Source organism: Lissotriton helveticus, chromosome 6, assembly GCF_964261635.1.
Source record: "Lissotriton helveticus chromosome 6, aLisHel1.1, whole genome shotgun sequence".
In the NCBI taxonomy this organism is placed as follows: Eukaryota; Metazoa; Chordata; class Amphibia; order Caudata; family Salamandridae; genus Lissotriton; species Lissotriton helveticus.
The window spans coordinates 936,247,703-936,319,791 of NC_136067.1; positions in this window are offsets into that span (position 1 = coordinate 936,247,703).

The window sequence follows — 72,089 nt, forward strand, 5'->3', positions numbered from 1 at the left end:
GGGAGTAGGGGATTTCTATCACACGATATGGTCTTGCACTACAATACAAACATACTGGACCCAGGTTTTCAAAGAATTAGAGGAGGTCCTAGGGGCCTCGATCCCACAAGATCCCAAGCTAGCACTGTTAGGCAGGACCAACGAGGTAGACCTGCCACGTCCACTTCTTATATTTTTGGTCTTAGCACTGGTAGTTGCGAAAAGGGACATCGCAAAGCACTGGGGAGTGCTGGACCCCCCGGACCTGGAGGAATGGAGAAGAGGACTAGATCTTTACATGGCAGCCGAGAGGGTAACCTATAAGGCCAGGGGATGTCCCCAAAAATTCCACAGAGTTTGGTCGAAGTGGAGACACTATCATGGGTTTGATGGGGGGCTGTGAGGGAAGGCTTCCCTGGATGGATGTGGAACTGGTTACCAGGCCAAATGGGACATTTACACAGAGAGGGTGTCAAACACTACTGGACTTGTGGACTATCGTAAGATACCTACGATTTGTGACTCAGAACTGTGGAGGGTATCACTGGCACTGGCGGGTGGGGGTGGGTGGCGAAGTGTAACAGCTGCAAAGTTTTGTATGTAAACTGCTAGAGGCAAACAACCTGTGTTTTCTTGTTTATTGGGGGGGGGTTAGCAAAAGAGAAAAAAAGCAGATGCTCGAGATGCCCTTGAATGCTCAGAAATGTATGTAGGTTTACACCAACAGCGCTCTACCAAAACTCGCCGCCCTACCTCCGGGGTGTGGGCTAAATGGCCGTGTATCCATCTGCTGATAGTATGATGTGCTATTTGTGGCCAGTATCTGGAGTACCTGAGTGTTTGTTAATGGATCCCTGTGAATCTGCAATAAAAATTTGGAAACAAAAAAAAAAAGAAATGAATAATCTTCATTTTCCTTTTGTAGTACTGAAGGCCCATGGGGGCAGTGCAAAATATAAATTACATTGAGCAGTAGCCCTTGATATAACCGAGTATGGCCAGTGCCACCCCTATACAAAAGTAAGAGCTTCCCTATCCCCACTGCATGTACTGCTTAAAGTAATGCATGCAAGTCTGCGTCATCATGGCTTGTGTCTCTTTTTCTTGGGTGCAAGCTGACTGAGCTGGCATTATGCCTGCTACCACAAGTTCACGTACAAGTAATTTCTTTCACAAAACTAGAAAAAAAAAGAAGAATACTGGTATACTCTCTGACTCTCTGACTATGTATTGAGTCCATAGTGCTGCCTGGTAGTAGAATTCCTGAAACTCCCACTGTTACAGGCCTACAAAGACGGCGGAAAGATACATGCCAAAACGTTATACTGTGCTTGCAAATTGCTAGTGTTACTGTGAGACAACCTTCTGTTGAATTATTTTGTGTTATTGTTAAAGAGTATTGGTTACATTATTTTTCTTTCTTTCTTCATATAAATGCTCCCAAAAAGCTCACCAGAAGGGAGATGGCTGTCCGGGCCAGGGCCGGGAAGCTGGAAGCCATTCGGGTGGAAGATTGCCGGCTGTGGGCTCGGGAACAGGAGGAGGGGGCGTCAACAACCTCCTCCAGCACTGCCCCCGTGTCCAGCAGCCAGCAGCCTCCAGCACGGCACCGTGCTCGGACAGCCCCCCGCCGCCGCTCAGCTGCAAGAACATCAGCAGCTGCCCCCCCCCAGAGCCTGGAAGGCACGCATGCGCCGCCTAAGCCTAAGAGTGGAGTAACTGGAGCGCAAGGTGGACGACCTTGAAAAACAGCTCCGAGACCTCCGCAAGGAGCGGCGGGACCGCCTGTCCAAACACCGCCAGAAGTGACTTTGTCTCTTGCCCCTTTTTTAAAGACTGTTGGGGGGGTGGGAATCGGGAGTTGGGGATTATTTGGGACTAGTGGACTATTTGAAATGGACAATTGTTTGGGTTAGGAAGGGGTGGGACTAGTTTATTTTTGTTAGGGGAAATATATAATTATTCTTTTTACATACTTCAACATAGTGTATGCGTTGATCTTATTTTGTGGGGTGGTGGGCGGGGTTTACGGCATGTTTGGTTTCATCAAACTTACCAGCATGAATTTTCTAAAACGTCCAAAAATGTTCAAAAGTGCCACTAACAGAGTTAGTGAATTCATTTGGCCTACTAGTACTTTACTAATACTACTGTCAGTCTCTCCTCCGAGTCCTAGCCCATTATTCTACCTCCCCAAAATGCTTATCTTACCTGTGATTCGTGTTTGACAATAGAGCTAGGCACAGCGCTGGCTGCATGGCAAATGCCGATTACGCCATCCCTGAACGAAATTCCCTGGTTGTGGTGTTAGTAGGAGTGGTACCACACTAGCAGTAGCAGCATATAAAAAATAAAGTAAAAAATGAGACATTGAGTGGCCTGAGAGGAGTATTAGAAGGAACAGTAGCCTAAGCAATGCTGAAGATAAGTATAGGGAAAAAAGAATGGCATGGATGATTATGGCTACAACAAGAACAGTGACACTGCAGCGTATTAGTAACAACAAGACTTCTTGACATGTAGGAGGATGATGTTGACGATGGATCCAATCGATGGTGGGCATGAAATTCAGAATTTATTTTAAAATACTCATTGTTGTTTTTTTAACCATATCCTAGTATTCATCTAGCTGCCTTAAAATTGATTTGAGGAGGTTGCTTGCACCTTATCCTCCCCAGCAAGTGTGTGGAATTATTGTTGTAATTAACTCACACCTCAATGAAAATCACACAGCCCGGGGGAAGAGGGTTAGGGTTTGAAATTTGGATGGGAATGGGGTTTGTGGGGAAAGTTTTGTGGTGAGAGGAAAAAAAAACACAACATGGACAAACAACAAATGAAGATAAACAAATCTTTGGATACAAAGCTATCCATAAATCTTTTAAGGGACATAAAGGAAGTGCATGCACTACTGCATGCATTAAGTTGTTTGCTAAATGGATAGGTTACTGAAAAGTAAGTAGTACTTTCTACAATGTACTAACTATGAAGAAACAATGTGACAGTACAGGGCTGCAGTAATTACGCAATTTCACTTGCCTATCTGCCCTCAGAGAGAAGAACCACTTAGTACATTAAATTAGTTTAAAAAATAGCAAAGAAAAAAGTATACAATGGCTATGTTATGTTATGTTATTTAAAATTTATAAAGCGCACATACGCCCAAAAGCTTCTTGGCGCTGAAAAAAAAACATAACAAAAGAGATACCAGCAAGAGTCACTATTTCAAATAGGCCTGTGTAAAAAGGAAAGTCTTAAATGCCTTTCTAAAGGCAAGGAGGTCCTTACTCTGTCTAAGAGTCAAAGGTAGAGAATTCCACAAGGAGGCTGCTAGAAAGTGAAAACAGCTACCTCCCTGTCGCTTTTTCTTGAACCGGGGTACCTCAAGTAGATCTTTGTGGGCTGATCTCAAGCTACGTGAGGGGATGTATCTCCCTATCAATTGCCTGATGAACAGGGGGCCCTTGCCTTGCAAAGCCTTGAAAATGATGCACCCGGCTTTGAATGCGGCTCTCTGAGCCACAGGTAGCCAGTGCAAATTCTCTAGCCCTAATTTAATCGATTCCCATTTAGGTACCTTACAGATCAGTCTAGCAGCTTGAATCTGCAGGTATTGCAGTCTTCTAAGTTGACCTACAGGTAAGCCCAGGTAGAGACTATTTGAGAAGTCGATGTGGGACAGGACTAGGGCGGTGACTACCTGAATCAGGGCAGAGTGGGTAAGGAGGTGTGCAATTTTTTTTATTTTCCTTAATTGAAAAAATCCAGAAGAAACTACAGTTCCAATCTGGGATTTTAAGGCAAGGTCCTCGTTGATGGTCACTCCCAAACTCTTTACTGTTTGAGATTTTTTTGGGGGGAGACCCATATCAGAAGGCCAGAAGTGTGGGCTCCAACTAATCTCGCTCTTCCCGGGCAAGATCAATTCAGTTTTCCCCGGGTTTAATTTGAGGTGATTTAAAGACATCCAGCTCTGAATTAAGGTCATAGTTGCCTGAAAATTCTCTAGAGCATTAGGTGAGTTTAGTACAAAAACTAACTGTAAGTCATCTGCATAATTATATACAGTGACTTTGTGCTCTCTTAGGGAAAACAAAAGGGGCCGCATATATAAATTAAATAGTAAAGGGGACAAGGAAGAGCCTTGAGGGACCCCACAAAAAGAATTAATTTTAGGAGTTGTAAAAGACCCTAGCCGAACAGACTGGGTGCGTTCAGATATGAAAGATTTCAGCCAGGCCAAGGCAGAATCTCTGAGGCCGGCCTGTTCGACACGATTGACCAGAATGGAATAGTCAACCGTGTTGAATGCTGCAGACAGATCAAGAAGCACCAAAGCTTGATGGCTGAAGGGATGAATTGAAGCAGAGAGCAAACAAATGCACAGAGTCACACTCATAGAAGTTCACAGCAATAACATTACTTGAAAGATAAGTAGAAATGAAGATGGATACTGTAACTGTATGTTGTTGTAGTTGTCCTGTTGAATTTGGGAAGTTGCATGCATCCAGCCATGCCTCTTTTTCGTGTTACTCCTCCATTCCATCTGACGCTCCGTCGATCAATGTTGGGGACCAGAAGATACCTTGTCCACTGCCTGCCTGGCGGATGCTGAATTGCGGGTCGCTTATTGTAAGCCTGAGTTTATCCTTTTTGCCATTGCACAGGGTAAAAGCCGGCCTGTAATTGTTCATGGAAAAACAGGAAGTGATATTAAAACACCACGGAGAAAAAAAATATGAGGTACGCTGTGTAGTGCAAAAATAACACTCTCAGTTTCAGAGTCGACAGTATTACAATACATACAAGCATCATTTTGAAAGTGCGTACTCTGAGTCTCCTTTTCAAGGATAAATAACTTGTGTGGGCGAAATTTGCGGATCTTTCCCCTCAAGCTAGTTGTAAAGTGTAAACTGCGATTTTAGAACACAATTAGACCTTCCCAGCAGTGCTCCCAGACCCCTCAACCCACCCGCAAACAAGTAGAACACCCCCAAACAGGCCAAAAGCAAAAATGGAAAATCCCACACTTAGAAAATGTGATGCCCACCAGTCAAAATCACTCCAAACGCACTCTGCAGCTAGGCCCTCACTTCCCTTTTCCACCATGGATTTTCTTCAAACCACTTGCAATCAAAACTAGACTATCCCAGCAGTGCTCCCAGACTCCCCGACCCACCCCCAAAGACCTAGAACCCCCCAAAAAGCCCCGCAAAAACACGCAAGTGAGCTAAAAAGGAAAAACTTTTTCACCATGGATTTTCTCCAAACCACTAGCATCCGATATTAGACCTTCCCAGCAATGCCCCCAGACCCCTCAACCCACCCGCAAAAAAGAGAACACCCCCAAACAGGCCAAAAGCAAAAATGGAAAATCCCACACAGAAAAATTGAGGCCTACCAGTCAAAATCACTCCAAACGCACTCTGCAGCTAGGCCCTAACTCCCCTTTTCCACCATGGATTTTCTTCAAACCACTTGCAATCAAAATTAGACTATCCCAGCAGTGCTCCCAGACCCCCAAACCCACCCCCAGAAACCTAGCAACCCCCCAAACAGCCCCCCAAAAACACGCAATACTGCTAGGCCTCAGTTTAAATTGTGCCACCCCCAAAAAGCCCCCCAAAAACACGCAAGTGAGCAAAAAAGGAAAAACTTTTTCACTATGGATTTTCTCCAAACCCCTTGCATCCGATATTAGACCTTCCCAGCATTGCCCCCAGACCCCTCAACCCACCCGCAAAAAAGCAGAACACCCCCAAACAGGCCAAAAGCAAAAATGGAAAATGTGACAGAAAATTTGAGGCCTACTTGAAAAATCACACCAAACGCACTCTGCAGGTAGGCCCTAACTCCCCTTTTCCACCATGGAGTTTCTTCACACCGCTTGCAATCAAGATTAGACTATCCCAGCAGTGCTCCCAGACCCCCAAACCCACCCCCAAAAACCAAGACCCCCCCAAACAGCCCCCCAAAAACACGCAATACTGCTAGGCCTCGGTTTAAATGGTGCCAAAACGCTGTCTGCAACTAGGCCCAAACTCCCCTTTTCCACTATGGATTTTCTTCAAACCACTTGCAATCAAAATTAGACTATCCCAGCAGTGCTCCCAGACCCCCGACCCACCCCCAAAAACCTAGAACCCCCCCCAAAAAAACCCCCAAAACACACAAGTGAGCTAAAAAGGAAAAACTTTTTCACCATGGATTTTCTCCAAATCACTTGCATCCGATATTAGACCTTCCCAGCATTGCCCCCAGACCCCTCAACCCACCCGCAAAAAAGCAGAACACCCCCAAACAGGCCAAATGCAAAAATGGAAAATGTGACAGAAAATTTGAGGCCTACTTGAAAAATCACACCAAACGCACTCTGCAGGTAGGCTCTAACTCCCCTTTTCCACCATGGAGTTTCTTCAAACCGCTGGCAATCAAGATTAGACTATCCCGGCAGTTCTCCCAGACCCCCAAACCCACCCCCAAAAACCAAGAACCCCCCCAAACAGCCCCCCAAAAACACGCAATACTGCTAGGCCTCAGTTTAAATGGTGCCAAAACGCTGTCTGCAACTAGGCCCAAACCGCCCTTTTCCACCATGGATTTTCTTGAAACCACTTGCAATCAAAATTAGACTATCCCAGCAGTGCTCCCAGACCCCTAAACCCAACCCCAAAAACCTAGAACCCCCCAAACAGCCCCCAAAATCACGCAAGTGAGCAAAAAATGAAACACTTTTTCACCATGGATTTTCTCCAAACCACTTGCATGCGATATTAGACCTTCCCAGCATTTCCCCCAGACCCCGTAACCCACCTGCAAAAAAGTAGAACACCCCCAAACAGGCCAAAAGCACAAATGGAAAATCCCACACTTGGAAAATTGGAGGCCTACCAGTCAAAATCACTCCAAACGTACTCTGAAGCCAGGCCCTAACTCCCCTTTTCCACCATGTATTTTCTTCAAACCACTTGCAATCAAAATTAGACTATCCCAGCAGTGCTCCCAGACCCCCCGACCCACCCCCAAAAACCTAGAACCCCCAAAAAGCCCCCCATAAACACGCAAGTGAGCTAAAAAGGAAAACCTTTTTCACCATGGATTTTCTCCAAACCACTTGCATCCGATATTAGAACTTCCCAGCAATGCCCCCAGACCCCTCAACCCTCCCGCAAAAAAAGTAGAACAACCCCAAACAGGCCAAAAGCAAAAATGGAAAATCCCAAACAGAAAATTTGAGACCTACCTGTCAAAATCACTCCAAACACACTCTGCAGCTAGGCCCTAACCCCCTTTTCCACCATGGATTTTCTTCAAACCACTTGCAATAAAATTAGACTATCCCAGCAGTGCTCCCAGACCCCCACACCCACCCCCAGAAACCTAGCACCCCCCCAAACAGCCCCCCAAAAACACGCAATACTGCTAGGCCTCAGTTTAAATTGTGCCAAAACACTGTCTGCAATTAGGCCCAAACCCCCCTTTTCCACCATGGATTTTCTTCAAACCACTTGCAATCAAAATTAGACTATCCCAGCAGTGCTCCCAGACCCCCAAACCCACCCCCAAAGACCTAGAACCCCCCAAAAAGCCCCGCAAAAACACGCAAGTGAGCTAAAAAGGAAAAACTTTTTCACCATGGATTTTCTCCAAACCACTAGCATCCGATATTAGACCTTCCCAGCAATGCCCCCAGACCCCTCAACCCACCCGCAAAAAAGCAGAACACCCCCAAACAGGCCAAAAGCAAAAATGGAAAATGTGACACAGAAAATTTGAGGCCTACCAGTCAAAATCACTCCAAACGCACTCTGCAGCTAGGCCCTAACTCCCCTTTTCCACCATGGATTTTCTTCAAACCACTTGCAATCAAAATTAGACTATCCCAGCAGTGCTCCCAGACCCCCAAACCCACCCCCAAAAACCTAGCAACCCCCCAAACAGCCCCCCAAAAACACGCAATACTGCTAGGCCTCAGTTTAAATTGTGCCACCCCCAAAAAGCCCCCCAAAAACACGCAAGTGAGCAAAAAAGGAAAAACTTTTTCACTATGGATTTTCTCCAAACCCCTTGCATCCGATATTAGACCTTCCCAGCATTGCCCCCAGACCCCTCAACCCACCCGCAAAAAAGCAGAACACCCCCAAACAGGCCAAAAGCAAAAATGGAAAATGTGACACAGAAAATTTGAGGCCTACTTGAAAAATCACACCAAACGCACTCTGCAGGTAGGCCCTAACTCCCCTTTTCCACCATGGAGTTTCTTCAAACCGCTTGCAATCAAGATTAGACTATCCCAGCAGTGCTCCCAGACCCCCAAACCCACCCCCAAAAACCAAGACCCCCCCAAACAGCCCCCCAAAAACACGCAATACTGCTAGGCCTCGGTTTAAATGGTGCCAAAACGCTGTCTGCAACTAGGCCCAAACTCCCCTTTTCCACTATAGATTTTCTTCAAACCACTTGCAATCAAAATTAGACTATCCCAGCAGTGCTCCCAGACCCCCGACCCACCCCCAAAAACCTAGAACCCCCCCCCAAAAAACCCCCAAAACACACAAGTGAGCTAAAAAGGGAAAACATTTTCACCATGGATTTTCTCCAAATCACTTGCATCCGATATAAGACCTTCCCAGCAATGCCCCCAGACCCCTCAACCCACCCGCAAAAAAGAGAGCACCCCCAAACAGGCCAAAAGCAAAAATGGAAAATGTGACAGAAAATTTGAGGCCTACTTGAAAAATCACACCAAACGCACTCTGCAGGTAGGCTCTAACTCCCCTTTTCCACCATGGAGTTTCTTCAAACCGCTTGCAATCAAGATTAGACTATCCCGGCAGTTCTCCCAGACCCCCAAACCCACCCCCAAAAACCAAGAACCCCCCCAAACAGCCCCCCAAAAACACGCAATACTGCTAGGCCTCAGTTTAAATGGTGCCAAAACGCTGTCTGCAACTAGGCCCAAACCGCCCTTTTCCACCATGGATTTTCTTGAAACCACTTGCAATCAAAATTAGACTATCCCAGCAGTGCTCCCAGACCCCTAAACCCAACCCCAAAAACCTAGAACCCCCCCAAACAGCCCCCAAAATCACGCAAGTGAGCAAAAAAGGAAACACTTTTTCACCATGGATTTTCTCCAAACCACTTGCATGCGATATTAGACCTTCCCAGCATTTCCCCCAGACCCCTCAACCCACCTGCAAAAAAGTAGAACACCCCCAAACAGGCCAAAAGCACAAATGGAAAATCCCACACTTGGAAAATTGGAGGCCTACCAGTCAAAATCACTCCAAACGCACTCTGAAGCTAGGCCCTAACTCCCCTTTTCCACCATGTATTTTCTTCAAACCACTTGCAATCAAAATTAGACTATCCCAGCAGTGCTCCCAGACCCCCCGACTCACCCCCAAAAACCTAGAACCCCCAAAAAGCCCCCCAAAAACACGCAAGTGAGCTAAAAAGGAAAACCTTTTTCACCATGGATTTCCTCCAAACCACTCGCATCCGATATTAGACCTTCCCAGCAATGCCCCCAGACCCCTCAACCCACCCGCAAAAAAGTAGAACAACCCCAAACAGGCCAAAAGCAAAAATGGAAAATCCCACACAGAAAATTTGAGACCTACCTGTCAAAATCACTCCAAACACACTCTGCAGCTAGGCCCTAACCCCCCTTTTCCACCATGGATTTTCTTCAAACCACTTGCAATAAAATTAGACTATCCCAGCAGTGCTCCCGGACCCCCACACCCACCCCCAGAAACCTAGCACCCCCCCAAACAGCCCCCCAAAAACACGCAATACTGCTAGGCCTCAGTTTAAATTGTGCCAAAACACTGTCTGCAATTAGGCCCAAACCCCCCTTTTCCACCATGGATTTTCTTCAAACCACTTGCAATCAAAATTAGACTATCCCAGCAGTGCTCCCAGACCCCCAAACCCACACCCAAAAACCTAGAAACCCCCAAATAGCCCCCCAAAAACACACAAGTGAGCAAAAAAGGAAAAACTTTTTCACCATGGATTTTCTCCAAACCCCTTGCATCCGATATTAGACCTTCCCAGCATTGCCCCCAGACCCCTCAACCCACCCGCAAAAAAGCAGAACACCCCCAAACAGGCCAAAAGCAAAAATGGAAAATGTGACACAGAAAATTTGAGGCCTACTTGAAAAATCACACCAAACGCGCTCTGCAGGTAGGCCCTAACTCCCCTTTTCCACCATGGAGTTTCTTCACACCGCTTGCAATCAAAATTAGTCTATCCCAGCAGTGCTCCCAGACCCCCAAACCACCCCCAAAAACCAAGAACCCCCCCAAACAGCCCCCCAAAAAAACACAATACTGCTAGGCCTCAGTTTAAATTGTGCCAAAACGCTGTCTGCAGCTAGGCCCAAACCCCCCTTTTCCACCATGGATTTTCTTGAAACCACTTGCAATCAAAATTAAACTATCCCAGCAGTGCTCCCAGACCCCCAAACCCACCCCCAAAAACCTAGAACCCCCCAAACAGCCCTCAAAATCACGCAAGTGAGCAAAAAAGGAAACACTTTTTCACCATGGATTTTCTCCGAACCACTTGCATCCGATATTAGACCTTCCCAGCATTGCCCCCAGACCCCTCAACCCACCCACAAAAAAGTAGAACACCCCCAAACAGGCCAAAAGCAAAAATGGAAAATCCCACACTTAGAAAATTGGAGGCCTACCAGTCAAAATCACCCCAAACGCACTCTGAAGCTAGGCCCTAACTCCCCTTTTCCACCATGGATTTTCTTCAAACCACTTGCAATCAAAATTAGACTATCCCAGCAGTGCTCCCAGGCCCCCCTACCCACCCCCAAAAACCTAGAACACCCCAAAAAGCCCCCCAAAAACACGCACGTGAGCTAAAAAGGAAAACCTTTTTCACCATGGATTTTCTCCAAACCCCTTGCATCCGATATTAGACCTTCCCAGCATTGCCCCCAGAACCCTCAACCCACCCGCAAAAAAGAAGAACACCCCCAAACAGGCCAAAAGTGATAATGGAAAATGTGACAGGAAATTTGAGGCTTACTTGAAAAATCACTCCAAACGCGCTCTGCAGGTAGACCCTAACTCCCCTTTTCCACCATGGATTTTCTTCAAACCACTTGCAATCAAAATGAGACCTTCCCAGCAGTGCTCCTAGACCCCCCGACCCACCCCCACAAATCTAGAACACCTCCAAACAGCCCCCCAAAAACATGCAATACTGGTATATTCAAAACATGGCAAATTGCGCTGTTCACAAAAAATTGTTGTTTTCAGCACTTCCACTACTTCGATCCTCTTGAAACTTACCTGGATACTTGTTCCAGCGATTCCCAAGAATCTCAGCAAGGCAGAAGAAAATCGAACCACTGCGTTTTTTGAAGAAGAAGAAGGTCTAAGACTAGTTTTCACTTTTCACTCAAACACACGCACCCGCAAAACACCAAAAAAGGCCAAAATTCTGCCAACATCATTATGAACGAGCCTGCATTGGGCCCTGAGCCCTAGACTCAGCGGGAACCCTACTAACTTAAACCCAAAAACCCTAGTAAAACGCACTGAACCCTAAACCCTAGATATGCTTTGTCTGTCTGTGTCAAAAAGCCTAGGTATGCTACATCAGGATGCTTCACTCAGTGGTGCCTGCCTTGACCGTCTGCATGGCCCTGCCGCAAGCATGGGCCAAAAATCCGTTCCGCTCAAGAATTTGCAAATTTCGGTAATTTGGCGAGATTCGCGAAAAAAAGAAAAACAGCAAATTTCGCAAACATAACGGATGTTTGGCCCAAGCTTGAGGCAGTGCCATGCAGACGGTCAAGGCAGGCACCACTGAGTGAAGCAACCTGATGTAGCATACCTAGTAGTAGTAGAAATGAGTTACAATTACTGTGTAAAAGATTAAATAATAACTAGGACAAGACATATGATTCTTTTCATGCACAAAAACAAACAGCAATTGGTTTCATCAGAGCCAGACAACCATTGCTGTCCACTGCATGCCATCTTCTCATTATTCATTACCTGTTCTACTTTTTGTCCGCATCTTCTTCGGAAAGTGAAGGCCCACAGGGCAGCCTCTCCTGTCAATTTCAGAAGTAACTCTGTCAACAATCAGCAAGCATGTAGTCAGTCAGTAATTTCAGTCCCACTTGAGTGGACTCGTCTACGAAAACAAAGTTTCTTTATTCTTTGTAATCCATCCTTCTGCCTTGAGGGAAATGGATAGGGGGAGTCTGGAGGAGGAAGATAGAGGAACATGATTGAGTTGTGAACTTGTGAACCTCAGGAATGCAGACTGCGGCACCTTCAAATCAATAAGGAAAATATGATGAAGACAGTGCTGCTGATGGATTTGTTGTGAGAGTTATGTTGTTGTAAAAGTTGCAAAACAAAGAAAGACACACAGGAATAAAAGTGAATAAGGACAAAAAAAAAGAAGTGATTTTCAGGCCTCGTTGTTGGGGAAGGAGAGCTCGTCCTCAAACTCTATGAATTGAGACAGGAGTAGGTCAGCTAACAGAGAAGAACTTCCGTCACCTAAGCCGGTGTCCTCTTCTTCCTTCGTGCATTCACGTATTTTGTAATCTGGTGGTATGAAGTGCTGATTCATCTTGATCAGTGTTAACCTCTCCACATTTTTGGGCGAGAGGCAGGTCCTTTTTGAAGTTACAATGGCACCAGCAGCACTGAAAACACATTCAGAAGACACGCTTGCGAGTGAGCAAGACAAATAATTTAGAGCCAGGTTGGTGATCAGTGGCCATAGAGGCCTTTTCCTATACCAATACAGCAATGGGTTCTGATTAACAAAGACCTCTGTTGGGTCATCCAGATAGGGCTGCACCATCGACTCAAGGTTCTCCACGGTTGCTCCACTTTGCATACCATCTGTGGCCTTTGCAGCACTGGAACAAGCAAACCCTTGATGAGTTAGCCAATCCGCTTCAGACAATATTATGGCTGGACCTGGTGCAGGTGAGGATGATGATACGGTTGCTGCTGGTGTCGTTAACGGCTGTGAGGGAAAGTGACTCCCTTCGGCCACAGATTCAGAAGTGGAACTTGACGCCGGATGGCCTGCTGATTCAGTTGTACTTCTGCCGGCTCCTTGAATTTTCTGCCGCTCTTTTTCGAACCGAGTGGCTGACACAGCTAGCCAATGTTTGTACTTTGAAACATCTGCTTCATCAAAAGGAATGACTGCTTTGCTGGCCACTGCCTTCTTGTACCGTGGATCCAGAATAGTGGCACAAATGTAATGTTGTTCTGTATGTATGGTTTTAAGCCTTTCATTTGCAACTAGGTGGCTTAATAACCTCTCCGCCAACTGATATGCGCGTTGCTTTTCAGCATCATCTCGGAACGTTGAAGACACCGCCTTCAGTTGGTGCTCTAGCATGACTAACAATGGGATAGCTTTGCCCAAAGAACAGTCCTCCCTGCTGACTTCACGCGTGAAGACCTCAAAAGGACGAAGCATGTCTGTCAGGCTTGCAACTAGCTTCCATTCCTCCAACTCTAGCCGCATGTCTTTCATAGTAGAACCCAATTTATAGACATAATCATTTATTACCCCCCACTGCTCAGACAGACACTCAAGCATATAAAAGGTTGAGTTCCAATGTGTTGCCACCTCCTGGATGAGTCCTTTGACTGGCAGTCTACGTTCATGTTCAATGCTCCTCAGCTCCTTCCGGGCCTTAAAAGAATGGCTGAAATGTGTGCAGATTCTTAGGCAGGTGGTCATTAACTTGCTGACTGTGTTTTCTTTTTTCAAGAAGTCTTGCACCACGATGTTAATACTGTGCGCCAAACACGGCACTCTGCAGTACTCACCATCCAGCATGGCCTTAACTATATTACTGCCATTATCCATAGAAACATAACCAACTATGCGATTTCTTGGATGCAGCCATTCAGAGACCTTCCTATCAAACTCGTCCAAAAGGTTAGGTGCAGTATGAGTTTTCTCCACGGCAAATATGGCTACTGTTGCATGTTTCCGAGTAGCTTGAAAAACTGTGTCCGGGTCAACACCTGCATTTATCTTGTCTCTAACCCCTGCAAAAGAGACCCAGTGTGCAGTGATGCACATGTAATCAAGGGCTTGGCAACTGGTCCACATGTCTGTTGTCAAGTGGATAGTGTGAACAGCACTCTTCTGAAATGCTGCCCCAATCACCTCCAGCACATCTTGATTTAGTGCTGGAACCGCAACTCTGGCAAAATAGGACCAGCTAGGAACCTTCCATTTAGGGCAGACTGTTGCCACAAATTATAGAAAACCCACCCCTTCCACAAAAGAAAAAGGGAGAAGGTCAAGCGCTAGCATTTTAGTCAGCTTTGCGTAATACAGACGTGCCATTGGGTGGTTGCGTTCAAATGGCGCATCCAACCAAAACATTCTTCTAATGGTGGTCTGGACCGTTTGACGTGATGATGATGATGCAGACTTCTTCAAACCAGTTAGGCTCAGTGATGTACTTTTTCGCATTGGTGTCTGTCCCAGACTCTTAGTGTGCCTCATACATGATGCAGGGGTAGAGGGTGTGGGCGCTACCACTGCAGTGCTGCTGCCAGGGGTACTGGGTGTACCAGAAAAAATGTCGGTCGGTTCTTGACTTCCCCCCTGCACAATCCGCCCCTTGTCAGCATCAGATGCAATGTGAATGGATGCATTTGGATCAGTTCTACTTTTGGCTTCCCAGATGTTCCTTAGGTGCGCATCCCACTGGATAGTGTGGTGTTTTTTGAGATGACCTCTCTGGCCTCCGGTACCATAGTTGGTACCAAGCTTACCCCGACTAACTAATACTTTACAAATTGAACAAGCGACCATGTTTTCTGCCTTTTCGCTAACAGTAAAGAAGTCCCAAACTGGGGACTGGAGATGTCTGCTGGTGGTGGAGGTGCTACTTTGACTTTCAATGCCAGATGAAGTGGAGGATGGGCGTGGCTGAATTTGTTTCTGTTGTTCACTTACAGCACCACTACTTGAGGTAATGAAGGTCGAGCTGGATGGAGGTCCCTGCCGGCCCTTCTGACTAAAAAATATGGAAGCTGTAGGTCGTGTTGGTGTTGTAGTTAACTGCGTTGGTGGTGGTACCAGTGCCAAGCTGCCCACATCCCGCTCAGCAGCCATTCGGGATAGGGTGAAAATGTCTGTCTGCTGCATGCCCGCTGGGGATGGAGTGACGACTGTGATGACTGGGTCGTCGTCAGACTGTTTATCAGCAGCAGAAGACACCACTTCTTGTTCATCGTCATCACCCATAAGTCGAAGCCTTGCGGGAACCTTCCTTTTAGGGTTAGCTACCTTTGTCGGCTCATGGCGTACCTCACTCTCAGACTGCATTGGTGGGTTCCAATCAAGATCAAGGTCATCAGAATGAAGGGGGCTTGAAGAAGAACTTGTAGTAGTAGTATTAGCCCTCTTTGACCTTTTTCTTGCTGGGGATCTGAAAGACAATGGATCATCATCAGGAGGAGTGGCTTCCTCGGATGATACCTCCGCTTGAATATCAATTTCCTGATGTGCCCCTACTTCTGGAGGAACAAGCGTTGTAGGCAGTTGTGCCGCTCCATGAACCTCTAGTTGCACCTCTCCATGCACCTCTCCATGCGCCTCTCCTTGCGCCTCTACTTGCGCCTCTACTTGCGCCTCTACTTGCGCCTCTACTTGCGCCTCTCCTTGCGTCTCTCCTTGCGCCTCTACTTGCGCCTCTCCTTGCGCCTTTACTTGCGCCTCTCCTTGCCCATGTACTTGCGCTTGTACTAGTTGCAGGGTGGTTACAAAACCCACCAAGAGACAAAAACCTGTTGCTGCTGCCCATTGTATGGACCCTAATGTTAGAGATTATGTTGGGGAAATGATCGAGGAACTGTTTACAGCACGCTTGGAACCTGCATTAGTGGCCATTGCAAAAGACATCGTGGACACCCTAAATAAATGTGTTGCAGGGCTGTTAAAGATATGTGATAAAATTGATGTGTTCTTGAAACAGCATATAGGTCAACAAGGGTGCCCAACGAAGGACCAATTAATTCACCCCGATAAACCTAGAACAAAAATTTCCTGTAAAGAGAAGAGGCCCACCAAGGAGAAGTGTCCAGAAACAACCGCAGAATGCAGACCCCCTACCATAAACAAAGCTGGAGTAGGGAATATTAACTATGGAGCTGGTAACATCAGGAGTTCACCCCCTCCCAGAGCTAGACATGAGCACCAACATGGCTTTACTTTGGATCTACCGCCTAATGCTGCCCCACTGGTGGCTGTGTTTACGGGGGTCCCCCCTTTAAGGGATGGTAAGAAGGAATCAACCCAGGATCTCTTGAAGTTAGCCAGTCCCTGGTGTGCACATTACAGTAGTGGAGGCTTTGAGATTACAAGATCCATCTTCATGGCTAGGAGAGTGGTTTGGGTTGGCCGTCGTCCCAAAAATATTAGCGGGGACAGCGTGGTCGTGAATTTTAATACCCGGTCTATCTCTGAGAGATTATTCTGGGATGCCTCGGAGTTGGATAACACAGGCATTAGACCAATTCCCCTGGGCTACTTTTACCCACCAGTCATGCCACACTTAAAGAATCTGTCCGAACATCGGGCATTGCCAATTCGGAGTGGTTTGTTGAGGACTCCCCACACAATTGATTACATCACTCAGAATGGGCTAGAGGTGGGACCATTACAGAGGACAGAAAGGGTTCTCCAGGCTATTCCACAAATTAATTCTCCCCTGCATCTGTTAAATATGGAGATAGGCCTCTCAAATCGTTTCTCTCCATTGTCTCAATTGGATTTAAACGATTGACAATACGCTACAACTCAAGATCAGGTTGATTTAGAGGGAGGGGCCATTCAGATAGCACCATGTAGGATTCTTAGCTGGAATGTGGTGGGAACTAGGCCCAAGAGGACTGATGATCTGTGGTTGGATTTTGTGAAGCAGTATGATATTATTGGCTTACAGGAAATGTGGGATGTCGCTAGTAGTTTTAGCTTGGATGGTTGCCAAAGTTATGCCATCCCAGCAGTCCAGGGAAGTGCTGGGAGGCCTAAAGGTGGTCTAATTTTCCTAATTTCTCTTAACTTGAAAGGTGTCGTTAATAAACTGGACTTAGATTCCAGTAACATTAGGATATTAGAGTGGAGTGGGATCTTTTCGCAGAAACTTCTTTTAATTAACTTTTATAATTCCAAAGATGGCTCACAGCACAATGAGCATCTAAGGACTTTGGACCATTTTCTGTCAGTCTATAAACTTACTCAGAACTTCATTTTCGAGGTGATCCTTTTGGGTGATTTTAATATCCATCCGTGTAAATGGGACTGTTATTCTGGTGACCCGTGTGGGCCGCCAACCGCAGCGGTGCCTCACTTTGAGCATAGTAGTCAGGGAGAGGCGCTCGAAGAATTTCTGGCCATTACGAATTTATTTGAACCTGGTCTTGACGAAGGGGTTGAGAGGCCACCTACTTTCATTGGAAGAGGGACCAATACAGTTATTGATTATATTTTTCTTTCCCCGGCGGTATTGGTCAAGACCTTAGACTACAGAGTGGTGACTTCAACATTTAGTGACCATGACCCGGTCCTCTTAGAGGTTGACCTAGGGGAATTGAGTGGGACCAAGGGAAATGGACGGGGGGCCCCAAGAAGCCTGATAACTAAAGATCAAGGGAGAAGGATTAAATGGGATAGGATGGTGCCAGAAGCCTTTTTTGAGGACCTTGCTGTTAAGGCAGAGGGAAACCTTGCGATTTGCCTTGATGGCTCGGCCCCAAGTGGGGAGATCTTAGGCGCTTGTGTGGCAGTCTGTGACCAGATCGCAAAGAAACTTGAGGTAGTTAATAAAAATATTCCAAGGAAAGCACAAAGATGGTTCGATGGTGGCTGCTCGAAGGCACATGGAGCCCTCCTTCAGGCTCTGAAAACTAGGCCTAGGGATAGGGCCCTTGTTGCTAATCTTCGGAAGAAATATAAAATAGCAATCGCAAAACGTAAACAACAAATCAAAGAGGAGGCGTGGGATAATCTCCTCTCCACTGAAGGTTTGCGGGATAGCAGTACATTTTGGACAACCATAAATTACCCGTTCTTCTCTGATCAGGAGAACCTAGACATGGACTGTGTCATCCCCGACGAATACTGGCTCCGACATTTTAAGGAAATTTATGATAACAACTGTTTAGAGCAGCATGATGGCGCTAATACTACCTCCCGAGGTGTATGCCTAGTAAATTTTGAAGTGAGTGAGGTGGAAAGAGCAATAAGAGACATGTCAAAAAATAAAGCCCCAGGCCCTGATGGGGTGCCCGCGGATTTATATAGTTTTTATCCCAATTTTTCGGCAAAGATCTTGACCAATGTCTTTAACGCCTCGTCCTCAATGGGTTTCCCATCCTCGTGGGCAAAATCAATTATAGTCCCGATATTTAAAAAGGGGGCTAGAGGGGACACCGCCTGTTATAGGCCAATCTCTTTCTTAGAGTCTGCAGTAAAAATCTTGGGCAGAGTCATCTTACATAAACTCAGGGATTGGTTAGAGGGCAGGGGGGTCCTCTCGAACCTCCAATATGGATTCAGAGAGCATAGGAGTACCATGGACCAATGTTTAAATCTTCACCTCCTTATAAGTAAACATACAGTGGCTAGGGAAGGGTTGTTATACATGGGTTTCATGGATCTCTCCTCAGCTTTCGATTTAGTCAATCGTTCTAAATTATGGCTTATCCGCCAGGAAATGGGAATAGAACCACCACTGGTTAACTTTTTAAGCGACTTGCACCAGGACCTTTCTGCAGCAGTGAGGGTTACCCGGGAAGGACGGTGCACCAGCCACTTTAGCTCAAAGAGGGGTGTCAGGCAGGGATGGATTCTGGCACCCCTCCTTTTTACAATCTACATTAATGCCCTGGAGAAGACCCTGGGAATTGCCACCCTGGATGTCCCGCGTATGGGAGAATCGGTTGTTCCGGTTGTCCTATACGCGGATGACGTAGTGTTACTTGCACGCACGGGATTAGGCCTCCAGAGGCTGCTGGATCACTTTTGCAGGTTCATGGATTCCCTAGACCTAAAAGTGAACAGCAAAAAGTCACATGTTATGGTGGCAGGGACAAGAGGCAGGAATGCTAAGATAAAACTTTCTCTTGCAATGGTGTGGCACAGTCAAAGGTCCCGGTTTTTACTTACCTCGGGGTCCTTTTTGATGAAAAGGGAAACTGGGGACCGCAACAAAAGCTTAAGAGTAATGCGGTAGCAAGATCAACAACAGCTCTGTTGGGCTTCGCTGAGAGGTTGGGAGCAAGACCTATTGAGGCAATACTCAAGATTTACAAATCAAAATGTTTGGCGATCGCCTCTTATGGTGCATCTATATGGAGCTATACATCTCTAAGCAGGATACAAGTAGCAGAAAACAGGTTTTTGAGAACACTTCTGTCTGTCCCCCAGTCGACACCAACATATTCTTTACATACAGAATTAGGATTGGGCTACATCACAGATCAATTAAAAATGGCACCACTGATCTGTTGGGTGAAAACGTGGTTGAACGAGGAAATTACCCTGAATCACCAGATCCTAAGTGATTGTGTAGCTCTAGACAAGGCACATAGGGTCCCCTGGCTGATATACGTTAGAGTGGCGTTCATCAAGCTTGGACGACCTGAACTGTACACATCACCAGAAACTATAAAGAAGGAGGATATAGGTTGGATTAGGCAAAATTTTCTGAACATGCTAGAAATGGAGCGGGGGGAGAGGGAGTTAACGAAACCATGTGTTAGAGCCAATTATCTCTTGTTAGCTTCCCCCTCCATTGAACCATACCTAAAAATTGTAACTGAGCCATTATATCGCTACTTGCTGGTTAGATTCCGGTTTAACTTAATTCACCTCACCTTAGGTGCCTTTCCAAATTGGGGAAAACCAGGAAATTCTGCACCTTGTACATGTGACAATTTCTCCACACAAGACACCCTGCACTTTATTATGTTTTGTGATTTTTATGCTGAGATTAGGAAAACATTTTTAACCCCATTACTGCGAGAGGCTAGTTTTGTACAAGTAAGGCCCGCCCTACTTTATTTGCAAATGCTCAGTAGTATAGGTGATATTTATAGCGTTGCAAGCTTCCTGGTGGCAGCGGCCCGGATCAATAACAGAAAGTCTGTTCGTGTTTAAACATTCTGTTGGTCCCATACTCGGATAAATTGTTTTATTGATTTTACTGCATCTTGACCAAAACAACGATGAATTCATGTATCATAATTAGTCTGTATATTGGTTGTAATTATTTTATACATATTTATTCGAACATTTTAAACCTCTATGTAGCATGTTTTTATTCTGTCTTTTATGATTTTAATTAATCGAAATAAAGAGTTTTGACTGACTGACTACTAGTTGCACCTGTGGTTGTCGTTGCGGCTGTGGTTGTTGAACACTCGTCAGCTGAGTAACACCCGGCGTTGATTGGATGGTACTTTCTTGTGATGAGCCAACATCACTGGTCGATGGTGATTGAGAAAGTAAAGTGGCTGCCTCAGCAGCACTCATGGTCTTGGACCTAACTTGCCGTGGTGGCACTGAGCCCAATGAAGCGGAGGTGCTGCTTCCAGCTTGGTCGCGACGGACACAGCTGCTGCTGCAGGCGTAGTTTTCTTTTTCCCAAAAAAGGTGTCGGTGGGCACACCAGTCTCCTTTGTAGGTGGTGCCACTTGCTTCTTCTGCTCATTCTTACTGGCAGTGGCACTGGCAACTTTTTTCGCTGATGCGCTACAGCCACCTTTCTTTGGGCCCATCTTCTTCAGATGTCAGAACAGCAGGCCGCATTTGCACGAGTTGCAGAGTTCTCTTGTCTACGGACACACGTGACGTCACGTGACGTTGTGCTGCACACACCGCTGCAGGACTTCTTCCTGGCACTGGTGGTTCTCTTGTGCACCTAAAAGCAATGGAAGCCAGAGGAACATCAGATATACACCCAAAAAAATCGAAAAACACACATAAATCACCACAATCCAATGCCATCCATGCCCTCCATGATGTTTACATTCAAGACACCCCACAGAAAGACTAGGCCCATGCACCACTGAGTACCCCTGGGCAAAAGGCCCCAACAACAGCCAAAAAATCGAAAAACACATAAAAATCACCACAATCCAATGCCATCCATGCCCTCAATGATGTTTACATTCAAGACACCCCACAGAAAGACTAGGCCCATGCACCACTGAGTACCCCTGGGCATAATGGATGAAAGCAAGGCGCATTGGATGCAGGCCTATGGCACAAAGCACACTGCCTGGATTCAAAATGGCCCCTTGACCCCTGCCTGTACCAGTCCTCAAAATGGCCCCCACCCACATGGCCATGCCCCATGAACACCCCAAAAAATTGAAAAACACACAAAAATCACCACAATCCAATGCCATCCATGCCCTCAATGATGTATAAATTCAAGACAACCCACAGAAAGATTAGGCCAATGCACCACTGAGTACCCCTGGGCAAAAGGCCCCAACAACAGCCCAAAAATCGAAAAACACACAAAAATCACCACAATCCAATGCCATCCATGCCCTCAATGATGTATAAATTCAAGACAACCCACAGAAAGATTAGGCCAATGCACCACTGAGTACTCCTGGGCAAAAGGCCCCAACAACAGCCAAAAAATCGAAAAACACATAAAAATCACCACAATCCAATGCCATCCATGCCCTCAATGATGTTTACATTCAAGACACCCCACAGAAAGACTAGGCCCATGCACCACTGAGTACCCCTGGGCATAATGGATGAAAGCAAGGCGCATTGGATGCAGGCCTATGGCACAAAGCACACTGCCTGGATTCAAAATGGCCCCTTGACCCCTGCCTGTACCAGTCCTCAAAATGGCCCCCACCCACATGGCCATGCCCCATGAACACCCCAAAAAATTGAAAAACACACAAAAATCACCACAATCCAATGCCATCCATTTTTTTTTTTTTAAAGACCTTTATTGTCCAACATACAGTGTACACAGCATCGTAGCTTACAACCCAGCCGGGCCAGCTGCAGATAATGAACCTTGTGGTACATAAGGTAAGTGAACACAGCTTCAAGTCGGACAACCCTGGGGTCCGGCAGCGTATATCAGTACTTCACATAACACCATAGCATGTATACATTCAGTGTCTAGTAAGTGCGTGGTCTATGGGTTTTCCTGTATGAGGTCAGTGGTTCGAAGTGGCTGCGCCGAATCTACCCTCATCAGCGGCAGCGGTGGTAGCCGTGCCCGCCACGTCCAACGTGTGTCATTGGTGAGTGTCTCAGTGTGGGTCAACATTCAGACGGGCCTGGTGTCATATGAAGGAGTGTTGAGGGTGTTCAGCGACTAAGCGCGTTTGGGGCGCATAACCACCTTGTGTATCCATTCTGGTGGAAAGAGCTGTTCTGCACCTCAGCGACCAGGCGAGGTGCCCAAGTTTCGGCTGTCACACCCGAGGGTGCCCTGTGGCGCTAAATTGTATAAAGCATTGAGTTGTATGTGTACAGACATGGTCTAAGGGGAGATGAAACCAAATCAACAACTAACTACAAAACAGGGACATGGGTTATACAGGAGGTAGGTGGGGGCAGGTATGTGTAGAGTTTGCCATATCATCGGGGGGGTGGAGGTCTGAATCTGCGTGTCATTCGTGTCTCACGGGGTAGGCAGGCGGGGGGGTCGGGGCGCGGGAAAGTGCAAGTCGTCCGCGTGGCGGAGCCATTAGGGGGGGGTGGCCCACGAGTGGTCGGTGGGTGTGGCATTCCGGTGTGGAGCCCGGGCTCCTGTCGCAGCGCCACATGTGACGGAGCGTGTCTGGGAGTGGGGCAAGTAGTGGGGCAAGTAGTCGTCAGCGTGAGACAGGAGAGCACATGTCAGACAATGTGTTGAGCCTGACGGTGATTGGATGGCGTATGGTTCATCATGTGCGTTTATCAGGAGTTCGTATCGGGGAGTGGGGTGGGGGTGGCAGCACATATTTCTTCACGTAATTCCTTGCTCCGTACATTTCTGCAGGAAGGAGTGTAGTATGTCCTCCCAATGGGGAATTTTCTGAGTCCTGCTGTCTCTTCCCGTTGCAGGACAGAGCTCTCAGCCCGTGCCCAGTTTGTCAACGACAGACACCAGTGTCTGAGGTGTGGGGGTGTGGCTGCCTTCCATCTCTTGGTGAGTAATCTTTTGGCTGTGATAAGTCCAAGATCCCAGTATCTAGTCTGGACTCTATTTAGGTGCGTACGCTTATACAATCCCAATATACAGGCTTCCCACATGCTCGGTACTTGTTCCTTAGTGCAATGTCGGAGTATCTTGGTCACTCTTCCCAGTACTGCTGGAGGGCAGGACAGAGCCAGAGCATGTGGAGGAGATCCGCGCATAAAAATGAGCAGCGGCTGCAGGCAGCGTCTGTGACTGAAAAGTACCTATTTATCTTGTCAGGGGTGAGATACGGGCGGTGTAGTATATAAAATTGTATAGTTTTGAAGCGAGGGCTGCGGGGGATGTTCACTGGACCAGCCAGGATCATAGCCCACTCTTTGTCCGTCCAGTCCCGCCCTCTGTCTGTCGCCCATTTTTCCCTTAGGTATACAGTTGCCGGGTGTGTATGTAGGAGGAGTGCTTGCGTTAACCAATGTATAATGGGAGTGCCGTTGCTCATGACATGCAGATACTGCATGAAGTGATGTGTTGGTGGCTCTCTAGACATGTCCCCCCAAGCGGTGGTCAACGCGTGAACAAGGGACGCGTGTGTTAGGAACTGTCCAGCCGGGAGGGATGTATCCTCCACGAGGGCTGCAAAGGGCAGGAGGGCGCCGTCAGAGTAAAGGTCGCCCATCGTTTCCACCTCTGCGGTGGTCCAGCTGTCCAACTTTACAGTGGTCAGGGTCCCTGCCATCGTCGGGGTGCCTAACAGCGGCAATATCGGCGCGTATGGTATCGTTGCCCGTGTTAGACGCAAGCAGCGGAGGAAGCATCTGCACGCCACTGCGAGTAGTAGTTGCGGCGGTCGGGGAGTCCGAGTCAGCGGATGGAATAGTACTTGTATCTGGAACAGGGACCAAACGGTGGTATCCGTTGCTGTGTCGCCCAGGTTCTTACCACCTAGCCAGCTTGACACCCACTGCATTTGTGCTGCTAGATAATATAACTCCATGTTTGGAACTGCTAGTCCGCCCTCTGCAGTGGGCATGTAGAGTTTCGTCAATGCAACCCGAGGCCGACCTTTGTTCCAAATCAGGCTTCGTAGCAGGACCTCGAGGTCTCGGAACATCCGGGTAGGTACATATGTTGGTATGTTCGCGAAGTAGTATAGCAGCCGCGGTAGGATTATCATTTTAGCTAAGGCTATGCGACTAGGGACATTGAGCGGTAGTGTGTTCCAGAACCCCACCTGTGCTCTGGTAGAGGCGATCGCCCTCAGCAGATTTCCTTCCAAGATGTCCATTGGGTCTCAGTAGATGTGTATCCCAAGGTATCTGAACGTGCTGGGGTACCACTGCAACCTCCCACCCCCGATGTGTATGTCACATTCGGGAACGTTCGGGCCGAAGGAGTAGGCCCCCGATTTGGCCCAGTTTACTCGTAATCCTGACATTTCCTCGAAGGTGCCGAAGATGGTAGTGAGGGATTCTGGGACGTTGCTGAGGTCTTTGACGTATAAGAGCAGGTCGTCGGCATATAAGGACACTACATGTAGTCCGTCCGTCAATGGTACTCCCCAGTTAGCTCCCCGCGACCGGAGCATCGCAGCCAGGGGTTCCACTGCCAGGGAGAACAGCAGGGGTGACAGCGGGCAACCCTGTCTGGTGCCCCTCCGTACTCGAATGGGGTCAGAGAGTAATGCTCCAGTGCGGACTCGGACCATGGGCTTACGGTATAAGAGGCCGACCATAGTCAGAAAGTCATCCCCCAGCTCGAACTTCTCCAAGACCGCTCGCAGGTAAGGCCATTCCACCGAGTCAAATGCCTTCTCCAGGTCGAGCACAAGGCACCCTGCTCGTGGCCATTGTCTCGTGGCGTATTCCTGCAAGCGAAATAGCCGTCGGATATTGTGTGATGTGTGTCTCGTCGGCACGAACCCGTTTTGGTCTTGATGCACCAACGTAGGAACTATAGGGGCCAGCCTGCGGGCAAGCGCGGAAGCAAGAATTTTGTAGTCTGTATTCAGAAGTGCGAGAGGGCGGTAAGAGCCCATCTGCGTGCCATCCCTGCCAGGTTTGAGTAATGAGACAAGCGTCGCTTCATTAAGAGTCGGGGGAAGGGTGGAGTCATCGACAGCCGCGGAGTACATCTTCACCAGGTGTGGGATCAGGATGTCTGAGGCGGCCTTATAGAACTCGGCCGGTAAGCCGTCCGTCCCCGGAGTCTTACCGTTCGAGAGGTGAAAGATGGCGTCGCGGAGTTCCTCAGGATCTAGTGGTGCTCCAAGGTCATCCTGTTGTGCCGTCGTCAGGGTAGGTAAACGTATGGCAGAGAGATAGTCCGTAATGGCAGGTAATGTGACATGGAGTCGGGAGTGGTATAAGCCTGTATAATGATCCGTGAATGCCTCGTGTATTTGGCGCTGAGAGTATAGTGACCTGCCATCTCAGGCCTGTATGTTCGATATCGGAGCCGATCGGTCTTCCCGTTCGATCAGCCAGGTCAGCAGTTTGCCCTGTCTGTCACCTTGTCTGTGGACCCGAGCAGAGTGCGCTGCAAAGTTGACACTACGCAGACGGTCTAGTAGGCGGTCATGTTCCGCCTTAGCTGCAGTCAGTCGGGCGTTCGCACCCCCCCCCCCGCAGGGCATTCGAGGTCTAGCAGTTCTAATTCCAGTCGTGTCAGGGCTCGCTCAATTTGGCGTCTCATGTGTCCCTGTGTACCCAGGCAGAGCCCCCGTGTCACCACTTTGAAAGCATCCCATTCCATTTGGGGAGAGGACGCCGTGCCAGTATTGAGTTCGAAGTATTGGGCTGATTGCGTAAGCAAGGATTCTCTGAATGTCGCGTCAAGTAAGAGGTCTGGTTGGAGGCGCCAGGTGGGAATGGGAGGATGCGGGGCGTCCCATGCAATGATCAGTGTATGAGGGTTATGATCTGAGTGGGTGCGGCCCATGTACTGGGAATCTAGGACCAGCGGAAGGAGGTCGGGGGAAACCATGTACCTGTCCAAGCGGACGTGTAGTGCATGTGCGCCTGACCAGTAGGAATATGTGCGTGTCGTGGGGATGCGGGTCCTCCATGCGTCTTGCAGGCACCATTGTTGGGCCCAATTGAGGAGAGCCTTCGTTGTGGTGTGTGCTTGAGCGTTAGGTGGGGGAGCAGTGGACCTGTCTAAGTGTATGTCCAGGACACAATTATAGTCGCCTCCAAGGATCCACGGAAGCCCATGCCAGGGCGCCAGTGCCGTGGAGAGGCAGTCAAGGAAGCCACCCTGATCAGTGTTAGGGGAGTATATGGAGGCAAGTACTACCGGGTGCCCATCAAGCCTGCCCCTCACTAACACGTACCGGCCTCCCGCGTCTATCTGTGTATCCATGACTGCCCAAGGAGTGCCCGGTCTTATCCATATGAGCGCCCCACGGGCATAGGAGGAGTACTCTGTGGCATAGATTTGTCCGCGCCATCGTCTACGCAGCGCGTGGACCTCAGCCTTGTTTAGATGTGTTTCCTGTAATAAAACTACATGGAATTTATGGCGACGTAAATATGAGTATATTTGGTAACGTCTCGATGGTGTGTGCATTCCTCTCACATTCCATGTGCAGATCTGAATCTCAGCCATATCCACTGTCTCGGTAAGAGGCATCCGCCTCTCCTGTCACCCACCCTCCAGGCGACCGCTCCCACAAGGTACCCCGCCCCCCGCCACCACCCGCAGACACAGACTCCGACATTTCTACCAAGGGCATAGGCAGTTCTCTGATGTGGGGAAGGGAGAATGTAACTGGGTTCACTAACAGTGCTAAACAACAGTAAATACCAAAAGGTCGGCAACGGAACATGTCGCCGTATAAACACGCCAAGAGGGCGGAATATTAACGTGCAAGTCTAGGGGGCAGCTTGAGCTAGGTGTCAATAAGGCAGTTCTTCAATGTCCAATCAAATGAGATCGATCTGTTGCCCTTCCCCGGACTACGAACAATACCCACTATGCGGTCAAATGCGGCATCCAAATAGGCCATGTCTTCACCAGTGGTGCGGCCCCCGGGTGTCCATGCATATATAAGTGAGAGAAGCAAACTGCACTCCCCAATTGTGTCGGGCAGGAGTGCGTCCATGTGATATGGACGGATGACATAACAATCCCACCCCCTCATCGCCTTCACAGCGTCCATACCTCTGGGTGAGTACTCACTGCGCTAGGGCTTCTCCGTCTGTTTCCAGGGCGGCGAGGGGCATCCTCAGCTGCAGTCGTGCCCGCTGCATCCCAGTGATTGTCTGTCCATGAGTCCCACCTCCGCCGCCCTGGTGCCAGCCGCTGGTTGCATGTGTTGTGTTTCAATGGGGCATGTCAGCCGTTTGTGGCGTGACCTCCGGAAGCTCCACCGATAGTTGAGAGTCTGGAATGCCGTAAATAGCTTCGTCATCGCTTTGAGCCATCTGCGGGCTTGTGGCTTGAGCATTGTCTGAGGTCGGCGAAGCGCTTAGCTGGGAGACCCTCCGGAGTGCGTCCCGTTGTTCCTGGAGCATTTGGTCCAGCGGTGGGGTGTGGTGAGTCGCGTCGTTTGGGCGGTCGTTTGTGTGGCCTCTGTTCCTGCGTCTGCGCCGCGGTCCGCGGCTTCGGGGTCGCGTTTCAGGATGCTGTGCATTTCTCGGTGCCGTGTCCGTTCCGCTATCGAGCCAGTCACTCACCTCCACAGGGTTGTTAAAGAAGTAGGTTTTGTCTCGTGCGACCACTCTCAGTTTTTCTGGGAAGAGTAGGGAGTAGGGAGTATTTGAGGCCTGCCTCCCGTAGTCGGCGCTTCACTTCCAGGAAATCATGGCGTTGGCGTTGTACCTGTATGGTGTAGTCCGGGAAGAACATCACCGTGGTGTTGGCGATCCGGACTTCCCCGAGCCTCCTGGTTTCCCTTAGAATAGTGTCCCTGTCACGGTAGTTCAGGACCTTGAAGAGCAGCGGCCTCGGGTTGGAGCCGGTAGTGTGAGGTCTCGTGGGTAAACGTTCTACCACGAACTGTGGCGAGAGTGTGTCCTCAGGTAATAGTTCACGTATCCAGTCTTCCACACGTTGAGTCGGTCTGGCGCCTTCCCATTTTTCCGGGACTCCGACGAGTCTGATGTTGTTGCGTCTTGCCCTCCCTTCCGCATCCTCAGCACGGTCTTCTAGGAATTCTACCCTGTCAGGAGATCTTGTACTTGCTTGTCTGTTTGTGAGACTGTGGGGCCAAGGTCGTTTACCGTTCCCTCCAGCATCTTTGTGCGATCGGCCAGTTTCTTGTGGTCGTCTCGCAGGTGGGTGAGGTCTATGGCGACACTGTCTATCTTAGATTCCAGGGACGTCCTGGTCTGTTGGAGGGACTGTTCCAAGCGTTCCATGGCAGCGAGCATGTTATCCAACCGCGATGTGACTTGGTCAGCCGCCATCTTGTGTAATGACTTGTCAGATTTTCCCTTCGGCGGGGCTCCTCCGGTACCAGTGCGGGTTCTCACCCCTCCGGACATGTGCCAGGTGACTCCACCAGCAGTTAAGCCAGGGCACGGGGCGACCGTCGTCTCCAGGTCCAGCGGCGTTGGTAGGGCACAAGGAGGCGTTCCCGGTGTCTGTTGTCACGAGACAGTGCAGCAATTTGTCCCCTGCGCGTCTCCAACGTGCGTGGTGGGCTGTGGCAAGCCGTCAATCCCAACCCCGGGTATTGCGCGATTCCCGCCCCTAGCCGAGCCCTCAGGTGAGCTTGATCCCGCAGGTGCAGGGGCCTCTGTCCTTCTCTAGGTCAGAGGGGAGGGTCAGCCTACGGCTTGTGGTTGCCGGGGAGTCCGGGGTTATCGAATCGTAGCTGATGTTCACTGCCAACTGACCGTGTGGTGTAGTGCAGCTGTGATTCAGTGGCCCCAAGAGAGTGTTTGGTTCAGCAATCGTTCCGGGCCCACAACGCCACATGCAGTTCCCCGCTTCCTCAAGGTTGGTGTCGTGTCTCGAAGTCCTGCAACCAGTCGGCACCGCGCCTCGCGGGTCCGCCCGTCGCACGGGGGTCTAAAGGGGGAAGCGGGGGCACCAATCTAGTAGCTCTCTCCCTCCCACGCAGGTCGCCCAGCAAAGGGGCGTGAGGTCCAGTGGGGTAGTAGCACTGTCAGTACGTGAGCACAGCTGGCATGTGCTGTTCGCCGTGTATATTAGCCCCTCTGAGTGTCTCCTAGTCCGCCAATGGAGGGATTTCCAGCAGGAGGGGGGCCGTAGTAGCAATGTCTCCTCACCTCTGCCCTCAGTCCCCTCCGCGGGTGTCGGCCGTGTTCTCACAGGTGTTCTGGCAGGTGGTCCGGCAGTCGCTGCGCAGGGCTAGGTGTCATCTGCCAGCCAGGAGTAGTCCGCCGGGTGCAGCCGGTCCGGGTCACTCGCTATCCCTCCGCCGCATTTGGAGTGAAGCGGCAGTCAGTGAGCTCCGTCTGTCCCCGGGCCCAGGGCTCTATGTACGGCAGGTTTCACGGATCTCGCCGTGGGGTCCAGGCAGCGGGTCCTTTTCGCAGGTCCCTGCAGCTGCTTCCGCTGTCCGGGTGGTCGCAGGCCTTTCCCGGGCCGCCTCTCCGTCCGGTGCACGGATAGATAGTTCGGTATGCACGTCTCCGGCCCAATTTGCACAGGGCTCCTCGTCCACCCGCAAGACCTCCACTCCCTGTCAGGAAGGTGTGCACAGCCTCTCTCCAGCGGCGGGGGGGAGCGCAGAGAGCAGTTTGTCCGGGGGAGCCCCGGGGCCCGCGTTTCAACGTGCGCTGGTACGGGTGAGTCCGGGTCCCAGGCCGCGCGATGGGGCCTAGTGTTATGGCCCAGACCACGGCGTCTCGTGGTCTTCCACGCCGGTCAGGTGGCCACCAGTCCCACCAGGGAGCCCTAGGAAAGGCCGGTGATTCTCCCACGGACCTCAAATTTCAAAAGTCGGCCAGAATGCCGAGAACGACACGCAGGTGGTCCGCCCGAAGTTTCGGGCAGATTCAAGGATAATTTCCGGAGAAATGGTCCGGGGAAGGGGAAGCTCAGCTCGGAGCTTTACTCAGGCGCTGCTGTCTCCATTGCGTGCCTAGCCACCACAATCCAATGTCGTCCATACCCTCCATGAGGTTTACATTCAAGACACCCCACAGAAAGACTTGGTCCATGCACTACCCCTAGGCCTAATGGAAGAAAGCAAGGCAAACTGGTTGAGGCCTGAGCACACTGCCTGGCTTCAAAATGGGCCCTTGACCCCCAGCTACATGGCCAGGCCCTGCCTGGACCAGGCCTCAAAATGGCCCCCACCCACATGGCCAGGCCCCAACAACACCCCAAAAAGTCAAAAAACACACACAAATCATCACAATCCAATACAATCCATGCCCTCAATGATGGTTAAATTCAAGACACCCCACAGAAAGACTTGGTCCGTGCACCCCTCACTACCCCTGGGCCTAATGGAAGAGAGCAAGGCAAACTGGATGCAAGCCTGAGCACACTGCCTGGCTTAAAAATGGGCCCTTGACCCCCAGCTACATGGCCAGGCTCTGCCTGGACCAGGCCTCAAAATGGCCTCCACCCACATGGCCAGGCCCCAACAACTCCCCAAAAAGTCGAAAAACACACAATAATAACCACAATCCAATGCCATCCATGCCCTCAATGCCCTCAATGATGTTTAAATTCAAGACACCCCACAGAAAGACTTGGTCCATGCACCACTCACTACCCCTGGGCCTAATGGATGAAAGCAAGGCAAACTGGGTGCAGGCCTGAGCACACTGCCTGGCTTCAAAATGGCCCCTTGAGCCTTGACCCCCAACAACACCCCAAAAAGTAAACAAACACACACAAATCACCACAATCCAATGCCATCCATGCCCTCAATGATGTTTAAATTCAAGACACCCCACAGAAAGACTTGGTCCATGCACCCCTCACTACCCCTGGGCCTAATGGAAGAGAGCAAGGCAAACTGGATGCAAACCTGAACACACTGCCTGGCTTAAAAATGGGCCTTTGACCCCCAGCTACATGGCTAGGCCCTGCCTGGACCAGGCCTCAAAATGGCCCCCACCCACATGGCCAGGCCCCAACAACACCCCAAAAAGTAAAAAAACACACACAAATCACCACAATCCAATGCCATCCATGCCCTCAATGATGTTTAAATTCAAGACACCCCACAGAAAGACTTGGTCCATGCACCCCTCACTACCCCTGGGCCTAATGGAAGAGAGCAAGGCAAACTGGGTGCAGGCCTAAGCACACTGCCTGGCTTTAAATGGGCCCTTGACCCCCAGCCACATGGCCAGGCCCTGCCTGGACCAGGCCTCAAAATAGCCCTCACCCACATGGCCAGGCCCCAACAACACCCCAAAAAGTAAAAAAACACAGAAAAATCACCACAATCCAATGCCATCCATGCCCTCAATTATGTTTACATTCAAGACACCCCACAGAAAGACTTGGTCCATGCACCACTCACAGTTTTAAAACTGTAGTTGCAGCAACTGCAATGCAACAACACCAAACAAACAACACCAACTTACTTGTAAAATCTCAAGTCCAAAAGTGATCCAAACTCCAAAGTCCAAAAAGTCCTCAAATACAAATATCCAGCAGCAGCCACAAAAAGTAATCCTTCCAGCTCCAGATCCAAATCAAAAGTGACCAGGACATGGACAAAGCACTGGGAGGAGCCTGCTGGATAGGAACAGGAAGTTGGAGACTCTGTGGCACTTCCTTCCTCCCACCCCCCCCCTCAAAAATGGACTCCTTGCACCAAAAAGTGCAGCCAAATGTCAATCTGAGGAGTTATTCTGATCAAAATCATCATTTTCAGGAGGTTTATGCTGCCTGCGGTGGATTTCTTGTGCAGAATTGCAATTTTTGCAATTTCGGGAAAGCGAGCTGTTCAAATCTCCCACCGGAAGTCAGCTGCACGCCGCATCTACACGATCGGCATTGTTTACTCCCGCAATGCGTGATCGCGGGCCCTTATGACGTTCTCGCGTTGTCAAACTCTCGCTGTGCAAGATGGCGAGCCGTGATGACGTAATCGCGGTCGAAAAACTCTTGCGGGATCATGCAGCAAGATCCAAAATGGCGCAGCACGCGCAAACCGGGAGAAAAACAACTTGGCGAACACAGAATCACGGTAAGTCAACGCAGCGTGCACGATATTGTATTTTTCAAGCGCGACCAAGCAAAAAAATCCGCAGCTTGCGAATTTGCGGATTTTTGGGCAAATTTGCGCAATGCGCGGATCGCACAATTTCCAAAAATCCGCAAGTTCCGCAAACAAAACGGATTTTACGCCCACACTTAATCACAACCAACGACTACGAATTTACCATCATCTGCATTTTCTAACACATTGTTTCTATATTGTGGTTTTGAAGTACTTCATAAAGACATACATTTTCCAGATGTGGACTCTTTTTTTGATAGTAGGTGTCCAGCATGATGGTTTTTTCAATATCTGTACTTTCTGGGTCACATTCTGCAAGGTACTGAATTTCAGGAAAATACTTCGACACTTCACATGCATGCTAGGCTTAGACTCACCCAAGCAATTCCTCTCGACTTAGAGGACAAACTAGCTGAACTTAACTGATCACAGCATTCATAGGATGCAAATTCCCTATGTGAAAGCATCTTCAAACTGAAGTTTTACAGTTTCTTGGTAACAGACTTTTCAGTCGATATCTCTTCCCACATCTTCTTCATCTCCGTCTTTTCAGATTTTGTTATGTATGAAGTAATATGACGAGCAACAGCTATGTAGTCACCATAAGCTGAATAACCATATTGGCATGCCATATTTTTAGAATTGCAGGATTGTACTCAATTATATATTTTGATGCCTCTGTTCTCTTCCGGTTGTAGGTGTTTTTCAGTGATTTTTGAGTAATGGTATGCTGACTGCAGACAAAAAACTGTGAACTCTTCCTTTGGAGATACAGGTCTTGAAAATCCAAAATAAAATTTTGTGTAAAAATGTTCCTATGGCTCTGTACTGCTGCCAACAGTGGTTCCCATATCTATGTGATGGAAAACACAGAACTTACTGTTTCAACCCCTTGTAATTACTGTCTTATGGGATGGTGCACATAACATACTGCTCTATGGTAGAGAACACATACTCATATGTGTCTTTTCCAAATGTTGGTGCATATTTAATCCACAACAACATATGAATATGAGGATCACCTCTTGCTTGGTACTCCAAAAGAAATCAGTGACTTCTCCAAGAGGTGGATTCTTTTTGATGTAGATTAACGCAAGCATTGCTTGAAATCAGTGGTTAAAATACCTACAAGCATTTGCAGGATCCAAAGAGCAAAGTTCTCCTGGTGTCTTCAGATTTATGTTCTTAATGTTACAGTTTACTTCTCTCAAAAGTCATGTAAGTTGTCCAATACGAATGTCTGACAAAATGTTGATTACAAAAATATCGACCTACAAAAATATCGCAACAAAAATGTTGATTACAAAAATATCGACATGCTATCTCTAACAAGGTAAGTACAAAAATATCAAGAAAAAAATATCGATGTCAAAAATATCGTAATTAAAAAATATCGTTTTTTTATTAAAAAAAATATGTAATATAAATAAAACAATGCTTATAAATGTAATAAACATAGTTACAAATATGTTATAATATTTAAAATTAATAAATAATATACATAATTTAATAAAAATAATAATTCATAATATACATATAATACATACTATATACTTCCTTAAGAATAACTATTAAAAATAATTTTAATAACTTATAAATAAATATAAATATTATAAATTACAAATAAATATATACATATAAAATAATAATATAAATAAAAATTAATACAAATTTAAAACAAATTCAAAAAAGTAAGTAAATGTTGGATAGCGTAGGGGTAAAAATTACTATTCCCACTCCAGAGAGTGCAACAGTAGGGAAAGTGTTGGATAGCGTATGGGTAAAAATTACTATTCCCACTCCAGAGAGTGCAAGAGCAGGGAAAGTGTTGGATAGCGTAGGGGTAAAAATTGCTATTCCCACTTCAGAGAGTGCAACAGTAGGGAAAGTGTTGGATAGCGTAGGGGTAAAAATTACTATTCCCACTCCAGAGAGTGCAACAGTAGGGAAAGTGTTGGATAGCGTAGGGGCAAAAATTACTATTCCCACTCCAGAGAGTGCAACAGTAGGGCAAGTGTTGGATAGCGTAGGGGTAAAAATTACTATTCCAACTCTAGAGAGTGCAACAGTAGGGAAAGTGTTGGATAGCGTAGAAGTTAAAAATAACATACTTATAAATAAATTAATATTTTAAAATATTAAAAAAATGTAATATTAAATAAATATAGACTATTTACAAATATCAATGCATAATTATTAAACAAATGATTAGCAATAAATAATTAAGCAAATATAAATTAGTAATAAATACCAATTAATAATAATTAATTACCAATTAATAATTAATTAACAATAATATAATTAAAAAAACAATTAATTAAAATAAATTATTACTTAATTACATTTAAATTACTTCCCACCATATTCCCCTATAAACCCAAAACCCTCTACAGAACATAATTATCAAATAATCAATTCATTAAAATGAATTACCAATTAATAAAAATGCATTACCAAATAATTAGAATTCATTTATAATTCCTAAAAAGGTATAATTAATTTAGTATATTTAAATTACTTCCCACCCTATTCTCCTATAAACCCATAACCCGCTACAGAACATAATTATCAATTAATCAATTAATTAAAATTAATTACCAATTAATTAAAATTAATTTATAATCCCTAAAAATAATAATTAATTTAGTATAATTAAATTACTTCCCACCCTATTCCCCTATAAACCCATAACCAGGGCCGGACTGCCTACCAGGCTTTTGCCATGCTGCCAAGCTGGGGGCTGATTTCGTTGATGGGGACCTGAGTGTGCAGAACGAAATTCGTTTTGCATTGTTGATTTCGAAGCACACGCAGGTCTCCATCTACGAAATTTGCCCCCACCACAGTGACATCAGCCCCCAGCTCTGCAGAATGCCAAAATGCCCGGTATCCAGTCCGGCCCTGCCCATAACCCGCTACAGAATATAATGATCAATTAATCAATTCATTAAAATTAATTACAAAATAAAAACATGTATTACCAATTAATTAAAATTAATTTTATAATTCCTAAAAATTTATAATTAATTTAGTATAATTAAATTACTTCCCACCCTATTCCCCTATAAACCCACAACCCGCTTAGGTACTAAAATACAAAAACTACTTAAAGTGCATAAACAAAAATAAAATACATATTAAATACATAATAATATACATAAAAATCATATAAAATCGATATTAGTAACATCGATATTACTAACATCGATATTACTAACATCGATATTAACAAAATCGATATTACTTACCTTCGAAATTCTGTACCATCGATATTAAAAATATCGATATAACTTACCTTCTATATTATGTCCCTTCGATATTTAAACATCGACATTATTGTATGTCGATATTTAAAAATCGATATTTTGTCTGCCTACCGTCCAATACGTACTGTGCACAACTGAGGGTCACAAACCAAGTTGGTGCTCCTCAATTTCATAATACACATTTCAATGCACCATGTTGATGATACCAATATTCACTGGTGCCATCAAATTTATCAAATTGTATTCCAGCTTCTCATTCTTTCTATGAATTTTGTCGACAAAGTCTCTTGCAGACATACTTTGTAGATTAAATCCTGTCCTAAGAATATGGTTAACAGTGTACGATAGTCCAGACAAATCACTTTCAAATAGCAAATGGAATATGGATGGAATACTTTGATGAAATCTAGAGTCCTCAGAATAAAATCTGGTCTATCTGTACTGAGCTTCTGGTGTTTGCACTGGGTGGTAACCCTACCGTTCCCCTAGCACAGTTGGAAGCAGTTATGAAAAGCAGCCAGCCTTTTTACTTTTCTTGCAGAAACTGATTGGAGCTCCTTTAGCTTATTTAATCTAGAATAGCACAATAGCATCTCCCATAACTTCTTTCGGGTGCAGTGGAGGGATGCTGTAGTGCTCATATGTTTCTTCAGTTCTAGTGCTATCCGCGTGTTCAAACTGTCCGCTTGAAGGTATGATGTGATCCTCCAGGCAACTTCGTCTGTGAAAATTTCTATATCATTGTAATACACATTATTCTGTTTCAGATATATTGTAGCATTCTTCACTTTATTCACATCCACTAGTTCTTGCCATATTTGTTTGTTGTTTGTGGGCACACCCTTTCTTACAATAATAATAGGTTTATCTATATCTCTCTCTATACCCACTGTTTCAATATTATCCTTAAAATCTAAAAGTAAGTACATAACTCTACCTTTAAGGCATTTCTGCAGTTCAGCCAGTGGTAGTTTTCCAGTCTTTGGTTCCATACGTACTAATGCTTGAAATGGGTGTATAGACTGCACCAGTATTGTTCATAAGTATTTAGTTGATGAAGTTCCTCTGGAATTTGAACCAATTCTAACTTGCCTGGCAGGAATTTTGTTGTCCTCAAATTTGCAACAGCAATCCTTACATATGATCTCCCATGTTGACCATTCCTCCACAAATAAATACACAGCAAATTCTAGCCACTTATCTCTGTTTTCTTGCTCAGTTTTTTAGATGAAATCTATATTTCAATTTTGGCTGTTGTAGAGAAAAACAACTTGGCGAACACAGAATCACGGTAAGTCAACGCAGCGTGCACGATATTGTATTTTTCAAGCGCGACCAAGCAAAAAAATCCGCAGCTTGCGAATTTGCGGATTTTTGGGCAAATTTGCGCAATGCGCGGACGGCAAAATTGCCAAAAATCCGCAAGTTCCGCAAACAAAACGGATTTTACGCCCACACTTAATCACAACCAACGACTACGAATTTACCATCATCTGCATTTTCTAACACATTGTTTCTATATTGTGGTTTTGAAGTACTTCATAAAGACATACATTTTCCAGATGTGGACTCTTTTTTTGATAGTAGGTGTCCAGCATGATGGTTTTTTCAATATCTGTACTTTCTGGGTCACATTCTGCAAGGTACTGAATTTCAGGAAAATACTTCGACACTTCACATGCATGCTAGGCTTAGACTCACCCAAGCAATTCCTCTCGACTTAGAGGACACACTAGCTGAACTTAACTGATCACAGCATTCATAGGATGCAAATTCCCTATGTGAAAGCATCTTCAAACTGAAGTTTTACAGTTTCTTGGTAACAGACTTTTCAGTCGATATCTCTTCCCACATCTTCTTCATCTCCGTCTTTTCAGATTTTGTTATGTATGAAGTAATATGACGAGCAACAGCTATGTAGTCACCATAAGCTGAATAACCATATTGGCATGCCATATTTTTAGAATTGCAGGATTGTACTCAATTATATATTTTTATGCCTCTGTTCTCTTCCGGTTGTAGGTGTTTTTCAGTGATTTTTGAGTAATGGTATGCTGACTGCAGACAAAAAACTGTGAACTCTTCCTTTGGAGATACAGGTCTTGAAAATCCAAAATAAAATTTTGTGTAAAAATGTTCCTATGGCTCTGTACTGCTGCCAACAGTGGTTCCCATATCTATGTGATGGAAAACACAGAACTTACTGTTTCAACCCCTTGTAATTACTGTCTTATGGGATGGTGCACATAACATACTGCTCTATGGTAGAGAATACATACTCATATGTGTCTTTTCCAAATGTTGGTGCATATTTAATCCACAACAACATATGAATATGAGGATCACCTCTTGCTTGGTACTCCAAAAGAAATCAGTGACTTCTCCAAGAGGTGGATTCTTTTTGATGTAGATTAACGCAAGCATTGCTTGAAATCAGTGGTTAAAATACCTACAAGCATTTGCAGGATCCAAAGAGCAAAGTTCTCCTGGTGTCTTCAGATTTATGTTCTTAATGTAACAGTTTACTTCTCTCAAAAAGTCATGTAAGTTGTCCAATACGAATGTCTGACAAAATGTTGATTACAAAAATATCGACCTACAAAAATATCGCAACAAAAATGTTGATTACAAAAATATCGACATGCTATCTCTAACAAGGTAAGTACAAAAATATCAAGAAAAAAATATCGATGTCAAAAATATCGTAATTAAAAAATATTGTTTTTTTATTTAAAAAAATATGTAATATAAATAAAACAATGCTTATAAATGTAATAAACATAGTTACAAATATGTTATAATATTTAAAATTAATAAATAATATACATAATTTAATAAAAATAATAATTCATAATATACATATAATACATACTATATACTTCCTTAAGAATAACTATTAAAAATAATTTTAATAACTTATAAATAAATAAAAATATTATAAATTACAAATAAATATATACACATAAAATAATATTATAAATAAAAATTAATACAAATTTAAAACAAATTCAAAAAAGTAAGTAAATGTTGGATAGCGTAGGGGTAAAAATTACTATTCCCACTCCAGAGAGTGCAACAGTAGGGAAAGTGTTGTATAGCGTATGGGTAAAAATTACTATTCCCACTCCAGAGAGTGCAAGAGCAGGGAAAGTGTTGGATAGCGTAGGGGTAAAAATTGCTATTCCCACTTCAGAGAGTGCAACAGTAGGGAAAGTGTTGGATAGCGTAGGGGTAAAAATTACTATTCCCACTCCAGAGAGTGCAACAGTAGGGAAAGTGTTGGATAGCGTAGGGGCAAAATTACTATTCCCACTCCAGAGAGTGCAACAGTAGGGCAAGTGTTGGATAGCGTAGGGGTAAAAATTACTATTCCAACTCTAGAGAGTGCAACAGTAGGGAAAGTGTTGGATAGCGTAGAAGTTAAAAATAACATACTTATAAATAAATTAATATTTTAAAATATTTAAAAAATGTAATATTAAATAAATATAGACTATTTACAAATATCAATGCATAATTATTAAACAAATGATTAGCAATAAATAATTAATTAAATATAAATTAGTAATAAATACCAATTAATAATAATTAATTACCAATTAATAATTAATTAACAATAATATAATTAGAAAAACAATTAATAAAAATAAATTATTACTTAATTACATTTAAATTACTTCCCACCATATTCCCCTATAAACCCAAAACCCTCTACAGAACATAATTATCAAATAATCAATTCATTAAAATGAATTACCAATTAATAAAAATGCATTACCAAATAATTAGAATTCATTTATAATTCCTAAAAAGGTATAATTAATTTAGTATATTTAAATTACTTCCCACCCTATTCTCCTATAAACCCATAACCCGCTACAGAACATAATTATCAATTAATCAATTAATTAAAATTAATTACCAATTAATTAAAATTAATTTATAATCCCTAAAAATAATAATTAATTTAGTATAATTAAATTACTTCCCACCCTATTCCCCTATAAACCCATAACCAGGGCCGGACTGGCTACCAGGCTTTTGCCATGCTGCCAAGCTGGGGGCTGATTTCGTTGATGGGGACCTGAGTGTGCAGAACGAAATTCGTTTTGCATTGTTGATTTCGAAGCACACGCAGGTCTCCATCTACGAAATTTGCCCCCACCACAGTGACATCAGCCCCCAGCTCTGCAGAATGCCAAAATGCCCGGTATCCAGTCCGGCCCTGCCCATAACCCGCTACAGAATATAATGATCAATTAATCAATTCATTAAAATTAATTACAAATTAAAAACATGTATTACCAATTAATTAAAATTAATTTTATAATTCCTAAAAATTAATAATTAATTTAGTATAATTAAATTACTTCCCACCCTATTCCCCTATAAACCCACAACCCGCTTAGGTACTAAAATACAAAAACTACTTAAAGTGCATAAACAAAAATAAAATACATATTAAATACATAATAATATACATAAAAATCATATAAAATCGATATTAGTAACATCGATATTACTAACATCGATATTACTAACATCGATATTAACAAAATCGATATTACTTACCTTCGAAATTCTGTACCATCGATATTAAAAATATCGATATAACTTACCTTCTATATTATGTCCCTTTGATATTTAAACATCGACATTATTGTATGTCGATATTTAAAAATCGATATTTTGTCTGCCTACCGTCCAATACGTACTGTGCACAACTGAGGGTCACAAACCAAGTTGGTGCTCCTCAATTTCATAACACACATTTCAATGCACCATGTTGATGATACCAATATTCATTGGTGCCATCAAATTTATCAAATTGTATTCCAGCTTCTCATTCTTTCTATGAATTTTGTCGACAAAGTCTCTTGCAGACATACTTTGTAGATTAAATCCTGTCTTAAGAATATGGTTAACAGTGTACGATAGTCCAGACAAATCACTTTCAAATAGCAAATGGAATATGGATGGAATACTTTGATGAAATCTAGAGTCCTCAGAATAAAATCTGGTCTATCTGTACTGAGCTTCTGGTGTTTGCACTGGGTGGTAACCCTACCGTTCCCCTAGCACAGTTGGAAGCAGTTATGAAAAGCAGCCAGCCTTTTTACTTTTCTTGCAGAAACTGATTGGAGCTCCTTTAGCTTATTTAATCTAGAATAGCACAATAGCATCTCCCATAACTTCTTTCGGGTGCAGTGGATGGATGCTGTAGTGCTCATATGTTTCTTCAGTTCTAGTGCTATCCGCGTGTTCAAACTGTCCGCTTGAAGGTATGATGTGATCCTCCATGCAACTTCGTCTGTGAAAATTTCTATATCATTGTAATACACATTATTCTGTTTCAGATATATTGTAGCATTCTTCACTTTATTCACATCCACTAGTTCTTGCCATATTTTTTTGTTGTTTGTGGGCACACCCTTTCTTACAATAATAATAGGTTTATCTATATCTCTCTCTATACCCACTGTTTCAATATTATCCTTAAAATCTAAAAGTAAGTACATAACTCTACCTTTAAGGCATTTCTGCAGTTCAGCCAGTGGTAGTTTTCCAGTCTTTGGTTCCATACGTACTAACGCTTGAAATGGGTGTATAGACTGCACCAGTATTGTTCATAAGTATTTAGTTGATGAAGTTCCTCTGGAATTTGAACCAATTCTAACTTGCCTGGCAGGAATTTTGTTGTCCTCAAATTTGCAACAGCAATCCTTACATATGATCTCCCATGTTGACCATTCCTCCACAAATAAATACACAGCAAATTCTAGCCACTTATCTCTGTTTTCTTGCTCAGTTTTTTAGATGAAATCTATATTTCAATTTTGGCTGTTGTAGAGAAAAACAACTTGGCGAACACAGAATCACGGTAAGTCAACGCAGCGTGCACGATATTGTATTTTTCAAGCGCGACCAAGCAAAAAAATCCGCAGCTTGCGAATTTGCGGATTTTTGGGCAAATTTGCGCAATGCGCGGACGGCAAAATTGCCAAAAATCCGCAAGTTCCGCAAACAAAACGGATTTTACGCCCACACTTAATCACAACCAACGACTACGAATTTACCATCATCTGCATTTTCTAACACATTGTTTCTATATTGTGGTTTTGAAGTACTTCATAAAGACATACATTTTCCAGATGTGGACTCTTTTTTTGATAGTAGGTGTCCAGCATGATGGTTTTTTCAATATCTGTACTTTCTGGGTCACATTCTGCAAGGTACTGAATTTCAGGAAAATACTTCGACACTTCACATGCATGCTAGGCTTAGACTCACCCAAGCAATTCCTCTCGACTTAGAGGACACACTAGCTGAACTTAACTGATCACAGCATTCATAGGATGCAAATTCCCTATGTGAAAGCATCTTCAAACTGAAGTTTTACAGTTTCTTGGTAACAGACTTTTCAGTCGATATCTCTTCCCACATCTTCTTCATCTCCGTCTTTTCAGATTTTGTTATGTATGAAGTAATATGACGAGCAACAGCTATGTAGTCACCATAAGCTGAATAACCATATTGGCATGCCATATTTTTAGAATTGCAGGATTGTACTCAATTATATATTTTTATGCCTCTGTTCTCTTCCGGTTGTAGGTGTTTTTCAGTGATTTTTGAGTAATGGTATGCTGACTGCAGACAAAAAACTGTGAACTCTTCCTTTGGAGATACAGGTCTTGAAAATCCAAAATAAAATTTTGTGTAAAAATGTTCCTATGGCTCTGTACTGCTGCCAACAGTGGTTCCCATATCTATGTGATGGAAAACACAGAACTTACTGTTTCAACCCCTTGTAATTACTGTCTTATGGGATGGTGCACATAACATACTGCTCTATGGTAGAGAATACATACTCATATGTGTCTTTTCCAAATGTTGGTGCATATTTAATCCACAACAACATATGAATATGAGGATCACCTCTTGCTTGGTACTCCAAAAGAAATCAGTGACTTCTCCAAGAGGTGGATTCTTTTTGATGTAGATTAACGCAAGCATTGCTTGAAATCAGTGGTTAAAATACCTACAAGCATTTGCAGGATCCAAAGAGCAAAGTTCTCCTGGTGTCTTCAGATTTATGTTCTTAATGTAACAGTTTACTTCTCTCAAAAAGTCATGTAAGTTGTCCAATACGAATGTCTGACAAAATGTTGATTACAAAAATATCGACCTACAAAAATATCGCAACAAAAATGTTGATTACAAAAATATCGACATGCTATCTCTAACAAGGTAAGTACAAAAATATCAAGAAAAAAATATCGATGTCAAAAATATCGTAATTAAAAAATATTGTTTTTTTATTTAAAAAAATATGTAATATAAATAAAACAATGCTTATAAATGTAATAAACATAGTTACAAATATGTTATAATATTTAAAATTAATAAATAATATACATAATTTAATAAAAATAATAATTCATAATATACATATAATACATACTATATACTTCCTTAAGAATAACTATTAAAAATAATTTTAATAACTTATAAATAAATAAAAATATTATAAATTACAAATAAATATATACACATAAAATAATATTATAAATAAAAATTAATACAAATTTAAAACAAATTCAAAAAAGTAAGTAAATGTTGGATAGCGTAGGGGTAAAAATTACTATTCCCACTCCAGAGAGTGCAACAGTAGGGAAAGTGTTGTATAGCGTATGGGTAAAAATTACTATTCCCACTCCAGAGAGTGCAAGAGCAGGGAAAGTGTTGGATAGCGTAGGGGTAAAAATTGCTATTCCCACTTCAGAGAGTGCAACAGTAGGGAAAGTGTTGGATAGCGTAGGGGTAAAAATTACTATTCCCACTCCAGAGAGTGCAACAGTAGGGAAAGTGTTGGATAGCGTAGGGGCAAAATTACTATTCCCACTCCAGAGAGTGCAACAGTAGGGCAAGTGTTGGATAGCGTAGGGGTAAAAATTACTATTCCAACTCTAGAGAGTGCAACAGTAGGGAAAGTGTTGGATAGCGTAGAAGTTAAAAATAACATACTTATAAATAAATTAATATTTTAAAATATTTAAAAAATGTAATATTAAATAAATATAGACTATTTACAAATATCAATGCATAATTATTAAACAAATGATTAGCAATAAATAATTAATTAAATATAAATTAGTAATAAATACCAATTAATAATAATTAATTACCAATTAATAATTAATTAACAATAATATAATTAGAAAAACAATTAATTAAAATAAATTATTACTTAATTACATTTAAATTACTTCCCACCATATTCCCCTATAAACCCAAAACCCTCTACAGAACATAATTATCAAATAATCAATTCATTAAAATGAATTACCAATTAATAAAAATGCATTACCAAATAATTAGAATTCATTTATAATTCCTAAAAAGGTATAATTAATTTAGTATATTTAAATTACTTCCCACCCTATTCTCCTATAAACCCATAACCCGCTACAGAACATAATTATCAATTAATCAATTAATTAAAATTAATTACCAATTAATTAAAATTAATTTATAATCCCTAAAAATAATAATTAATTTAGTATAATTAAATTACTTCCCACCCTATTCCCCTATAAACCCATAACCAGGGCCGGACTGGCTACCAGGCTTTTGCCATGCTGCCAAGCTGGGGGCTGATTTCGTTGATGGGGACCTGAGTGTGCAGAACGAAATTCGTTTTGCATTGTTGATTTCGAAGCACACGCAGGTCTCCATCTACGAAATTTGCCCCCACCACAGTGACATCAGCCCCCAGCTCTGCAGAATGCCAAAATGCCCGGTATCCAGTCCGGCCCTGCCCATAACCCGCTACAGAATATAATGATCAATTAATCAATTCATTAAAATTAATTACAAATTAAAAACATGTATTACCAATTAATTAAAATTAATTTTATAATTCCTAAAAATTAATAATTAATTTAGTATAATTAAATTACTTCCCACCCTATTCCCCTATAAACCCACAACCCGCTTAGGTACTAAAATACAAAAACTACTTAAAGTGCATAAACAAAAATAAAATACATATTAAATACATAATAATATACATAAAAATCATATAAAATCGATATTAGTAACATCGATATTACTAACATCGATATTACTAACATCGATATTAACAAAATCGATATTACTTACCTTCGAAATTCTGTACCATCGATATTAAAAATATCGATATAACTTACCTTCTATATTATGTCCCTTTGATATTTAAACATCGACATTATTGTATGTCGATATTTAAAAATCGATATTTTGTCTGCCTACCGTCCAATACGTACTGTGCACAACTGAGGGTCACAAACCAAGTTGGTGCTCCTCAATTTCATAACACACATTTCAATGCACCATGTTGATGATACCAATATTCATTGGTGCCATCAAATTTATCAAATTGTATTCCAGCTTCTCATTCTTTCTATGAATTTTGTCGACAAAGTCTCTTGCAGACATACTTTGTAGATTAAATCCTGTCTTAAGAATATGGTTAACAGTGTACGATAGTCCAGACAAATCACTTTCAAATAGCAAATGGAATATGGATGGAATACTTTGATGAAATCTAGAGTCCTCAGAATAAAATCTGGTCTATCTGTACTGAGCTTCTGGTGTTTGCACTGGGTGGTAACCCTACCGTTCCCCTAGCACAGTTGGAAGCAGTTATGAAAAGCAGCCAGCCTTTTTACTTTTCTTGCAGAAACTGATTGGAGCTCCTTTAGCTTATTTAATCTAGAATAGCACAATAGCATCTCCCATAACTTCTTTCGGGTGCAGTGGATGGATGCTGTAGTGCTCATATGTTTCTTCAGTTCTAGTGCTATCCGCGTGTTCAAACTGTCCGCTTGAAGGTATGATGTGATCCTCCATGCAACTTCGTCTGTGAAAATTTCTATATCATTGTAATACACATTATTCTGTTTCAGATATATTGTAGCATTCTTCACTTTATTCACATCCACTAGTTCTTGCCATATTTTTTTGTTGTTTGTGGGCACACCCTTTCTTACAATAATAATAGGTTTATCTATATCTCTCTCTATACCCACTGTTTCAATATTATCCTTAAAATCTAAAAGTAAGTACATAACTCTACCTTTAAGGCATTTCTGCAGTTCAGCCAGTGGTAGTTTTCCAGTCTTTGGTTCCATACGTACTAATGCTTGAAATGGGTGTATAGACTGCACCAGTATTGTTCATAAGTATTTAGTTGATGAAGTTCCTCTGGAATTTGAACCAATTCTAACTTGCCTGGCAGGAATTTTGTTGTCCTCAAATTTGCAACAGCAATCCTTACATATGATCTCCCATGTTGACCATTCCTCCACAAATAAATACACAGCAAATTCTAGCCACTTCTCTCTGTTTTCTTGCTCAGTTTTTGAGATGAAATCTACATTTCAATTTTGGCTGTTGTAGAGAAAAACAACTTGGCGAACACAGAATCACGGTAAGTCAACGCAGCGTGCACGATATTGTATTTTTCAAGCGCGACCAAGCAAAAAAATCCGCAGCTTGCGAATTTGCGGATTTTTGGGCAAATTTGCGCAATGCGCGGATCGCAAAATTGCCAAAAATCCGCAAGTTCCGCAAACAAAACGGATTTTACGCCCACACTTAATCACAACCAACGACTACGAATTTACCATCATCTGCATTTTCTAACACATTGTTTCTATATTGTGGTTTTGAAGTACTTCATAAAGACATACATTTTCCAGATGTGGACTCTTTTTTTGATAGTAGGTGTCCAGCATGATGGTTTTTTCAATATCTGTACTTTCTGGGTCACATTCTGCAAGGTACTGAATTTCAGGAAAATACTTCGACACTTCACATGCATGCTAGGCTTAGACTCACCCAAGCAATTCCTCTCGACTTAGAGGACAAACTAGCTGAACTTAACTGATCACAGCATTCATAGGATGCAAATTCCCTATGTGAAAGCATCTTCAAACTGAAGTTTTACAGTTTCTTGGTAACAGACTTTTCAGTCGATATCTCTTCCCACATCTTCTTCATCTCCGTCTTTTCAGATTTTGTTATGTATGAAGTAATATGGCGAGCAACAGCTATGTAGTCACCATAAGCTGAATAACCATATTGGCATGCCATATTTTTAGAATTGCAGGATTGTACTCAATTATATATTTTGATGCCTCTGTTCTCTTCCGGTTGTAGGTGTTTTTCAATGATTTTTGAGTAATGGTATGCTGACTGCAGACAAAAAACTGTGAACTCTTCCTTTGGAGATACAGGTCTTGAAAATCCAAAATAAAATTTTGTGTAAAAATGTTCCTATGGCTCTGTACTGCTGCCAACAGTGGTTCCCATATCTATGTGATGGAAAACACAGAACTTACTGTTTCAACCCCTTGTAATTACTGTCTTATGGGATGGTGCACATAACATACTGCTCTATGGTAGAGAATACATACTCATATGTGTCTTTTCCAAATGTTGGTGCATATTTAATCCACAACAACATATGAATATGAGGATCACCTCTTGCTTGGTACTCCAAAAGAAATCAGTGACTTCTCCAAGAGGTGGATTCTTTTTGATGTAGATTAACGCAAGCATTGCTTGAAATCAGTGGTTAAAATACCTACAAGCATTTGCAGGATCCAAAGAGCAAAGTTCTCCTGGTGTCTTCAGATTTATGTTCTTAATGTTACAGTTTACTTCTCTCAAAAAGTCATGTAAGTTGTCCAATACGAATGTCTGACAAAATGTTGATGACAAAAATATCGACCTACAAAAATATCGCAACAAAAATGTTGATTACAAAAATATCGACATGCTATCTCTAACAAGGTAAGTACAAAAATATCAAGAAAAAAATATCGATGTCAAAAATATCGTAATTAAAAAATATTGTTTTTTTATTTAAAAAAATATGTAATATAAATAAAACAATGCTTATAAATGTAATAAACATAGTTACAAATATGTTATAATATTTAAAATTAATAAATAATATACATAATTTAATAAAAATAATAATTCATAATATACATATAATACATACTATATACTTCCTTAAGAATAACTATTAAAAATAATTTTAATAACTTATAAATAAATAAAAATATTATAAATTACAAATAAATATATACACATAAAATAATATTATAAATAAAAATTAATACAAATTTAAAACAAATTCAAAAAAGTAAGTAAATGTTGGATAGCGTAGGGGTAAAAATTACTATTCCCACTCCAGAGAGTGCAACAGTAGGGAAAGTGTTGTATAGCGTATGGGTAAAAATTACTATTCCCACTCCAGAGAGTGCAAGAGCAGGGAAAGTGTTGGATAGCGTAGGGGTAAAAATTGCTATTCCCACTTCAGAGAGTGCAACAGTAGGGAAAGTGTTGGATAGCGTAGGGGTAAAAATTACTATTCCCACTCCAGAGAGTGCAACAGTAGGGAAAGTGTTGGATAGCGTAGGGGCAAAATTACTATTCCCACTCCAGAGAGTGCAACAGTAGGGCAAGTGTTGGATAGCGTAGGGGTAAAAATTACTATTCCAACTCTAGAGAGTGCAACAGTAGGGAAAGTGTTGGATAGCGTAGAAGTTAAAAATAACATACTTATAAATAAATTAATATTTTAAAATATTTAAAAAATGTAATATTAAATAAATATAGACTATTTACAAATATCAATGCATAATTATTAAACAAATGATTAGCAATAAATAATTAATTAAATATAAATTAGTAATAAATACCAATTAATAATAATTAATTACCAATTAATAATTAATTAACAATAATATAATTAGAAAAACAATTAATTAAAATAAATTATTACTTAATTACATTTAAATTACTTCCCACCATATTCCCCTATAAACCCAAAACCCTCTACAGAACATAATTATCAAATAATCAATTCATTAAAATGAATTACCAATTAATAAAAATGCATTACCAAATAATTAGAATTCATTTATAATTCCTAAAAAGGTATAATTAATTTAGTATATTTAAATTACTTCCCACCCTATTCTCCTATAAACCCATAACCCGCTACAGAACATAATTATCAATTAATCAATTAATTAAAATTAATTACCAATTAATTAAAATTAATTTATAATCCCTAAAAATAATAATTAATTTAGTATAATTAAATTACTTCCCACCCTATTCCCCTATAAACCCATAACCAGGGCCGGACTGGCTACCAGGCTTTTGCCATGCTGCCAAGCTGGGGGCTGATTTCGTTGATGGGGACCTGAGTGTGCAGAACGAAATTCGTTTTGCATTGTTGATTTCGAAGCACACGCAGGTCTCCATCTACGAAATTTGCCCCCACCACAGTGACATCAGCCCCCAGCTCTGCAGAATGCCAAAATGCCCGGTATCCAGTCCGGCCCTGCCCATAACCCGCTACAGAATATAATGATCAATTAATCAATTCATTAAAATTAATTACAAATTAAAAACATGTATTACCAATTAATTAAAATTAATTTTATAATTCCTAAAAATTAATAATTAATTTAGTATAATTAAATTACTTCCCACCCTATTCCCCTATAAACCCACAACCCGCTTAGGTACTAAAATACAAAAACTACTTAAAGTGCATAAACAAAAATAAAATACATATTAAATACATAATAATATACATAAAAATCATATAAAATCGATATTAGTAACATCGATATTACTAACATCGATATTACTAACATCGATATTAACAAAATCGATATTACTTACCTTCGAAATTCTGTACCATCGATATTAAAAATATCGATATAACTTACCTTCTATATTATGTCCCTTTGATATTTAAACATCGACATTATTGTATGTCGATATTTAAAAATCGATATTTTGTCTGCCTACCGTCCAATACGTACTGTGCACAACTGAGGGTCACAAACCAAGTTGGTGCTCCTCAATTTCATAACACACATTTCAATGCACCATGTTGATGATACCAATATTCATTGGTGCCATCAAATTTATCAAATTGTATTCCAGCTTCTCATTCTTTCTATGAATTTTGTCGACAAAGTCTCTTGCAGACATACTTTGTAGATTAAATCCTGTCTTAAGAATATGGTTAACAGTGTACGATAGTCCAGACAAATCACTTTCAAATAGCAAATGGAATATGGATGGAATACTTTGATGAAATCTAGAGTCCTCAGAATAAAATCTGGTCTATCTGTACTGAGCTTCTGGTGTTTGCACTGGGTGGTAACCCTACCGTTCCCCTAGCACAGTTGGAAGCAGTTATGAAAAGCAGCCAGCCTTTTTACTTTTCTTGCAGAAACTGATTGGAGCTCCTTTAGCTTATTTAATCTAGAATAGCACAATAGCATCTCCCATAACTTCTTTCGGGTGCAGTGGATGGATGCTGTAGTGCTCATATGTTTCTTCAGTTCTAGTGCTATCCGCGTGTTCAAACTGTCCGCTTGAAGGTATGATGTGATCCTCCATGCAACTTCGTCTGTGAAAATTTCTATATCATTGTAATACTCATTATTCTGTTTTAGATATATTGTAGCATTCTTCACTTTATTCACATCCACTAGTTCTTGCCATATTTTTTTGTTGTTTGTGGGCACACCCTTTCTTACAATAATAATAGGTTTATCTATATCTCTCTCTATACCCACTGTTTCAATATTATCCTTAAAATCTAAAAGTAAGTACATAACTCTACCTTTAAGGCATTTCTGCAGTTCAGCCAGTGGTAGTTTTCCAGTCTTTGGTTCCATACGTACTAATGCTTGAAATGGGTGTATAGACTGCACCAGTATTGTTCATAAGTATTTAGTTGATGAAGTTCCTCTGGAATTTGAACCAATTCTAACTTGCCTGGCAGGAATTTTGTTGTCCTCAAATTTGCAACAGCAATCCTTACATATGATCTCCCATGTTGACCATTCCTCCACAAATAAATACACAGCAAATTCTAGCCACTTATCTCTGTTTTCTTGCTCAGTTTTTGAGATGAAATCTACATTTCAATTTTGGCTGTTGTAGAGAAAAACAACTTGGCGAACACAGAATCACGGTAAGTCAATGCAGCGTGCACGATATTGTATTTTTCAAGCGCGACCAAGCAAAAAAATCCGCAGCTTGCGAATTTGCGGATTTTTGGGCAAATTTGCGCAATGCGCGGATCGCAAAATTGCCAAAAATCCGCAAGTTCCGCAAACAAAATGGATTTTACGCCCACACTTAATCACAACCAACGACTACGAATTTACCATCATCTGCATTTTCTAACACATTGTTTCTATATTGTGGTTTTGAAGTACTTCATAAAGACATACATTTTCCAGATGTGGACTCTTTTTTTGATAGTAGGTGTCCAGCATGATGGTTTTTTCAATATCTGTACTTTCTGGGTCACATTCTGCAAGGTACTGAATTTCAGGAAAATACTTCGACACTTCACATGCATGCTAGGCTTAGACTCACCCAAGCAATTCCTCTCGACTTAGAGGACAAACTAGCTGAACTTAACTGATCACAGCATTCATAGGATGCAAATTCCCTATGTGAAAGCATCTTCAAACTGAAGTTTTACAGTTTCTTGGTAACAGACTTTTCAGTCGATATCTATTCCCACATCTTCTTCATCTCCGTCTTTTCAGATTTTGTTATGTATGAAGTAATATGGCGAGCAACAGCTATGTAGTCACCATAAGCTGAATAACCATATTGGCATGCCATATTTTTAGAATTGCAGGATTGTACTCAATTATATATTTTGATGCCTCTGTTCTCTTCCGGTTGTAGGTGTTTTTCAATGATTTTTGAGTAATGGTATGCTGACTGCAGACAAAAAACTGTGAACTCTTCCTTTGGAGATACAGGTCTTGAAAATCCAAAATAAAATTTTGTGTAAAAATGTTCCTATGGCTCTGTACTGCTGCCAACAGTGGTTCCCATATCTATGTGATGGAAAACACAGAACTTACTGTTTCAACCCCTTGTAATTACTGTCTTATGGGATGGTGCACATAACATACTGCTCTATGGTAGAGAATACATACTCATATGTGTCTTTTCCAAATGTTGGTGCATATTTAATCCACAACAACATATGAATATGAGGATCACCTCTTGCTTGGTACTCCAAAAGAAATCAGTGACTTCTCCAAGAGGTGGATTCTTTTTGATGTAGATTAACGCAAGCATTGCTTGAAATCAGTGGTTAAAATACCTACAAGCATTTGCAGGATCCAAAGAGCAAAGTTCTCCTGGTGTCTTCAGATTTATGTTCTTAATGTTACAGTTTACTTCTCTCAAAAAGTCATGTAAGTTGTCCAATACGAATGTCTGACAAAATGTTGATTACAAAAATATCGACCTACAAAAATATCGCAACAAAAATGTTGATTACAAAAATATCGACATGCTATCTCTAACAAGGTAAGTACAAAAATATCAAGAAAAAAATATCGATGTCAAAAATATCGTAATTAAAAAATATCGTTTTTTTATTTAAAAAAATATGTAATATAAATAAAACAATGCTTATAAATGTAATAAACATAGTTACAAATATGTTATAATATTTAAAATTAATAAATAATATACATAATTTAATAAAAATAATAATTCATAATATACATATAATACATACTATATACTTCCTTAAGAATAACTATTAAAAATAATTTGAATAACTTATAAATAAATAAAAATATTATAAATTACAAATAAATATATACACATAAAATAATAATATAAATAAAAATTAATACAAATGTAAAACAAATTCAAAAAAGTAAGTAAATGTTGGATAGCGTAGGGGTAAAAATTACTATTCCCACTCCAGAGAGTGCAACAGTAGGGAAAGTGTTGGATAGCGTATGGGTAAAAATTACTATTCCCCCTCCAGAGAGTGCAAGAGTAGGGAAAGTGTTGGATAGCGTAGGGGTAAAAATTGCTATTCCCACTTCAGAGAGTGCAACAGTAGGGAAAGTGTTGGATAGCGTAGGGGTAAAAATTACTATTCCAACTCTAGAGAGTGCAACAGTAGGGAAAGTGTTGGATAGCGTAGAAGTTAAAAATAACATACTTATAAATAAATTAATATTTTAAAATATAAAAAAAAATATATATTAAATAAATATAGACTATTTACAAATATCAATGCATAATTATTAAACAAATGATTAGCAATAAATAATTAAGCAAATATAAATTAGTAATAAATACCAATTAATAATAATTAATTACCAATTAATAATTAATTAACAATAATATAATTAACAAAACAATTAATTAAAATAAATTATTACTTAATTACATTTAAATTACTTCCCACCATATTCCCCTATAAATCCAAAACCCTCTACAGAACATAATTATCAAATAATAAATTCATTAAAATGAATTACCAATTAATAAAAATGCATTACCAAATAATTAGAATTCATTTATAATTCCTAAAAAGGTATAATTAATTTAGTATATTTAAATTACTTACCACCCTATTCTCCTATAAACCCATAACCCGCTACAGAACATAATTATCAATTAATCAATTAATTAAAATTAATTACCAATTAATTAAAATTAATTTATAATCCCTAAAAATAATAATTATTTAGTATAATTAAATTACTTCCCACCCTATTCCCCTATAAACCCATAACCAGGGCCGGACTGGCTACCAGGCTTTTGCCATGCTGCCAAGCTGGGGGCTGATTTCGTTGATGGGGACCTGAGTGTGCAGAACGAAATTCGTTTTGCATTGTTGATTTCAAAGCACACGCAGGTCTCCATCTACGAAATTAGCCCCCACCACAGTGACATCAGCCCCCAGCTCTGCAGAATGCCAAAATGCCCGGTATCCAGTCCGGCCCTGCCCATAACCCGCTACAGAATATAATTATCAATTAATCAATTCATTAAAATTAATTACAAATTAAAAACATGTATTACCAATTAATTAAAATTAATTTTATAATTCCTAAAAATTAATAATTAATTTAGTATAATTAAATTACTTCCCACCCTATTCCCCTATAAACCCACAACCCGCTTAGGTACTAAAATACAAAAACTACTTAAAGTGCATAAACAAAAATAAAATACATATTAAATACATAATAATATACATAAAAATCATATAAAATCGATATTAGTAACATCGATATTACTAACATCGATATTACTAACATCGATATTAACAAAATCGATATTACTTACCTTCGAAATTCTGTACCATCGATATTAAAAATATCGATATAACTTACCTTCTATATTATGTCCCTTCGATATTTAAACATCGACATTATTGTATGTCGATATTTAAAAATCGATATTTTGTCTGCCTACCATCCAATACGTACTGTGCACAACTGAGGGTCACAAACCAAGTTGGTGCTCCTCAATTTCATAACACACATTTCAATGCACCATGTTGATGATACCAATATTCATTGGTGCCATCAAATTTATCAAATTGTATTCCAGCTTCTCATTCTTTCTATGAATTTTGTCGACAAAGTCTCTTGCAGACATACTTTGTAGATTAAATCCTGTCTTAAGAATATGGTTAACAGTGTACGATAGTCCAGACAAATCACTTTCAAATAGCAAATGGAATATGGATGGAATACTTTGATGAAATCTAGAGTCCTCAGAATAAAATCTGGTCTATCTGTACTGAGCTTCTGGTGTTTGCACTGGGTGGTAACCCTACCGTTCCCCTAGCACAGTTGGAAGCAGTTATGAAAAGCAGCCAGCCTTTTTACTTTTCTTGCAGAAACTGATTGGAGCTCCTTTAGCTTATTTAATCTAGAATAGCACAATAGCATCTCCCATAACTTCTTTCGGGTGCAGTGGATGGATGCTGTAGTGCTCATATGTTTCTTCGTTCTAGTGCTATCCGCGTGTTCAAACTGTCCGCTTGAAGGTATGATGTGATCCTCCATGCAACTTCGTCTGTGAAAATTTCTATATCATTGTAATACAAATTATTCTGTTTCAGATATATTGTAGCATTCTTCACTTTATTCACATCCACTAGTTCTTGCCATATTTTTTTGTTGTTTGTGGGCACACCCTTTCTTACAATAATAATAGGTTTATCTATATCTCTCTCTATACCCACTGTTTCAATATTATCCTTAAAATCTAAAAGTAAGTACATAACTCTACCTTTGAGGCATTTCTGCAGTTCAGCCAGTGGTAGTTTTCCAGTCTTTGGTTCCATACGTACTAATGCTTGAAATGGGTGTATAGACTGCACCAGTATTGTTCATAAGTATTTAGTTGATGAAGTTCCTCTGGAATTTGAACCAATTCTAACTTGCCTGGCAGGAATTTTGTTGTCCTCAAATTTGCAACAGCAATCCTTAGATATGATCTCCCATGTTGACCATTCCTCCACAAATAAATACACAGCAAATTCTAGCCACTTATCTCTGTTTTCTTGCTCAGTTTTTGAGACGAAATCTATATTTCAATTTTGGCTGTTGTAGTGAGTGCATCAACAACATAAACAAACAAAGTTTGTTTTCTCTGTAGAAGCTGAGTTAAACCTTGTTATTTCCTGTGCAAATGTATCAGTACTAATATTTGAGTTCTGTTCCTCTACACCTGCACATACTAACTGCTCATTTTCTTCAGACTCATCTTCATGATCAAAGAAACTGAATTGAATATCATCAAAAACGTTTTTAATCGTTTTGAAGCTCTTATACTGTACCATACAAAAGCGCTTTGTTTAATTCTCCTTAACATATTGCAAGAGGTTTTACATAGTAAAGCGTTCTAACTAAATGTTGTTTCTTTGAATGATAAACAGCCATCATTCGAAAATGGTGAAAGGTGCTTCTGCACACTTTGTTGGACCGACATGCTAAAGAGTGTTCTTGTAAATTAGTCAGTTTCCTCACTTTGCATGCATCTAAACCTTGCAACATTGCAATTTTTTGCCTCCCACTTTTACCTGGAAATTCACATTAAAAACATCTTAAAATATCAATTGCGCATGTGGCATGTGCATGTAAGAGCGGTGCGGCGGTGGGGCCATGTGGGGGGGTGATTTCGACAGACGACGATGAGGGAAAATTAACTATTTATTTAATTTTCCCTCATGGTCGTCTGTCGAAGTTCCCCCCAACACGGCCAACCGTCCCACCACTCTTACCTGCAAGGGCTGCGCCTGATCAATTGATTTATAGCAAACACTACAAATACTAATGCAGGCCCACTTGTACACAGGATCATATCTAGGCCTCCCCTGTACCTCTTAAGCTATCTCCTCTGCTACATTTCTGTGAACCATCTTCTCTTGCAAAAAAACTAGCATCTTTTACCTCATAGCATCGTCCAGTTGTTTTAACTATATGCAATAATGTGTTCTCTTGAAAGTAGCTTTCTTTATTAAAGAAAGCCTCAGTACTAGATGTATGTTTCCATTCTCCTATGAAAATTTGGCAAAAGTTACATTTATTATTTAACCCTTTATTTTAGGCTTTTTTTCTTTATACACCACACTGTTTTATCCAGTGTTTTCATTCTATTTATTATCAAGATAAATACTTTAAGGCAAACACTTTGGGGGCGATTTCGATTCGGGAAAAACCACTCCAAATAGCCGTATGGAGTGTTTTTCCCATACGAATCGTACCCTGCAACCTCCCCGTACGTACGTTGAAGTACGATGAAGTACCAGGAGCAGGACTCCGTACGAATCGTACAAAGACCGTATGACTCTAATCTCCGCACAATTCTCACTCGGAACCCGCTGTACGCGACATCTGTACGGTTCGAAGCAGGTTTTTCCGACCCAGCAAGTACGATTTGTGTCGGGTACGCACCGTACAATGCTTTTTTTACGGGAGCCCAAAACATCCGGAGAAGCAGAGTACGCCTCGAAACAGGTACGGAACGCCCCCCCCGGGGACGGAGCGTACACCCCATGTCTGCAGGGGTACGGTGAATACCCCTGCGATCATGGGGTGTACGCACCCTGCGATCATGGTGTGTATGTGATTGTGTGGTTGTCCGTACAAATCGCCCTTACCTGACCTGGACCGTACGAATCGCGTCCTCATACCCCGGTCCGGATCGTACTCATCGGGTCGTACGGCATGTTTACGAATCGTACGGTTCACTGTGAGGGTCCGTGTCGTACGGTTTCAGCCTCCCAATTCGTACGGTTTGCGACGATTCGGACGGTTTGACGAGATACGGATCGTACTACGCGATTCGGACGGACGTGTTCGATTTGTACGGAGAGGGGTCCGGATACGATTCGGACGGACGCTTTTTTCCCCAAATCGGAATCGGCCCCTTTATCTACTACATTTTCTATGTGTTCTATTTGCTTCAGTACTGCCCTTCTTCTATTATACTGCTTCATGCTTCTTACCAAATTCTGTATTACCCCACTTCTAAACATTCTTCTTCTTATTTCTTTAAATGTTTTTACCTTGTTGTCTGATGAGCTGTTTTTTTAAAAACATTTCTACTTTGCACATCACTTACTCCTTTTGAGTGTGTTTGAGTGTGTCTGTGGGTCTGTGAGTGGGTGTGGGTGTCTGAGTGGGACACTGAGTAGGTTTGTGAGTGTTTGAGTGTGTCTGTTAGTGGGTGTGTGAGTGTCTTAGTGGGTCTGTTAGTGGATGTGAGAGTATCCGAATGTGTCTGCATGTCTGTGAATGGGTGTGAGTGTCTGTGTGGGTCTGTGAGTGGATGCATAAGTGTCTGAGTGGGTCTGTGAATGGGTACTTAAGTCTCTGAGTGGCTCTGTCAGTGGATGTGATTGTCTGAGTGTTTATGGGGGTCTGTGAGTGGATGTGTGAGTATCTGAGTGGGTCTGTAAGTGGGCGAATGAGTGTATGTGCGGGTCTGTGAGTGTCTATGTGGGTCTGGGAATGGATACATAAGTGTCTGAATGGGTGCATAAGTGTCTGAGTGGGATGGGGGTGGGTGTGAGAATGTCTGAGTGCGTCTGTAAGTGGGTGTCTGAGTGTCTGTGTGGGTGTGTGAGTGGGTGTATGAGTGTCTGTGTGGGTTTGTCAGTGGATGCGCAAGTGTCTGGGTGGGTATGTGACTGTGTAAGTGTCTGATAGGCTCAGTGAGACGGTGTGTGAGTGTCTGAGTAGGTCGATCAGTGGATGTGAAAGTGTCTGAGTATTTGTGTGGGTCTGTGAGTGGGTGTGTGAGTATCTGAGTGGCTCTGTGAGAGGGTGTGTAAGTGTGCGAGTGGGTCTGTTAGTAGATGTTGGGTACATGAGTGTCTGAGTGAGTGGGTGTTTAAGTGTCTGAAATGGTCTGTGAGTGGGTGTGTGAGTGTCTGTGTGGGTCTGTGAGTGGAATGCATAAGTGTATGAGTGGGTCTGTGAGTGGGTGTGTGAGTGTCTATGTGGGTCTGTGTGGGTCTGTCAGTGGGTGTGGGAGTCTAAGTGTGTTTCTGAGTGGGTACATAAGGGTCTGAATGGGTCTGTGAGTGGGTGTGTGTGTCTGTTTGGGTCTGTGAGTGGATGTATGAGTGACTGAGTTGGTCTGTGAGAGGGTCTGTGAGTGTCTTTGTGGGTCTGTCAGTGGGTATGAGAGTGTCCCAGTGGGTTTCTGAGTAGAAGAATGTGTGTGAATGTATATTTGTGTAATGTTTCATGAGAATTTGTGAATTTTCCATGAGGTTACAGAGCAGATTTGTAAATCCTCGCTCAAGGAAAGAAAACATTTCAGGGCATTTTCTTGACCATAAGGGGTCCCTCGCAGACCCTTATATTACACCCAGGGGTCACAGTACCTCTACCCTGCCCCCTTCCACTACATTCCTTCTTTATTTTTGCTGCAAGTGACAGTTCCCTTGTGTCTAAAATGGCGGCAGCAACTTTTTACTCAGGTTGCGACCAATCAATGATGCCAATCATGTCAAGGATTTGCGAAGTATTCGCGTCCCTAGATATACACATGTATTTCCCTTTAATATCTTAAAAACTACTGAACAGATTTTCACCAGATGCCACAAAGCATGCTTTCTGGACCAAGATCTAGCTTTCTGCTAAATTTGGTGTAATTCCATTCAGCGGTTCAGGTTGTAGTCGCGCCTAAAATCCCTATGGAAAATTGCATGGGGAAATGAGTTTTGGGACCCCCCCCCCTTTTCTCGCCAGCTTGGCGAATCACCCCGAAAATTTCTAAACAGCAGCAGAACTGTACAATTTTTGAAAATGTCATGAGCATTCATCAAACGTCGCCGAAGTTATTGGCAAAATAAAAGTGCTTTTCCTATGGAGACTAGGTCCTAACTATATATATTTATGTTCTTTCCAAAGTTCCACCTGTTGTGCTAGCGGACTCAGGGCGGGTGCCTCCATTACATGGGGGTGTACCCACATTATGTATGCAACTAAACCCAAAAGACGGTAATGGTGTGAGATCAGCACAATGTGGGTGCTGTGATTTGGTGTTATACATGAGGAACAGCATAGACATAGCTGCCATATACATTGTATTATAACCAGGATGGTAGCATTCCTTTTTCACTGACTATTACTCATTGTTCAATGGGAGAGCATTATTTGATTTTAAAAGAAACGTTTACTGTGTCATTTGATGTACAGCAAGTATTGAAAAAGGCAAGAGCTAAAACGCGTCTACTTGTGATTAAAGGATTTTATTTGACCCTGTGAGTGATCTGTCACCTTTTGGGTTTAGTTGCATATATATGGCTAAACAGCTAGAGCGGTCAAACTCAAAGCTGGGGAACAGGCTTCGAGTCTCAGCAGAGACGCTCAACATCCTGTGATTCTGGGCAAATCACCTAATCTCCCCGTGCCTAGCAAAATAAATATGTCTGTGTGTAATGCAACTGGTGCTCGTGTAAAGTGCTCTGATACCTTTGGGTTGATCTGATCTTTTTTTTAAATTAACTTTATTTATTCATTTTGAATAACAATTAACACAGGTGTACATTCTGCAGTGAGCTTTCATGAATAGTGTAGCATCTTGTGTGATTTCACTGTACATATGAATGTTATTTAATATGGTATGTTTCCCTTTAATGCTGTAATGGGTATAGTATTCTAGAATATGTGATCACTGTGTGACTCAATCTTATCTTGTTGGAGCTGCTGATAGAGTTGGTCCTTCTGACTTTACTGTCGATGTAGCCAATAAATAACCAGCTTTAAACAGTTCCTGTGTACCTGGTTACTACAAATAGCTTAGAATTAGCCACATTAGTTACATTCCCGGTCATTGAATTTACATGAACAATCCCATGTGGGTCCCTCCCAATCACACCAGCCAGCTAATCCATTTCCTCTTCAGAGCTCAGGCAGCTGCTACCCCCAGATGTACTAGAAAGGCTCGACTGTGTCTCCTCAACCAGTAGCCCCTGGCAGAGTTCCCTCCATGCTCTTAAATCCTCTTCATGTGCACCTCCTCCGCTAATGTCCATTCATGCGCATCCCTCAACCACGCCGTGATCTCGGGCGCCCGTACTCCCATCCAGACAATCGCAATTCTACACCGCGCTAACACTAATAGTAGTTGCTGAAGCTTATAGGCCATCTTGGTTTGTTTTTTATGTTTGTGCATTAACCCTTGCAAGCAGAAGAAAGCAGAGGGAGGGATGTGGGCTGTGTGGGCTGTGTGGACGGGGAGGGAGGTCCCGCATTCCTGGGGGGGTTCAGGGTGGGAGGGGTAAATGCAGTAAAAAAATACAAGTACAGTAGGTTTGCTATCTTGATTTTCAATATTGGTTGGTACGGAATACATTTACAGATTTGTAGATGAGATTTGATTCATGTAGTATCCTGTCCATTAATGCGAATGGGTTGCTCAACAAACAGAAGTACGGAGCCCTTTTGAAATGGGCAATTGCCCTTAATCCCCAGGTGGTCTTCCTTCAGGAGACACAAGTCAAGTCAAATAAACTTTATTTCGATTCCATATAGAAATCATAAAAGTATACATTAAAACATTTTCTAAAGAGACATTGCAATTAATCCACCATAAAATCACAGTAGATATTTACAGAATCTTAAATTAAAATCACAGTACAGGTTTTTAAAAGCTAATTTCCGTCAAGACTCAGTATCTGTTTCTAATCACTAGAGCTGATCTAATAAAATTTAAAACAGCATTACAGATATTTGTAGTTGACAGAGATAATAAAAGGTCATAAGCTTCTTTATAATAACGTGTTCCAAATGATACCAATAATGGTTTGATGAAGATGTTTCTTGGAACTTTATACAAAGTACAGAAAAGAAGAAGGTGGAGAGTATTTTGCGAGACCCTATTATTACAAGGACAACAGGGTAATTTCTCCCACCATCCCCCCTGCTTTGGAAATGCAAACAAAAAGTGTAAAGTGCCAAGGCGAAATCTTGTAAGATAAAAACGCCATTGCGTGTTCATAATGTATGGCAAATAGAGCGGGCGCACTAGTCTTCCTCGTACACGTAGTACCCGATCATTTGACTTTAAAGAACCTAGGTTAACACTATAGGCATTTTTGATAATTTCCTTAGCATCCTTACTAAGCATTTCAGGGTTTGTAAACATATTACTCAAACCTATTTTATAAAAAGTCTCTCTAACATATCGTAGCCACGGGATTTTGGTATAGTGATCGAGTTTAAGGCAATCTCGAATGATATCTTTTGTTAATTTCAATTCTTCTGATCGCTAAACTTTAGACCATAGTGTTAGAGGTGCAACGTGAATAATATCACTTATAAACTCAATTCCAACTTCTCCGTGGCAAAAAGTGTTAGATGTGCCCAATGGTACGGATAATAAACGTTTTAAAAACTTATTTTCCATAATTTGTATTTTTTCACAGCTTTGTGATCCCCAAACCCCTGCACCATAAGTCAAGGCAGAAACACACTTAGCTTTATATAACGATGTAATTTCAGCTACACGTCGCTGGCCTAATTTGCTGGCGAAACGAAAGAGAGCTTCAGTTGACTGTGTAACCTTCTGAACCCGGGCTGTCAACAAAGGTTCCCAACTCAATTTTTTGTTAAAAAGGTTACCCAGATAACAGAAATTATCCACTTTCTCAATAGTAGCATTCTTAACACTATATTTCCGTATTTTAACATTTTTTTGACCACAAGTCATGGCAAAAGATTTAGTAAAATTGACACCTAGGTCTAGTTTACCCATAAACATGTCAAAAGCATTCAGACAAATCTGCATGCTGTTAGGGGTAAGTGCCATTAAAATAGTGTCATCGGCATAAGACAACATTGGGATTCTTTTACCATTTATCTTTGGAAAGTCAGCAGTCGTTTCTAATAGGTAGCCCTCTAAGCCATTTGTATAGACCAAAAATAAAAAAGGTGCTAAAATACATCCTTGTCGGACACCTTCGGTGGATAATATAGGTCTTGTTTTCTCACCTCCACGGCCATATCTGACTCTAACCATTGTAGCGGTATGTAACCTGCGAAGCAGGGTGACCAGAGGCTCCTCAAAACCCATAGAATCCATCATACACCATAATTTGTCCCTGCACACTGTGTCGAAGGCACTGGACAAGTCCATGAATGCCAAGTGTATAGAACCATTCTTGGCACCCATGTACTTGCCCATAATCAATGCCAGATTCAGGCACTGCTCACTGGTTCCTTTCCCCTTCCTGAAACCATATTGAGATTCTACAATAACTCCCGATGACTCTGCCCATGTTTCCAGCCGTGCCAATATCACCCTACCCATTAGCTTGCATGACGAGTCTATCAGTGATATTGGCCTTTAACAGCGTGGGTCATGTTTATCCCCTTTTTTAAAAATTGGGACCAAGACGGCCTCTTTCCAAGAGGTCGGAATAGGCCCGAGTATTAGTGCCTTAAAAACATTCAGGAGTAATGGAGACCAAACCTCCCGATTATATTTAAAAAGATCTAAGGGTACTGAGTCAGGACCAGGGGCCTTTAAGGACGCCCCCTTAGTCAAAGCTAGCTCTACTTCTGATAGCATTAGTGATTCGCTAAGCTTCTTGGCTGATTCCATATTAATATTACAGGAATCATCCTTCTCCAAGGTGGCAGTCTGCAGTATCCCTTTGGGGTTAAAAATGTTATTATAGTGAGTTACCCAGGTTTCCTCTGGTAAATGAACTCGAATAGTATTTTCTTCCCCTAATTTTAAAAAGGGCCTATTTATTACTTCCCAAAAAAGTCTATTGTCCCTTAAATCAACCGCTTTATCCAGGTCTTGCCATGCTTTGGTTCTCAGTTCATTTTTCCTTTTTCTAATTGCCTGGCTGTATTGTTTCCTAGCTAGTATGACCATATTTCTATCTCTTGGATTTTTGCGCAATGCTTTAGTTAAAGTTGTTTGAGCGGAGGAGCATTCAGCATTGAACCATTTAGGCCCCTGGTGTTGGTTCTTCCCCCCTATCTTTACGAGTAGATGGGTCGCTACATTTTCCATTAATATCCCAAAACTCGTAATTATATGGTCTGGGTCAGGATTAGATGCTAGGCAGGCTTCTATCTGGGCCACATTTTCCTTAAAAATATCCATCTCCAATTGCCTAACGGGTACTTTATTCCACCTTACAGTTACACCCTGGTTCTGAGTGTATACTATGGGTTGTTCCGGGCACAGTTTTAATTCAGAAGTAATATTAAAATTCAGAATTAGGGGATTGTGATCGCTAGCTGGGTTTGCCTCAATTTTAAAATCTTTCAAATAACTAAAAAATCCCATAGATACCATTACAAAATCAATTGTAGTTGTTCTACCCCCGTACCTTGGAAGGTGGGTATATTCACAATACCCGAAAAGTTAATCGTATCGAGAATACATAAATTATTGTTTATTACAATACTATTTATCGCCTCCCCTTGTTTTGTATGAGAGAAATGAGCCATAGGATGGTCATTTAAATCCATCAGACCACAGACCCTGGTCCCACTAAACTTACATAATTCACAATTAAAATCACCTAACCATATAATGAGGAGTGGGAAGACTCTATGTCTCACCTTAGCAATCTCTTCCTGTAAATTATCAATAATTACAGTTTCATTAGAGTCAAATATATTATAGTACCAATTAATAAGAAGAACAGTTTCAGTAAAAAGATCCTTAATGATGAGTAATTGATACCAGGGTGTTTCCACCACTCTATTGACATATCTTAAGTTATGTTTTACAGAGATTGCTGTCATAAGCCCGCCCTTGGCTCGCCCTGATTGCGATGGTATTGCTGGGACGTTAAAAGCTTGGAAGCCATCCAAGCTCAAATCCACAGTACTCCAAGTCTCCTGTAAACAGGCTAAGTCGAAAGAATCTACAAATTCTACCCAGGCCGGATCTTCGAGCCTTTGGCGAAAGCCCGCTATATAAGTACACGGAAATTGCTAACCTTCTCACAGTTACCCTCATTTTCCGCATGCAATCTATCTGGCAAGTGGGCTTGCTCAGAACCATCTACCCTGCGCCCATCTACCCTATTTCCTATATCATTAGTACCTAGATCAGCAGCCTCATATATATATGTATCCTTATCATCATTTCCTACTTCCACATCATCACCCGTGTTTGTAACTCTATGAGTAACTATGCTGTCCCCCCATCTTTGTTCCGGATGAGAATTTACACAAGTCTCTACACAATTTGTATCATCATTAGTTGTTATTTTCCTATCCCTGCCTAGAATAAGATGGTGATTGGCCGGAACGTGCATAGGCATGTAATCCTCCATAAAAGGGGGAAGGGTTAATCTATTATCCCCAGCTAATATATTTTGTTGTTTAGTTAGGTGCAGTCAGTCATTTAAGTTCATTGGAGTCAAAGGATAGAACATGTTTGACAATGGAATATTCCAAAATTCCCTTGGGCTAGTAGGGTAGTGATTATTTGAACTAGGGTACGAATTTGAGTGGTTTACCATAGGGTAAGATCTAGCATTTCTATTAGAGTAGGTGAAAGTCGGGTTATTTATGAGTGGTTTCTGATGATGGATGAAATCCAAACCATATCTCTGCCGGGGTTTGTTTGTAGGAAACATCATATTTTCAGGATAGAAATATGTCAGATTTCGTGTTGACACTCCACCATCATTACCACTCACAAACCAATCACTTACATAAGATACCACCCTATGGTCCTTAAAGTTCACTACAATCAGGTCACCCTCTATATCCTTAGGACGTATGACTACCCATTGGCACCTTCTAACTGATACAATATCACCATTCAAGTGTGCAGGTAATGGCCTATTCAAACGCAACCAATGAATCACTTTATTTTTTAAACTTATGTTTGGTTCCACATTTCCATCCGGAACAACTGGGACTCCTGTTAAAACAATAACAAAGCCAAAGGACTCTGGCGGTAATTGTACCGTATTTTTATGGAGTAATTTAGCTTTATTAGTGTAAGTTGTTTGTGGGGTGGATGTGTTATTAGTTTGGATAGGCTTCAAAAACCACGGCGGGATGTTTTTCTGTAGCCATTGATTTAGAAGCTCTATTTACTGGTATATCTGATATAGGAGCGGGGTTTTTATTAGTTGGAAAAAATTTTGGTTTATCAGGGGGGTTATGTTGTCTAGTTGGCTTATTGATGTTTTTATCCTTAGAAACAGTAACTGGGATAGCTGGTGTTACATTCTCTGGGGCCCTAGTCTCAGGAAGGAGGCAATCTAGTTTTTTATCCAACCTTTTTAGTCTTTCTACAAGAGGAACAATAAGAGCCTTTAACAGTTTTTCAACCGCCTCCAGGAATCCATCGTTAGGAATATTTTTGTGCTCCATGTCTACATTTCTTTGTATTATTTCTATCCCCTCTGTTGCTATGGCCCCTATATCTACTGGCAAGGTTGGTTTAGGGGCTACCGTCTCTAAAGGTTTCCACGGATTAATATGCCTAGTTTTGTTTTTCCCTCCCATCTTCCTTCTTTTCCTAACTGGAGAGGATACACAACTTTTACGCTTTCGGACGTGATGTACAATTGCCGAAATAGTGGTAGACGGAGAAGGAAGCAATGTAATAACCTCTGTTTGTAACTTCAAAGGAGGAGGTATAACATTACTATGACAATAGGTGTCAATTTCCAGGGGCAAAGGAGTATTAAGATCTATAAGGTTGTTTGATATTACCGGGGACAAGTCGCTCAAACTATCCACCGCCATATCTCGATCCCCCAGGGATGGCTGGCTTTCCTGAAATATTAAAGGGATGTTATCTGTATTGAAAAGCTCAGCATCCATCTCCGTCTGTTCTATTGTGACCACCGAGGGTATAGCTTTACTGGAGGAAGGAACCTGTCTCTTAAGTGCCTCCACAGAGAGGCGCCGTTCCGCCCTTCTTTCCGCTAGTGATAACTCACGGTCAATATCCTTCGTTGCTTTTGCAAAGAATTTATCAAGAGGCCCGAGTATAGAAATATTCACATGGTCAGGGAGGGGGTTAGGAGTTAAGGAAGACATTTTAGATAAATCTATGACTCAAAGCAAAAATATCCAATAAAGGTATCAATCAAGTCAACAGTGATCGATCAAATCAAATCAAAAGTTGACTTGTCAGAGGGGTGGCCCAGCCTGGCCTCCTGCGGTCCCGGACGGCCACAGACGGTCCAGCCCTTGTCCCGGGCTTCTCCCGGGACGCTCCCGCGCGCTCCCGCGCCGCGGGGTTCAGCTGTTCCTAATAATGGGGATGAGGTGGTTGGGGGCGGGGCAGCCAGGGAGAGCGTCCAGGTGCAGGTGATGGTAACACAGGGGCTCCTGGGAAGTGGAGTCCCTGTCCCTCACCTGGCGCTCGCAGCCCTGCAACAATGCTCTCCTCCCGCCCGGCAGTTCGGCCAGAGTCCCAAACAAAGATCCTCCTCCTCGGTGAAGCCCCCAGCAGGACGGGCGATGCGGGACCCGCGCAGCAGGTACCGCGAGGTTCCGGGATTAAATAAATAAATAAAAACAAGGTACGTTGCAGGGATTGTGCAAGAAGCTCCCTGGTCGGCAAAATGGCAGTTTTAGGCGTCTCCCAGTAATCCAAGGCAGGCAGCACCTTTAGCTCGGTGGACGGGGGCGGGGCAGCCAGGGAGAGCGTCCAGGTGCAGGTGATGGTAACACAGGGGCTCCTGGGAAGTGGAGTCCCTGTCCCTCACCTGGCGCTCGCAGCCCTGCAACAATGCTCTCCTCCTGCCCGGCAGTTCGGCCAGAGTCCCAAACAAAGATCCTCCTCCTCGGTGAAGCCTCCAGCAGGACGGGCGATGCGGGACCCGCGCAGCGGGTACCGCGAGGTTCCGGGATTAAATAAATAAATAAAAACAAGGTACGTTGCAGGGATTGTGCAAGAAGCTCCCTGGTCGGCAAAATGGCAGTTTTAGGCGCCTCCAGGAGACACACCTGAAGACAAATTCTCCAAAATTGTTTTTGCCAAGATATTTTTCTCATGTTTTTTTTTCCTCAGCTGGGGTTGCCCAGAGGGGAGTCGCCATTTATTTCTCAAGGAATCTACCTTGGGAAACAGTGCAGGTGCGAAGAGATTCTAGAGGTAGGTGGCTTTGGGTTGTAGTAAAATTGTTGGGAAAGGTATTTAATTTCGTGAATTACTATGGCCCAATTTATGATGACACCTCGGCCTTGACGGAAATTAGTGAAATCTTGAGGGGCACTCCAGGGCAAATCATAGTAGAAGGTGATTTTAATTATATCCAGGATTTAAGGAGGGATACTTCTAACAAGAATAAGAGGCAACTCAAGACAAAGATGAAAGGTGTGCTGGAAGCTTTTATGACCGAATACCAACTGCGGGACTCCTGGCGTTCCCTGAATCCCAATACAGAGTCCTACACATGTTATTCTAACAGGTTTCATACAGCCTCTAGAATAGATTTTTTTTATCTTCTAGATCACTTCAAATTTCCAGCGCACTGATAAATTGTAACCCCTTTTCAGATCATGGGAGGGTTGTAGTGGAACTGATGATAGAAAGCATAGAAGAGGAGCGTCCTAGGTGGCAGATGGATCGCACCCTTTTACAGAATATGGTTTGGGTAGAGGGCTTCAAAGAATGGATGACATTTTTTTTAGTAAATAAGGATTGAGCAGAGCCTTTTGCTGTATGGGGCGCATTTACAGCAGCAGCCCGGGGGCAGATTATTGCATTTTCCAGTAATAAGGCTAATGCTGGCAAGGTAAAAAATATCTGCCCTCCAGTGTGCTGCTGAGAAGGAGTATGCTTTAAAACTCAATCAACTGCCTAATAAATGGGAACAAGCTAAAGTATTGCTCAGTGATTTTTTCACTCTGGAAGAGATAAACAGTTCAAAGGCCTTTCAGCAAAGGCTTTACGAAGATAGTCAACTGATGGGGAAGCTTTTGGCTAACTCAATTAGAAAAAAAAACAAGAGTCTTCCATCATTTTGAAAATTCAAGATCCTCTAGGTGGAATAGATACTCGGAGCGTGGGAATTGCGAAAATATTCCTGGATCATTATGAGAGAATTTACTCCACAGATATTCAAGTGGAGGGAATATTGATTAAGGAATATTTTGATAATCTGGATATTGCCAAAATCTCCGCTTCTAGGAGCAATCAATTAGGTTGCGAAATAAGTTCCCTGGAAATTCAAAATAGCATAAAAGCAACAGCGGGAGCAAAAGCTTCAGGTATGGACGGGTTCCCGATCGAATTATATAAGGTGTTTTTGAAGGAACTAGAAGATCCCTTGAAAAATGTATTTAATTATATTAGACTAGGCGGTAAGGTTCCTTCTGAGTTTAAAGAATCCACAATTATTAGCTTTGTCAAGAAAGATAAGAATCCGGAGGATGTGAATTCCTACAGACCAATTAGTCTATTGAACTCGGACTACAAGGTTCTTATGACAATTTGGGCTCAAAGATTTGTGTTTGCAGCCCAGGAAGTAATCCATCAAGACCAGACGGGTTTTATAGCCAGTCGATATATGGCAGCTAATACTGAATATTTGATACAGGCGTTAGACTATTTTAATATTAATTCAATTTCTACATGCATCCTAATGATTGATGCAGAAAAAGCATTTGATTTAGTTAACTGGTCCGCGTTATTTTCTTCCTTGGGTTATTTTGGATTCCCTGCCCCAATTATTCGTATGCTACAGAATATTTATGAAGGGGCATCGGCCCAGGTAATAGTCAATGCTAGGCAAGCAGGGAAGATCAAAATAAATCGCGGTACTAGGCAAGGCTGCCCTTTATCTCCCTTGCTTTTTACCTTTTTTATCGAACCTTTGGTTATAAAAATAAGTAACAATGATGCAATACTACCCCCCATTGCTGGAATGTGAAAGTTAAAATTGTTTGCCGACGATATTGTCCTGTATCTGGCTCCCGAAAAAGAAAATATTTTACATCTCATGAAGGAGCTTAAGGAATATGAGAAGATCGGGGGGTATAAGATCAATGAAAAAAAAACGGAAGTTCTTATTTTAAATTCTAATCTAGTTTTTCTTCTGTTCGATCTTCAGTCTCAAGCAGAAAAACGGGATCCAATAAGATACTTAGGGATTTACGTGACCAGAGAGTATCAAGAACTTTTTTGGTTGAATTATATAAAAATGAAGAACAAAATAAAGAAAAACCAAAGGTGATGATGGACGGAGCGTTGACAATACAAACACTCACCCCCAGTCAACTCATCTGGGTTTAATCCATCACCATTCTTTAGCTCACTCCGCCACCCCAGTTCAGACATGGCCATATGCAAATCAGTCTGACCCTGTGCCTCATGGGAACAGTACAGCCCGAACTGCCAAGCCATGTCTTCCCTGGACCGGAATCAAGCTTCCCAGGACCGGTTTCAGATCAGTTGACTGAGGGTGAGTGTTTGTATTGTCAACGCTCCGTCCATCATCACCTTTGGTTTTTCTTTGTTCGCCCTAAGTTGGCAGGGTATGCTCAGACGTGAGTCCCTTGCTCACTTTGCCACTGGAGTCAAGCAAGCCCGGCTGAAGACGGCTGTAATGCCAGAAACCGGTCCTGGGAAGCTTGATTCCGGTCCAGGGAAGACATGGCTTGGTAGTTCGGGCTGAACTGTTCCCATGAGGCACAGGGTCAGACTGATTTGCATATGGCCATGTCTGAACTGGGGTGGCGGAGTGAGCTAAAGAATGGTGATGGATTAAACCCAGATCAGTTGACTGGGGGTGAGTGTTTGTATTGTCAACGCTCCGTCCATCATCACCTTTGGTTTTTCTTTGTTCGAACAAAATAAAGAGCCTGCTTGAACAATGGGACTTATTGCCCCTGTCATTGATTGGTAGAGTGGCATTGGATAAAGATGAATGTATTGCCTTTGCTTTTATTCTTGTTTAGTAATATCCCAATTAAAGTCAATATGCCTTTTTTTAATGAACTCGAATCCATGATGAGAAGATTTATTTGGAATAAAAAGGCCTCAAGAGTCAAGCTCTCGGTGGTACAACTTTCCGTAAATCAAGGCGGGCTGGCTCTTCCCCATTTTAAGACATACTATGAAGCAGCTTTTTTCGATATAGTGGCAGGATTACTAAGGATTAGACAGAGAAGAGACACTTTTTTTTTAAATAGAATGCTAGAGGAATCAGGCTCTCAAATTTGTTTCTTTTTAAAAACTGCAAAGCTTCTTAAGAAAACAAGATATAAGACATTGATAGGGTACTCATCAAGATTACGGCTTTTATATAAAAAACATGGTTCAGATGGCTCCATTTATTTGAAATTGCTAGAATGTGTAAAAATGGGTCTCAAGATATCCCTGAATCACCTGATAGAATGGGAATCTGCCGGATTTTGCGAAATAAGACACCTACTTGTTCAAAACAAGATAATTAGCTGGCAAACTGTCATAGATAGAGCATATCCTAGGCGGCTTATGTTTTGTGAATATCTACAACTGGTTTATTTTATAAGAAAAGAGATAGGGGGTTTAGATACTTCACCCAATGTCTTGTTAACAGCTTTATATGGGGAGAAACATAAGGGTATAGGATTTTGGTACAAAAAGTTATTCCTTTCTGGATCATCTCCTGTAATTGTTAGTCATCTAGAAAAAATAAGCCTCACGTCACAGTGCGTTTTTACAGATAAAGACTGGGAGGTAGTATGTCATTTAGGAAACAAAGCACTCCGGGCAGCTAATTATAAGCGAATGTCCTTTCTTTCTCACTGGCTGGCGTACTATACCCCGGAGGCCTTGCAGAGAATGTTCCCTGAATGTGAAAATAAATGTTTTAGATGCAAAACTAGGGGTCAGGGTGGTTGGTATCATATTTCTTTCTCCTGCTCAAAGTTAGAATCTTTTTGGAAGGGGATTTTCGCAGATTTGGAGCTGGCAATTGGGAAAATACTATTACCAGAAGCAGAGGTAGCCCTTTTTGGTATTTGTAAAGAAAGGAATAGGTTCAATAAATCAGAAGAAGTATTTATTTTTATTTCTACTGTTGTAGCACGGTCCTTGATTTTACAAAATTGGAAATCCGTGGTGATTCCATGTCAATTAAAATGGGTTAATAAAATGAGAAGAACATGTAATTTTGAGAGAGCTTATGCAGGTAGGGTGGGAGCGATTGCAAGATTTGAAAGGAATTGGAAATATTTTGAGAAGCTGGAATTGATAAAAGGAAGCTGATGTTTTACTATTGCTTGATTTTAGTCAACTTTGCACGATACTGCATTGGCACTTTAAGAATTGCAAGTATATATTTGCTGTTTTATATCGGCTGTTTTTTGCACTTTACCGTATTAGCACCTTATGAACTGTAATAGGTTTCTTGCGGTTTTATATCAGCGGTTTTTTATATTAACCAACTATGCATGCTATTGCACTAGCACTTCAAGAATTGTAATAATATCCTTACTGTTTTATATCAGCTGTTTTTTGCACTTCATTGTACTAGTACTATAGGATTCATAATAGTAATCTTGATGCTTTATATCAGTTTTCTTTTTATATTAGCCAATTTTGCACGATTCTGCATTAGCACTTTAAGAATTGCAATAATATTTTCGCTGCTTTAAATCAGCGGTTTTTGCACTTTATTGTACTAGCACTTTATGAATCGTATAGTAATCTTGATGTTTTATATCAGCTGCTTTTATATTAGCCAACTTTGCACGTCACTGCACTAGCACTTTAAGAATGGCAATGATATCCTCGCCGCGTTATATCGGCTGTTTTTGTATGAATCGCAATAGGAATTTCGATGGCTTATATCAGCTGTTTTCCTTGCACTATCTTGCACTAGCACTTTAATATTGGCACGCTCAGTTGTACGCTATTGCAGTTTTTGCACTTTCGCTGTGGTATTGTATATTCTAGGTTTGTCTCTTGTATATTGTCTGGAAATTTTGTCTAATGATGAAGAATTTAATGGGTTTTTTTTCTCTCTTTTTATTCTGTACCAATGTCTTCCTACTGCCTTGTTCAATAAAAAATTAATTTAAAAAAAAACCCTTGCAAGCAGTGGGTTGGTGTCAATTGTACATGACGGCTAACACTG